Source organism: Rattus rattus, chromosome 13 (genome assembly GCF_011064425.1).
Source record: "Rattus rattus isolate New Zealand chromosome 13, Rrattus_CSIRO_v1, whole genome shotgun sequence".
Taxonomy (NCBI): domain Eukaryota; kingdom Metazoa; phylum Chordata; class Mammalia; order Rodentia; family Muridae; genus Rattus; species Rattus rattus.
In genome coordinates this window covers 21,826,135-21,898,223 of record NC_046166.1, presented here as the reverse complement: position 1 = coordinate 21,898,223, position 72,089 = coordinate 21,826,135, and the positions used below count along the sequence as shown (strand labels likewise).

Below are 72,089 nucleotides of genomic sequence, written 5' to 3'. Positions count from 1 at the left end.
GTTTGTTTGTTTGTTTGTTTTTGCTATTAAAAAGGGACCAGGAGCCATGATGAGAACACAAATAAAGCAGAAAGAGACAGATCATTACTAACATGCAAGTATCTTGGGAATTTTGACTGGGAAGTAGCAAGATTATTTTAGAACATTTGAACAGATTAAAATCTGCTCGGTTATTGTGCCATGGAAGATTGTTAAATAAATCTAATAGTCTCTGTCTCGATTATTTGAGAGCTAGATGGTAAGAGAAAAACCCTACCGTTAAATTTGTACTAACACTGTCCCTTCTGCCACTTGTTACTTCTTATGCAGCAAGCTTGTACCACCTTGATGTCCTTCCTTCCATAGGCCCTGAAGTAACAATGCCAACAACTGTGGCAATTGTTTTTATTTTGCTTTGTCTGTTGGAAAAGAATATTTTGGGTGTCAAGATGCAGAAGTGGGGCTTTATGTTGGCCCACCCCAACATCCATCCATCTTTGTATACTGATGTGTGTGAAGGGTCTGGTCCTAGGGAACAAAAGCTTCAGGATCTCCAGGACACAGGACAAAAGCAGGACATCAGAGAGTCTCTGTAAGAGTCCAGTGTTGATGGTGTAGTAGAAGCCTTCAACCAGACCGATCTCTCATTGCAATGAACATTTGTAAGGACAAACCATGACACACCACAGCTTCCACAGAGGCATGTTTTCTGTTGTTGTTTGGTTGGGTCTTGTTGTTGATGATGATGTTGTTGTTTGTTTGTTATTTTTTTTTAGTTTTCTTTGGAGGTGGAGGTTACAGGGTAAAGGGTGGATATGACAAAACTGGGAAATGAATGAGATTGGGTTGCATGTGAAATTCACAAAGAATCAATTTTAAAGATTGCTTTGCACTTTTAAAATTCATTATAGTCATGTTCCAAGCGCTGACTCCCCTGCAAGTCACCAAGACATTATGACCCTTTCTTGTGAACAGAGAAAAGGAAATTGAAAACTGAAAAGAAAGTTCTAATCAAGACTTTAGAATTTTAGATAATTTTTGCCTCCCTTATTAATGATAATTGTTCTTTCAAAATTATTATTTCCACTGAAAATTATACACATTCCAAAGGACAAAACCCTGGTATTTAGGAATAAGTGGACAGCTTTATTCTGAAGCCGGAAGAGAGAAAACATGAATCATCCTTCTCAAACACCTTCTACAAAAACAGGCACAATGACAATGGCCTCAGTTTAAGGTTACCACTTTTAAGATTTAGTAGAAGTAATAACTAAGAATTAGACAACAAGAAAAGAGGGGTATTGAGAAGTCTTTTGCTTTTGTTTGGATTATTCATTTGCTATTGGTTCTAAAATTGTGTTTCATTTAATGTGGCCAGGTAGAAGTCTTCCAAAACTTTAACATAACCTCTATGATATTTGTTTTAATTATAAGATGTGTGAATATATGTATGCTGATATAGTCACTAAAACTCCATCTAGGAATAGATTGGAAATGGCACCTCAGTAATCTAGAAGGATCCATATGACAGATGTCCATTTGGGTAGGCCCAGAGTGAATGGTTCTTCCCAGATAGTGAATTAGAAAATCCAAGTGATTTTCTCTATGCTAGTTAGTACACTTCTTAGGCCAGACCCACACTACTGTTAAACAGAGCATCTACTTAAGACAGAAACAAAGATATACCAATATCCTTTCTTTTATACCCTCCTCCTAGGTTTATAGCTTTTAAAATACTGAAGAAAAAGGTGAAGGAACATTGATGCCACCTGTATACACCTGTCTCTTCCTGACCATTTTTCCATTGATCACCACTTACAAAAATTCAGCTGAAACTTATGGAAATTAAGCACACATACGTATCATAGCACATTTAGTTCCAAAATCTGACAATGCCATTCCTCAGTGAAGCAAAGTAAAAGAGAGTAAAATCAGCAACTCACACCTTAGCAAGGAACAGATAGCTTTGCGTCTAACATTCTGTTTTCTAAAGCATTTAGATACCTCGTCCATCAGCAGTGACAAGATAACATCAGCACGATGATGGAGTGGTGCTGTAACGGGCTTGTCACCACAGAGAAGCATTAATCACTGCAGCTGTCCACTCAGGAAAACACTTTCGCAGAGGCTAAGAAATTCACATGAACGATGAGAGCACCTGGGTGTAACAAAGAACTAAGAAGAGATGCATCAAATAGGGTCAAGAGGACATTTTTATATGAAGCTTGTCACCTCCCCTCCCTCTAAACTGAGCTTGTGGAACAAAAAAAAAATCTCTCATATGAGAAAAAGACTGAATTGAACATGATTTTACCATGTACACCAGAACAGAACTGTTCCTGTTCCCCTAGGCTTCTGTTTCATTCCACCATCTATGACTAGTTTCCAGGCCTTTCCCAAGTCCCACATCAGTCCCATGTCAGGCAGCAAGCTCATGGCTTGAAGCCCCAAGCCAGCTCCAGAGGCCCAAGAACAAAGATAGACTCAAATCTCAGCCTCCACCTAAACCACATCGACTCAGACTCTACCACCAAACTCCAATAAAGCCTTAGCACCAGGCTGGCCTTACCAACTGCAGATTACAGCCTAGTACCTAGCACCTAAGAGTCTCCTAACATGGAGCCAGTATCCAAGGAACATCCCCACAGCCTTGGGCACCAGGCCACTCCCCACAGACACAAGTTTCAGCTGTCCCCTACAGATCCAGAGTTCCAAACGACCGAGTCCTATACCATCCTCTGTGGCCCCAAGATCCATACTGGCTTCTTTAGCCCTACAGTCCTGTGGACAAAAGTTGTAAGCATGTCTCAGTATAATAGCAGTCCTGTTTCGGCTGATACTAACAGGCCCAGGCTCCTGTAGACCAGGTCAACTTTCAAAGTCTAAGATTCAAATCTCACTCCACTGTATTCATATTTTACCCCAACTTCTATCGAAACAGACTCTGGGCTCATACCTGTGGATAGACTACTGACCCTCACCCATGTAAATACTAGTATCAGATTGGATGCTGTAGACTTAAATACAGAGGTATTTTAAGCTCTGGGTCTGCTCCTGGGCATGCAGGCTCCAGACTTGTTCTGGTGAATCCAGTTACCAGTCATGCTCACCTTGATGCACCTACCAAACCAGCCAGCCTAAAGGTGCAATAGGAAGGAGCAGAGAAAGAGGAGGAAGGGGAAGAACAGGAGGAGGGAAGGAGGGAGGAAGGGAGGAAGAAATAAAAGCCTATAGAACCTATAGGTCACCAACTGAACTAATGTGCACATTCTATCTGCCTAAAAGATAAGAAAAAGAGAATGTAGCAAGAAGCTATTTAAATAAATAATGACACAAAACATTTTATAAATCCGGACATATAAAAAGTTAATTTCAGATGTTCAAAGCATTGACAACCACAGACAGAGTCCACAGAAGTAAATCTTACCAAAACACAGTGTGATCATATTTTCAAAAATTAAATACAAGGAGAATTTTCAAAATAGCAACCCAACACTTGGGAAACTGAGGCAGGAAGGCCAACCTAAACTACATAGGTAGATGTGACTAAAACAAAGAACAATAGAAATTAAAAGACAAACCCAGCAAGAGAGATATTAACTTTTCACATAGAGTAGAACATCTGCAAGTTCAGGAAGTTTTTGGTAGAAATGGATTCTACTAGAGAGTGATATGGTGATGTGAAGAAGAATGGCTCCCATAGACTCATAGATTTGAAGCTTGGTCACCAGGAGTGGCACTGTTAGAAGGAGTGGCCTTGTTGGAAGAAGTGTGTCATTCAGGGTTCACATTAGGGTTTCAAATGCTTAAGCCAGGCTTCTCTCTCTCTCTCTCTCTCTCTCTCTCTCTCTCTCTCTCTCTCTCTCTCTCTCTCTCTCTTTTCTCTCTCACTCTCTCTTTCCTCTCCCTACTACCTACCAATAAGAAGTTCTCAGTGCCAAGGTTAATGACTGCATGATAATCAGAAACAGCACTCCTGTAAATGAGAATGTGTCTGATATTCCTTAGGAAAATGATAGCAGTGTGACCTTTAGAAAAGGCCATAAGGATGTGAGAAAGAACTCTGAAAACAGGAGTTCAAGAAAAGAAAAGAAAAAAAATTAAGGACTGTTCTTTACAGAATTCTCAGCTATGGAAAATATAAAGATGCAATATGAATTGTAACAAGGGGCTTCACAGAACTGAAAAAAAAACAGAGACAACTGCACTAATGAGCCATCTTTGTCAGGAAAATATTAAGAAAAATAAAGAGATTTAGGGAGTGCTCTAAGGGCAAAATCCCGTCGAGATAAGCTTATTGTTTGTGTTTGCTGTTAAAAAAAGAATAGTTTAGATTTTTAATCCAGAATTAACTACAATTAAGAACTGGAGGATACATTTATGATCCAGATCTTGAGGCTGGAAGACAGGGGCTTTTGATCTGGATCTTGAGGAATAGTGGCCTTACAAAGCATAGTGGTACACATGTTTAATCATATAAGATAAAGGGAAGCAGATTTCTGAGTTCAGGACCAGCCTGGGAAAAAGCAATGAATTCAAAGGGCAATTGGTGGCCACCAATGAATTCAAAAGGTAATAAGCCCCTCCAATCAGTAATAACCAACTCATGCTGTAACCTTAGCCCCTATACTGTGAAAAAATATAAAGAATGTGTGCCTTTGTCCTTCGGGGTCGCTTATGTCTCGATTACAGGGCCACCCCAGTGCACTGGATCATTAAACCTCTTGCTTATTGCATCGATTTCCGTCTCTGTGTCTCTATGAGTGGGACATCCCAGATGTAGGGCTCCGGGGGCTGCTCAAGTCTTACAGGATAACTGGTGAGGTCTGGTTGGTTAATATTGTTGTTCTTCCTATGATACTGCAAACCTCCTTCAGCTCCTTCAGTCTTTTTTTTTTCTCCTTGATCAGTCCAATGGGCAGCTGCAAGTATCCTCATCTGTATCAGTATTGCTCTGGCAGAGCCTCTCAGGAGACATACATATGTCAGCAAGCATTTCATGGCATCAGCATTTTGTCTCAGTTTGGTGGGTGCATATGGAATGGATCCCCAGGTGGAGCAGGTTCTGGATGACCTTTTCTTCAGTCCCTGCTCTACTCTTTGTACCTATATTTCCTCCCATGAGTATTTTGTTCTCCCTTCTAAGAAGGAATGAAGCATCCACATTTTCATGTTTCTTCTTCTTGGGCTTTATATTATCTGTGAATTTTTTTTTTTAGGTATTCCAAGCTTTTGGGCTAATATCCACTTATCAGTGAGTACATACTGTGTGTTCTTCTATGACAGGGTTACCTCAATCAGGATGATATTTTCTAGTTCCATCCATTTGTGTAAGAATTTCATGTAGTCATTGTTTTGAATAGGTGGGTAGTACTCTATTGTGGAAATGCCACTATTTTCTGTATCTATTTCTCTGTGGAAGGATACCTGGGTTCTTTGCAGCTTCTAGGTATTTATGAATAAGGCTGCTATGTACATACTGGAGCATATGTTCTTGTTATATGTTGGAGCATCTTTGGGATGCGCAGGAGTAGCATAGCTGGGACCTCAGGTAGTGCAATGTCCAATTCTCTGCAGAACCTCCAGACTGATTTCCAGAGTAGTTGTACCAGCATACAATCCCACAAACAATAGAGGAGTATTCCTATTTCTCCACATTTTCGCTAGCATCTAATATCATCTGGGTTTTGATCTTAGCCATTCTTACTGGTGTGAGGTGGAACCTCAGGGTTGTTTTGATTTGCATTTCCCTGATGACTAAGGATGTTGAACATTTCATTAGGTGCTTCTCAGCCATTCGATATTCCTCAGTTGAGAATGCTTTGTTTAGCTTTGTACACCATTTTTAATAGGATTATTTGATTCTCTGGCGTCTAACTTCTTGATTTCTTTAAATATATTAGCTATAAGCCCTCAGTCAGATGTAGGATTGGTAAGACCTTTTCCCAATCTGTTGGTTGCTGTTTATTTTGCTATTGAATATACCTTTTGCCTTACAGAAGCTTTACAATTTTATGAGGTCTCGTTTATCAATTCTTGATCTTAGAGCATAAGCCATTGATGTTCTGTTCAGGAAATTTTCCCCAGTGCCCATGTGTTCGAAGCTCTTCCCCACTTTCTCTTCTGTTAGCTTGAGTGAATCTGGTTTATGTGGATGTCCTTGATCCACTTGGACTTGAGCTTTGTACATGGTGAAAAGAATGGATGAATTTGTATTTTTCTACATGCTGACCTCCAGTTGAACCAGCACCATTTGTTGAAAATGCTATCTTTTTTTCCATTGGATGGTTTTAGCTCCTTTTTCAAAGATCAAATGTTTATGGGTGTGTGGGTTTATTTCTGGGTCTTCAATTCTATTCCATTGTTCTACCCACCTGTCTCTCTACCAATACCATACAGTTTTTATCACTATTGCTCTATAATATAGCTTGAGGTCAGGGAAAGTGATTCCCCCAGAAGTTGTTTTATGGAAATCCATCAATGTAATCCACTATATAAAAATATTCTCCACTGCTTCCTCCCTCTGCTCGGTTCCAGTCTCTGCTTTCTCTAAAACTTTTCTCCCACCCATCCTTCCTTCTTGTCCAATGACAGGCCTCATTCTACCTTGTACCTGCTTACACCTGCATGATGACATCACCCTAACATTTCCATCTTCTGGGATCTTCTTCAATTTCCTTCTTCAGAGACTTAAAGTTTTTGTCATACAGATCTTTCACTTGTTTGGTTGGAGTCACATTGAGGTATTTATATTATTTGGAACTACTATGAACGTTGTCATTCCCTTAATTTCTTTCTCAGCCTGCTTATCCTTTGAGTCAAGGAAGCCTACTGATTTGTTTGAGTTAATTTTATATCCAGCTACTTTGCAGAGGTTGTTTATCAGGCTTAGGAATTCTCTGGTAGAAATTTTGGGGTTACTTTAGTATACTATCTTATCATCTGCAAACAGTGATATTTTGACTTCTTCCTTTCTAATGTGTATTCCTTTGACCTTCTTTTGTTATCTGGTTGCACTGGCTAGGACTTTGAGTACTATCTTGAATAGGTAAGGAGAGAGTGAACAGCCTTGTCTAGTCCCTGATTTTAGGGAGATTGTCTTCAAGTTTCTCTCCATTTAGTTTAATGTTAGCTACTGGTTTGCTGTATATTGTTTTCACTTTAGGTGTAGGCCATGAATTCCTGATCTTCCCAAGACTTTTAACATGAAGGGGTGTTGAATTTTGTCAAATGCTTTCTCAGCATCTAATGAGGTGATCGTGTGTTTTTTTTTTCTTTCAGTTCTTTTACATAGTGGATTACATTGATAGATTTCCATATATTGAACCATCCCTGCATCCCTGGAATGAAGCCTACTTGATCATGCTGGATGATCGTTTTGATTTGTTCTTGGATTTGCTTTTCGAGAATTTTATTGAGTATTTTTGCATCAATATTCACAAGGGAAATTGATCTGAAGTCATCTCTCATTTGTTGGGTCTTTGTGTGATTTAGGTAAAAGTGTAATTGTGGCTTCATAGAAACAATTTGGTAGTGTTCTTTCTGTTTCTATTTTGTGGAATCATTTAGAAAGTGTTGGTATTAGGTCTTCTAGAAGGTCTTACAGAATTCTGCACTAAACTCATCTGGTCCTGGGCTTTTTTTTTTTTTGGTTAGGAGACTTTTAATAACTGCTTCTATTTCTTCAGGAGTTATGGGACTGCTTAGATGGTTTATCTGATCGTGATTTAACTTTGGTACCTGTTTTCTGTCTAGAAAATTGTCCATTTCATCTAGATTTTCCAGTTTTGTTGAGTATAGGCTTTTGTAGTAGTATCTGATGATTTTTTTTAACATTTCCTCAGATTCTGTTCTTATGTCTCCCTTTTTACTTCTGATTTTGTTAATTTAGATACTCTCTCTGTGCCCTCTGGTTCATCTGGCTAAGGATTTATCTATCTTGTTGATTTTCTCAAAGAACCAGCTCCAGGTTTTTTTGATTCTTTGTATAGTCCTTTTTGTTTCTACTTGGTTGCCTTCAGTTCTAAGTTTGATTGTTTCCTGCCTTCTACTCTTCTTGGGGGTATTGGCTTCTCTTTATTCTAGAGCCTTCAGGTGTGCTGCCAAGCTGCAAATGTATGTTCTCTCCAATTTCCTTTTGGAGGTACTCAGGGCTATGAGTTTTCCTCTTGACACTGTTTTCATTTCATCCTTTAAGTTTGGGTATGTTGTGCCTTCATTTTCATTAAATTCTAATGTCTTTAATGTCTTTCTTTTTTTTCTTCCTTTACCAAGTTGTCATTGAGTAGAGCATTGTTCAGCTTTCATGTGTATGTGGGCTTTCTGTAGTTTTGTTGTTATTGAAGACCAGCCTTAGTCTGTGGTGATCTGATAGAATGCATGGGATTATTTCAATGTCTGTGTATATATTGAGGCCTGCTTTGTGACCAATTATTGGGTAAAATTTTGAGAAGGTACCATGAGGTGCTGAGAAGAAGGTATATTCTTAACGTTTAGGAAGAAATGTCCTATAGATGTTGGTTAAATCCAGTTGGTTCATAACTCCTGTTAGTTTAACCATGTCTCTGTTTAGTTTGTTTCTATGATCTGTCCATGATCTGATGAGATTGGGGTGTTGAGGTAGCCTGTTATTATTGTGTATCATGCAATGTTTGCTTTGAGCTTTCGTAGCGTTTCTTTTATGAATGTGGGTGCCCTTGCATTTGGAGCATAGATATTTAGAATTAAGAGTTCATCTTAGGGGTTGGGGATTTAGCTCAGCGGAAGAGCGCTTGCCTAGCGAGCACAAGGCCCTGGGTTCGGTCCCCAGCTCTGAAAAAAAGAAAAAAAAAAGAATTCATCTTAGTAGATTTTCCTTTGATTAGTATGAAGTATCCCTCCTTATCTTTTTTGATAACATTTGGTTGAAAGTCGATTTTACTGGATATTAGAATGATTATTCCAGCTTGTTGCTTAGAACCATTTGCTTGGAAATTTTTTCTAGCCTTTTATTCTGAGGTAGTGTCTGTCTTTGTCACTGGGGCATGTTTCCTGCTTGCAACAAAATGCTGGGTCCTGTTTACATATCCAGTCTGTTAGTCTACATCTTTTTATTGGGGAATTGAGTCCATTGATGTTAAGAGATATTAAGGAATAGTGATTGTTTCCTGTTATTTTCATTGTTTCATGTGGAATTATGTTTGTGTGGCTATCTTCTTCAGGGTTTGTTGTAAGAAGATTACTTTCTTGCTTTTTCTAGGGTGTAATTTGCCTCCTTATGTTGGAATTTTCCATCTATTAACCTTTATTGGGCTGGATTTGTAGAAAGATATTGTGTAAATTTGTTTTTGTCATGGGATATTTTGGTTTCTTCCTCTGTGGTAATTGAGAGCTTTGCTTGATATAATAGCCTGGGCTACTATTTGTGTTCTCTTAGGGTCTGTTTGACATCTGCCCAGGATCTTCTAGCTCTCATAGTTTTTGTTGAGAAGTCTGGTGAAATTCCGATAGGTCTGCCTTTTTATGCTACTTGTCCTTTTTCCCTTACTGATTTTAATATTCTTTCTTTGTTTTTTGTATTTGGTATTTTGACTGTTATGTGATGGGAAGAATTTCTTTTCTGGTCCAGTCAGTTTAAACTTCCGTATGCTTCTTGTATGTTCATGGACATCTCTTTCTTTAGGTTTGGGAAGTTTTCTTCTATAATTTTGTTGAAGATACTTACTGTCCTTTTAGGTTGGGATTCTTAGCTCTCTTACATACTTATTTATTCTTTGGTTTGGTTTTCTCATTTTCCTGGATGTTGTAGGTTAGGAGATTTTTGCTTTTTTTGCATTTTCTTTGACTATTGAGTCAATGTTTTATATGGTGTATCTTCTGCCCCTGACATTCTCTCCACAATCTTTTTCATTCTATTAGTGGTGCTTGTGTCTATGACTCCTTATCTCTTTCCTAGGTTTTCTATCTCCAGGGTTGTCTCCCTTTGTGATTTCTTTATTATTTCTATTTCCATTAGAAATATTTCTATTAGATACAATATTTCTATTAGATCTTAGATGGTTTTGTTCAATTCCTTCACCTGTTTTGTTGTGTTTCCCTGTAATTCTTTAAGGGATCTTTGTATTTCCTCTTTGAGGGCTTCTACTTGTTTACTTGTCCTGTATTTCTTTAAAGAAGTTATTTATGTCCTTCTTAAAGTCTTCTATCATCATAATGAGATGTGATTTTAAATCCAAACCTTGCTTTTCAGGAGTGTGGGAATATCCAGGACTTGCTGTAGTTGGAGAACTGGGCTCTGATAATGCAAAGTAGTCTTCATTTCTGTTAGTTAGGTTCTTGTGCTTGACACTTGCAATCTGTTTTTATCTGATGTTAGTTGGTCCTGCTGTCTCTGACTGGAGCTTGTCCCTCCTGTGGGCCTGAGAGCCCATGAGCCTGTGATTTTTGGAGTGAGAGCACTCCTCAGAAACCAGTGCTCTGCCTGTAGATTTTGAGTCTGATGGCTGTGGAACAGCCCCAGCTCTGGGCATAGATAGAGACTGAAAGGGTCCTCCAGGTGGCCCTCTGGCTTCTGAATCCTGTTCACTTCTGGCTGGTCTCTCTTTACAGAGTCAGTAGAGAGAAAGTGGGGTTCTACCTGTGTGCTGTGGGCTTAGGAGGAAGAGTGCTCCTGGCAGACCAGCTCTTTGCAGGTAGGTTTTGTCCTAGGCAGCCCCAGCTTTGAGTGCAGATGGAGGACACATGTATGTTTTGTAACAAAAAAATCTGGATAATTACAACATGAGTGAACCAAAAGGACACTGTGCTTAGCGAAATAAGCCAGGACAGAGCAGAGGATCTTATTTGTTAAGGTTATAGAAACATAGTGGTGGTTTACAGGGTTTGGGAGATGAGGACTGCGGGATGGAGACATTTTGGTCAAAAGAGACAAAGATTTTAAACTTTTTGCTAACAATAATTCACTATAAGGTATTATATTCCTGAAAAATGCTAGAAGAATAAATCATAAAGTTTCCCAACTCAAAAAAGTAATGAGTATGAGACAAAAGGTGCATTAATTAGGTTGGTTTAATTATTGAACATTATTTACATGCATTAATGTCCATCAAACAGCATACCAAAAAACTATCATTTTTAATCGTTAGTTTCATTCTAATGAAGAAGGAGACAAAACCCTAATTTGTTTATTCAAGAAATAGCATAAAATGTCAGCTTTTCAAGACATAGTCTTCAGAGAATTCATCCATGAATTGGTGCTGAGCTAGCCATTGCCAAAGCATTGACTGAGACAACTGATATTTGAGAGAGTCTGTTAGCAGATCTTATAACCTCTCACTCTTAACAGCTGACCTTTTCATTGTTGACAAGATAACAACAACACACTAGGCTACATTTTTCCACTCTGCCAAAATTTAAAATGTTTAATATTTTCACTTATTCTTGGTTCTTTTTCTTACATAAGGCTATATGGCAAAGACATTCTAAATAATCTATTTTCCTTATCTTTAGAGTGTAACTTTTCAGGACAATTAATCCTAAGACTCTCTTTTGTCGGCAATTGGAGCTGAGACCACTGATATTTCATTTAATGGCCATCATTGAGGGATATTTACTTGAGACTCATCTACATTCCATTTCAAACCCATTGCCTGCAAATAAAATGGTTTGTCTTCAAAAGATAAAAACCATAACTCATTGTAATCTAATATTTGTCATGCCTATCATCCAGTATTTAGAATATAATATGCTTCTCCTTGTGCTAAAGAAAACTAGAGTTTGATGTCCTCCAAAAATTCATGGACTCTATGCAGTGTGAGGCCTTCACAGTGCCTGACAACCACTCATATCTTTTCTGAATTCTCTCTTACCTTTCTATGATATTTGATTACCCTACTCAACCTACCTAGTTTACCTTACCTCCTGTGTATGCAGTCATGATATCAACTCTCTCAAATTTGTCCTACGTATAATGGGACCTCGTTCCAGTCACCTTATATTGACAACAGAAAAATAACTCTTCCTCTTGCTTTTAGCTATTCTGTCACCAATACTGCTGAAAAGAATACACACTGACTCTCAAATATATGACAAACTTTAGCTGCATTTTATTATTAATTTTTACATTTTAATTGATGGATGTGAGCTTGATTGTGTATGTCAGACGTGCAAAAAATCCAAAAGAAGGCATTAGATCCCCCTCGAAATTGAGTTACAGGCAGTTATGAGCTACCTATGATGTGGGCAGTGGAAACTCTGAGAAGCGTGGCATGGGTTTAACTGTTGAGCCATCTCCTTAGCCACCTGCACACATTTTATGAGAATGGTTTAAACTTCTTGACATTCTGTCCAACATTCAAGTCCTGCACTGCATTTCTCCTTGTTTGCACTCCAATGAAATTGTTCATTCCAATGTCTATTAGATTTTTGTCTTTAGAAATCAGAGATACATTTCCAAACTGCATTGCACTTGATTTCCAGAGCGTCTGACATTTTTATTCACTCATCTTGACATTTCCTCCTTCCATGAATGGCAATTCATGGTCCAACAGGTGCCAGATACCTTCTGTTAGTCCTTCTGTTGCTTCCTCAGCTCCTCTCTCCACCCTCTCTTTCCAATGGTTGACCCCAGTAGGCTATGTGTTATGTACTGAACTAAGTGATGCCCTTGGCCTCTGGTTCCTAAGCCAATTAAGAATCCTGGAAGGGAACTAGAGAAGGAGAGGCAAATAAAATGAAATTTATTTCAATTTTTGATTGTATACTTTCTTTATTTACATTTCATATGTTATCCCCTTTCCCGGTTTCCCCTCTGGAAACTCCCATCCCATTCTCTCTCCCCCTGCTTCTATGAGGATGCTCCCCCTACCTACACACTTACTCCCTCCCACCTCCCTGCCCTTAAAAGTTAAAATGAGAAGCTAAATTTTCTTTGTTTAAATATAAAGAAATAGGCTTTTCTGTCCAATTTATGAGAGCATTCTTTTTCAAAGTTTAACATTCTTTAACCCTTTCTGGGCCTCTCTATGTCTTTGGAATATGTGTAAATCTTGTTTAAAGGCTAAATAAGCCTCTTGCTGGCTTTAGAGGCCAGTAATAAGTCCTTCACAAGACTCCAGGAACCACTGTTTTGGAATATAAACAAACTGAAAGAAAATTATCCTGTTCTCCCAATTTCTATGGAAGAGAAAGATTTTTATACAAGTTTCAAAAATAACTTCTCATAAAAATATCAGAACATTGCTATTCTTGTGGATAAAGCCAATTAGCTAACACAGATGGTCACTAAACTGCCAGGTGAATCTAAAATTAACTACACATGATAGACAGCCCCATCACAGGTGGTTATATGTTGATATCTAACATGGCTAAAATGTACATACTCTATGACAAGAAGCAAACCCTATTTCTAGACATGTATCTTCAAGACATTTTCCCAAAGTCACAGATGAAATGGATATACGTATGCTCATAAGATACATAATTGTCAGAACAAAATTTTTAAACCAAAGAAAATCTCAATCGAAATAGTACAAGCCTGTATTAAGCTCTGAAAGTGGTAGGTATTATTAACACCACCTTCTGTTGCATATATTTTGTACTATGCAACACAGATTTCAGTTACATATATTGCAGACATCCAAGTCATAAATCTACAGAGTATGTCATCGAATTTGATGAAACTTAATCCCCTTTATGTTATGAGCTGAAAGGTTATGTGCATGAATTTCAAACTGATCAATATTGTTCTTACATTAAATACTAGGAACTACATGTGTGTTTATATGAATCTTTGCTACAACCCGTCATCACTGTTTTGGATCTCATGATTACACAGCACAGTTCTCACCAGGAGCAGATGAGAAAACAGAGGCACTGAAGCTGAGAGAAATAAGTTTCTTATCTAAATTGAGGCACTACTTTCATACATGCACACATACACACACACACACACACACACACACACTAAGTAAATAAATGCTTTATAGAAGAATGTTGAAGAATACGACCCAATACTAGAATATCTGCCCAGAGTATGCAAGGCCCTGGGTTCAATCCCCAGTACCACTAAGAGAAACACAAATAAGTAAATCAAAAGAGACAAAACCCAGATAATGTATTCAAGAAAATATAAGTCTACCCAGAAAGCTCACCAGACAAAGCCCATGAGAAGCACAGACTGGGAAAATCCCAGGAGAAGCACCCCAAGATACATTGTAGAAAACAGTCTAATATTAAAGAAAATAGAAATCTTTAACAGAAAATCAGCTTGTCACAGGTAAGGAAGGGAACCCCTATAAAACTACGAAAGGATTCTTTTTTTCCAGATACTCAATAGCTAAAAAGCAAGTGGAATAAGACATTCAGTGAGCAGAAAGAACGCAGAGCACTATAAACAGTATCCAGGAGTGTAATGTAAACCAGGAAGAATGTAAGTCCTCTCAAACAAACAGAGGCTAAGGGGATGTACCACCACCAGACTCACAACACTAGAAATGTCATTTCTTCAGATTGAAGGAAAAGCTCATTAAGTTTATACTTTCCATCTGAAAGCATAATAAAATGTAAAACTCTGGTAAAGTTTATGATGAAATTGAGATCATGGATACTGTAACAGTGCTCAGAAATAAATTAGATCTCTAGTACAGAATAAAGAACAAAGCTATTTAAACAACTGTAGCTACAATGGATGGCTAAGAAATACTCAGGTGTTAAAAACAATGACATCATGAAATCTGCAGGCAGGTGGATAGAACTAGAAAAAAATCATCCCAAGCAAGGTAACACAGACATAGAAAGATAAACATGGTATGGACTCACTTATAAGTGGATATCAACTGCAAAGTAAAGGATAACAATGCTACCATCTACAGACCCAGAGAGGCTAAGTAACAAGGAGAGCTCAAGGTGGCATGCATGGTTCTCCCTGGGAAGAGGAAATAGAATAGTTATTGTGGGTGGGCTGGAGATAGGTAGAGATGAAACCAGGAGGGATCAGGCAGGTAGAGGATGGAGGGAGAGAATACTGGGAGAGATGACTGGAATTGGGGAACAATTTAGGGGCAACCTAGTGCAATAGAAACTCAGAGGAATCTATTAGCATGACCCTAGCTAAGACTCCTAGTAATGGGGGATACAGAGCTTGAATTTCCTACAACCAGACAAGACTTCTAGTAGAGAGTTTGGGACATCAATCCAGGCACAAAATCTTAGATCTTCGATTTGTCCTGACAGCATGATGTGTTGGGGTAAGGTGGCACAGAAATTGTGAAAGCAGCCAATCGATGGCTGGTACAGCTTAAGACCCATGCCACGAAAGAGAGACCACCCTTGACACTGTTTAGAGGAACATAACCAGAGGCTGGATGGTCCAGAGACCCAGGATAGAATCAAACATGACTGGCTAAAAAAACAAAGTCAACGGAACAATGCCTAATGCTATTCTGCTAAACTCATAGACTGGTGCCTTACCCAATTACTGTTAGAGAGGCTTCATCCAGCAACTGATGGGAGCAGATGCAGAGATCACAGCCACACATTAGGCAGAGCTCAGGGAACCTTGCAGAAGAGGGGAGGAAGGATTGTAGGAGCCAGAGAGGTCAAGGACAGCACAAGAAAACCTACAGAATCAACAAATCTGGACTCAGAGTCTGGCTGAGACGGAACCAGCAATCAGAGAGCCTGCATGGATCTAACATAGTCCTTTGTGTATATGTTATAGTTGGTTTTCTGGTGGGACTCTTAACAAAGGAGCAGAGGCTGTTTCTGACTTGTTTGCTTGCTTTTGGGACCCTTGTCCTGCTACTAGGTTGCCTTAAGCGAGCCTCCATATGAAGAGAGGTGCCTAACCTTATTACAACTTGATATGTCATGCTTGGTTGATCTCCCTGGGATGGTGGCCCTTTTCTTATTGGATAACCCATCGATGTGCTCCACCCTGGAGAAGACTTTGTCCCTTTTTTTTTTTTTTTTTTTTTTTTTTTTGGTTCTTTTTTTTCGAGCTGGGGACCAACCCAGGGCCTTGAGCTTCCTAGGCAAGCTCTACCACTGAGCTAAACCCCAACCCCTTTGTCTCCTCTCTTAACATTCCTTGGCAGCCTGTGCTCTGTAGTTCCTGAAGTTCTTAGTGCAGGCTTGAGACCTTGTGGGCTTTCCCTAGCCAGTCAGCACGTCCTTTGTTAGCCTTGTTCAGTTCATGTTTAGGTAGTTATGTTGGTGAGACTTCATGGGTGTGGCTTCTGAAATTCCTAGAAGACACAATCTCAGAACCAATTTCCTGGTACCCCGGCTCTTACAATCATAATGTTCCCTGAGTCACAGATGTGGCAGCATTTTATAGATGTATTTACTGGAACTGGACTCAAGTCTCCATTTTCATTGACTGTGAATTGCTGTAATGGTGTCTGTTGGCTGCACTGAGAAGTTTCCACGAGGAGGGGTAAATTGATAAATTAAAAAAGCATTTTCTTATGTGTGTGGGTTTTGCACCATGCGTGTGCAGGGTTAATGTAGATCAGAAGAGGTGTCGACTCTGGGCGCTTCAATGCGTCTTGGCCTGCAATTCTGAGCTGTCTCTCTAGCCCCACGGTTTGAACTTTTGAAGCCCCAGTTTACATCTTTCTACGTTGCTTATCTCTTAAGACACTAATGCACTTGCTTTAATGGGTTTGTTTTCAGTCTTCATATTAAATGCATTAATCGCATGCAAATTATAATATTAAAGCATTAAAAATCTGTATATTCTTTCTGATGAATGTTACATTATCTTACTCATTAGCTCTTATTTCAGACTGAAGGGCTTCAGTTTTTTGTTTGTTTTTTTTTTTATAAGATCCTTTGATAGCTTTAAACCTCTCGGCTATTATTTGTCTGGGAAAACATTTATCATATTTGTTAAGATAGTAAAACTTTAATCTGAACGCTTTATTTGAAAGCAAAGATTTACTAGGTAGAGTATTTTTGCTTCCAAGTTTATTTCCTTAAGAACTTTGACCTGTTCATAAGTCTTCTGCTGACAACTGTGTATACGGTGTCTGTGACACCCTTTCCCCTTACTATCCGAGACTTATCTTTAGCTCTAATTTTTTTAGAGCTTTATTATACCGCATCTTGTAGTAAATTTAATCATATAAATCTGATTGGTCACTTTTCCTCTTCCATAGTCACGAGTCCAAATTCAGGTATTGTAGAACTCTGCCTGGCCTTGGGACTTAACCACAGAAGGAACTTATTCAGGATCTTATGAAAACATTTAGTACACGTCTACCTTTCCCCCAGGTTGATAGTGACTTTCTGTATGTGCTGAGTCACTGGAGACAAAAGGGCTGGGGGCAAGGCATGTTTATGGCTACTGACGTTGCAATGTTGGGTCACACCCAGAGCACGCAGCCTGCTGAGGTGTAAGAAAAGAGCAGGGCTAGCGAGCACATTACTAGAGGATGCTTCCATATGCTGCACACGCATGGACAATAGCAGCTACAGTCAGCCATAGTTGTTTGAAATAGAAATATTATATGCAAGGACAATATAAGTCTGATGAGTTTGTCTCTGAGTACCGGCCTGGAAAGAACTATTCAGACCCACCATGTGTTAGACCTTGCCAGCTCAGCACTGAATGCCAAGACACATCCTGTGCCTTTTTTTTTTTTTTTAATCTGCCCCAATTCTCACTAGGAAAAACCTTATTTCTTTTTGTGCTGCTGAGGGATGGGGAGGGATTGTGAAAAAAGTCCCTTGGATACCAGCGGCAATAGTCATTCAGCCGGATCATACCTGAGTTCCCTTGGCCTATATTCTTTCTGCTGCTAAGCTTTTTGTCAGTAGAACTGGTGCCCACATATGTTCTTGCTGATTTTTGAAATTTCTCCTTGGCTCTGTCTTGCACTTGTCTGCCTGTGAGTAGATTTAATAGTGTTCAATCTCTCAGGTGATCTTTGACTCATCTTGTACCTGAATATTTGTAGTCATGTCTACATTTTTTTTAAGATTTATTCATTTATTATATATAAGTACACTGTAGCTGTCTTCAGACACACCAGAAGAGGGCATCAGATCTCTTTACAGATGGTTGTGAGCCACCATGTGGTTGCTGGGAATTGAACTCATGACCTCTGGAAGAGCAGTCGGGTGCTCTTAACCGCTGAGCCATCTCTCCAGCCCTCATGTCTACATTTTGAAAGTGGTTGATGTGATCTCTTTGGACACTACTACAACCCCTTTGCCATTCCCAATTTTCCTTAAGCTTTCATTACTCTCCTTCATTTACTTGTCTTTCTTTCATTTACTTGCCTTTCTTCCTTTCTTTCTTTCTTTCTTTCTTTCTTTCTTTCTTTCTTTCTTAAACTTCTTTGGTTCTTCATAAATAATCGGCCTTTGAGATCACTGATATTTTTCTTGATTGATTTTATGTTGGTGGCTTTTAGCACAGATACTTTGCTTAGTGTACCTTTCAGCTATAGCATTTCTGTTTGATTTTTAAAATGCTATTTGCCTCACCATTAAGTTTGTCTGATTAGGGGTTGGGGATTTGGCTCAGTGGTAGAGCGCTTGCCTAGCAACCGCAAGGCCCTGGGTTCGGTCCCCAGCTCGGATAAAAAAGAAAAAAAAAAGTTTGTCTGATTAGTTAATAAGCTATTTCTCTATGTTTTCTTGAAAATCTCTGAGTGTCACAAAGGTAGCTAATTTGCATTTTTTGACTAAGATATCACACATAACCATTGATTTGTGGTTGATTTCTGGTAACTTTTTTTTTTTCTGGTAAAGTGACATCATAGTTCCCTGAAAATTCAGGGTTTTTTTTAATTAAATTTATTTTTTTTTACTTATTCACTTAATTTTTATTTACTTGTTCACTGCCCCCTCCCAATCACCCCTTCCCACAATCCTTCTCCTACCCTCTCTCTTAATGTTTCTTGACATGTGTGATAGGTCGGTTTGGCTCTTTATCCTGTCATGGTACTAAGAAGCAGTTAAATATTAAAAGTTGATTAAATAGTCTGCTGTAATAGCAGAGCTCAGCTGATACCACTGACAGTTGATACCAAAAAGCAGTGTCTTACTGGCTAAGGTTATGGATTTCTTCCTGGCTTCAATGCAAGGTACAAAAGATTCCCATCAAACATTGTTTCTGGGCAGGGACTCTTGGGCTATGCCCACCACTAGCCTAAAATTCAGTTCCAACTTCAAAGTAGTTCATTACTAACTCACGCAAATCAGAGGCCTCTCACTTCATGGACTGCCACGTACAGCTGCAGATGCTGGCTGGGAGTTAACACAAGCAACCTTTCTTGCCTCTTTAAAACACCTCTTATTACTCTCATGTCAAAACCATGTACTGCATTCTCTCACTTGTTCAGTTGCTTTTGTAAGATCTACTCTATCATATTGTTCTGTCTTCTCTCATCAATGTAACTCATTATGGCTATTCTGAGTTCTTTGTTGATTAACTCCAAAATCTCTACCATATTTGAATTAGCTTCTGTAGTTTCCTTCCCTTCCTGCTTTTCCTTTGTGTGTTAGCGTGCCTTTTCTTAGAAGTTAGGTGTTGTGTGTTGGTTGTAAATATTGCAGCAATAGGCTCTTAAACCTATAAGAATCGTGCTATGCTTACTCCTATGCTGATGTAGCAGCAAGTGTGGGTAGAAGAGGAGACATTTTACAGTGTTGTCATTGAGGACAATCATTCTGTGACCTCAGCTATGGTGCTCAGAAGTATTTCTCAGCCTTTTATTTCTGGGATGAGGCTGGAATGTTGCATAACTGGAGGTGGACATTTCCTTTCTTTCCCCTCGGTAAGGTTCTTGAACTTTCCTCTGAGGAGAATGCAGAGCTGACTGTGCCTGGCACACCTCAGAATGACTGTTATTCAGCCTGGTGTACCTATACTACTAGAACTAGGACGCTAGTGTAAGAAAGCCATGATGCCAAGGCAGTCAAAGTTACATTGTCTCTGAATGGACTTGGGGTGTCTTTCTCCTAGTGACAGAACTCAAGGAGATGGTAGTCTTTGCAATGAAAATACGAGACTTGGAGAGTAAACACAGGTGTGGAGACACCCCCTGCACACCCCCCAACACCAGAGACTGGCAGCACAAAAGGTTTTGATTCTTAAGATTACCTACACTGAGCCTCTAGCAAGTCACCAGGAAACACCATTCAAGAGCCCTGATAGTGGAATCACCAGCGTTGTTCTAATCATGGACTTCTGATCATTGGTGGGCAGATAAAGGCCATTTGTCTTCTCTGTCCACTGTTTGAGACAGCCATTTCTCAGTTTGCTGGCAGCTCTTAAAGAGCAGTTGAATTTGTGTATTTAGTATCTTCCTTGGGAAGGAAGAGCAACACTAACCATCCACTACAATGGAACCTGGATCTCCTGGGATGCAAATTTTAAATGAAATGTTCTGAATCTGAAGTATTTTTCAACAGAAACCTTGTGAACCCACATCCACCTCTTTCCTGACCTTTAGAAGTGAAAGTGCTTATGCCTTTCTTTTTTAGAAATGAAATAACAACAAAACTAGCTATCAAATCCAAAGCACAATAATTCTAAGAATTTAAGCCTTTTCTTTTCTTTCCCCTCCCCCTTTTAACATGGCACCCTTCATATTCCTAGTGTATCTTGTGGTTGTTTCTTGAGACAGTCTTGTTAAATGGCCCTGCCTGGCTTTGAAGTCAAAATCCTTCCATCCTTCCTCCCTAGCACTGGGATTAAAGGATAGCAGTCGCAGGTCCAGCATTTCTTTGCCACCATCCCTAGGCCATTTCTACGGTGAAGATGATGTAAAAGATGGTTTGAGCCTTTACAGCTCGGCTCCATCTCAAGATGTAAATCACTGAAGCACTCAAGTTTGGCTCAGAAGTTTAAATGGATAGTCTATCAGACATCTTAAGGCTCAAGCCCAGGGATAGCTCAGTCCTGCATAACCTATGTGTTCCTTTCCTCAACCACCAAGATCCTTAACTTTCTTACTGTGCCATAACTACAGTCATTCTGAGCCTTCCTATGACAGCATTTGCTAATCATCTCTGAAGGCCTCATTCACTCTGATAATAACCATAGATACAGATTGAGAACTCTTAAAAAAATGTGATAACCTCAATTTAAGTTGGTAAAATTCCAAGTATCACATTTCCAGATCCAGTGAAGTGACAGCTGAAACCTACTGATCAAATGGTTGATCAATACTGAATACTTGGTCAAAACTGGTCCAGATCTCAAACATGCCCCTCCCCCTTCCTCTGCTCTGGGAAGGGCCATCTGACCATATGTACTTGGTAATTAATCTCCCATCACTGATGTGTCTAGAATAATTTACAGAAAGTAGCCAAACTGCTCACTTAGTTCATGAAGAGAAATAAAAGCTGAGCATCGTGGCGTAGTCTTATGATCTCAGCACTCATGGAATAGGGTAAAAAAAAAAAAAACAACAACCAGAATTTCAGGCCCAGCCTTACCTTTTACAGGGAGACTCTATCTAAAATACTCATGCACACACACGCACATGCACACTCAAATGCATACTATGAAAATGAGATAGGTCATTAGTAAGGTAGAAATCTGTGAAGATCCATTAGCATTCACAGAAGTTAAAGTAAAAGACCTGTGAGTTATCTGTCATGTTGGCTGTATAATTCTGGCAGACGTTTGCAGGTTCCTAATGCTCACTGTTAATCAAAGAGTGTGTTAAGTGAGGATTCTTTTATGCACATGAGCAGATAGAAACATGATATTGCTGACTGAGCTAAAACATAACTATCTTTTCTCCTTCTGAGGATTGCACTCTAGGGGCATACAGCAGAGATGTTCCTGGGCTTATGTCTAGAGATGTCTAAGAGCATATTCCTCACACAGTTGCTTGCAGAGAGCAGGAGAGCAGCACAACGCAAAAGTTAGACAGTCTAAAATTTAATCCCTACAAAACACACCTTCAGACAGCAACTTGCACTAAGCAGTTTACTTTGAAGCTTGATGTAAGGAAGCCCTGGTGGAGGGAGAGGCCCTGAGACCAGGGCAGTAGCAACAGTTCTACAAAGGGTGCACAGAGGGTTGACAGAGGAGGCGAAAATCACTCTGACCACCAAGGGAAAGTGCTCTGCAAGTCTCAGAGTGTGCCCAACCGAACAGATAGGAGACGGGGATGTGTGTCACACAGCTCACCTCAGTCTTGGCTGTGCTGTGGCTCCAGGGGCATCCTTTTGTGGGTTTGTCCCATCTATTCAGGTACAGCCCACAAAAGTGTGCTGTGGTAGAGTCCCAAGCTATGCGCTGGGAAATGATGAGGATTTCCCAGGACATTTGATACCAGGGGCAACCATTCTGTCATAAATATAACACCTTTCCACAGCTAGTGAACATGTAAGCTAGTGAAACCACTACAGAAATCAGTATGAGTTTCTTCAAAAAGTTAAAGACAGCACTGCCACATGACCACCTGTACCAGTTTTGAGCGTGTGCCTAAATGACTCTATGTCTTGCCACAGTGATATCTGCATGTCCGTATTCATTGCTGCCCTAGTCACAACAGCAAGGGAATGGACTCATCCTGGATGTCCACCAACGAAGAGTGAATGAGTGGAACCTTGGCGTGTACACAATGGAATTCTACAAAGAGTCTTTTGCAGGGAAATAAGCAGAACTGGCAAGCACTGTATTATGTGAGGTCACTTGTAAGCTCTTTCACCCGCAGATCCTAACTTTTAACAATTATATGTATGTACACAAGGAGATGTGAGAGCGGGCACAGATGATGAAACTATATCAGAGACTTTGAGAAGGGAACTGGGGGTTTTGAAAAAAGAGAAAAAGGGGCGGGGAGTTCCTCTGTCATCAGAAGATGGAAAGGAAGGTAGTGGATGTGGGAGGGCCCGAGGGAGGACAAGGAGATAGGAAAGAAGTGTGAAGAGATACTATAAAAACAAATCGTTTTAAAGATTCCCTAATAACGCTCATTTTTGCTATACTACTATAAATTCTATATGTTATGGGTATATATTACATTTATATATTAGATAAATATTATATTATGTATTACATATATTTATAACATAGACGGGTATACATAAGACACATCAGGAAGTGTAGCCTAATGCCATTACTGTAATGTAATAATACAAGCAGAATGGAGCCAATATCACATCCATAGATATATTCCTGACATTACCTCGTGCCTTTCGGTAGAGATGTAAAAGGAAGTGGCTTTGGGATTGGAAAGAAAGATAAAGACTGGAATAACAAGATTGTGATAAACTGGTAGTGTGAAAAAAATAAACCGGTCTCTGCTGCCCGTTCTGCTTTCCCCAGACCTTGCCCATGTTCTGACCTTCCACGCCAATCAATCAATGGTCTGATTTCAGGCTCACTGCGGGCAGGAACAGCATGAATCGCAGAGCCGTCCTCACAACCTGAGGCGTGAGACTCATCAGCCAATACTAACCTGAATTTATATTCTCAGTAAAAGATTCGTGGCCCAAAGACAAGCAGGACGCTGCAACTACAGTTCCCAGAAAGCCAGGGGATTATTCTAGCCAGCCTTGGGGCAGGGCAATTTGGACAGCCAATGAGCTCTTCCTCTGCAGACTTGGGCTGGGAGTGAACAGCCTCCCACCAGCTTCCTGGTCACAGGCCCGGCTACACCGGGTAAGCAGAGCTCCCCGGCTGTCAGGCCGACTTGCTGTGTTCTTGAAACCAGGATTTCACCCTGTTTCACAGGAAGACCAGGAAGCAGAACTCTACCCAGGCCTGTATGGCAAGTTCTAAAGTTGTTCAGAAAGCTCTGTTCGTCCTACTTGGAAACTAACAGTGTCAATGTTTCACAGAGCTCTGGTGGGTGTAAGAAACAGGTTCTCAGCCTGTCGGTCTGGACAAACGGCTTTTTTCACTGGGGCGGCCTAAGACTATTGGAAAGCACGAGTGTTTAATTACAAGAAGTAGAAATAGTAGAAATTAGGAAGTAGCAATGAAAATAATTTTAGGTTGGAGTCAGCACACCACGAGGAACTGTATTAAAGGGGTGCAGCACTGGAAGCTTGAGAATCACTGGTACAAGTTTGGCTCAAACTATCGGGCATAGCTGGGGCACATTTTACCAGTGAGAATTTGAGTAAGTCTCTTTGGATTGTCTAAAACTCTGTTTCCTAACAGTAAAATGAGAGTTAATGATGGTGCCTGCTTAAAAGGTTTGTTGTGAGGATTAAGTATGTATGTTACCAGAGAACTACCCCTCAGGGGGTCTTTTGACACTGATATCTACTAGTCCTCTGTCTCCCACAGGGAGAGTCCAAAAGGATATAGTTAATGGTGCAGGGAGCAGACTGATAACGCTTCTTGCTCAATTTGCACTAGCTGAAGAGAAATCGCCCAGTAACCCTAAATGTCCAGCCTTGTTAGATTGGGCATCTGTGATGTCCAGGGGTATGCTCGTAGGCAATTTCTTTCATGCTGGAAAGAACAGTGGAAAGAGGGCCTCAGGCCCATCAGTAACAAGGCATCAGTTTTGTTTTCAGTAAGACCACAGAGACAGCCCTGAACGCAGTCCAGAATTCTACAGGGACAAGGACTCTTCCAAGGCAAAGAGGCCCAAGAACAAGGGGCCTGTGTGCTCTGCTCTGGTCTGCTTCTGCCTCATGGACTGAAATGGCTTCCAGGACAAGCTTCCTGGACCCCTCTCTGAACTGCTCTTTTCTTTCACTAAGTTCCTACTTTTAACCCCTGGGTCCAAACAACAATTCTACCCTGTCCCTCTGATCTACCCAGTCCCCGATGCCCTCAGTGTATGGGGCCCATATGTTTCACTATTTATCTTCTGTGCCCTTCAAGGGGACCATCATACCCAGTCGCTTTTGTGTGTATCATCTGTAAGTGTTGTGTGGTTGCTTGGTTAAGTAATGTTATAAAGTTATATAAACTAATGTTATAAAGTTATAAGTAATGTTATAAAGTTATATAAACTAATGTTCTAAAGTTATAAGTAATACAAAGTTATAAGTAATGTTATGGAGTTATATAAAGTAAACTTTATAACAGCTCTAACTCTCCATATTGCATTCCCCCTCACACTTATTGGACAGCCTTGCAGAACTTTAATCAGAATAAGTTCTATCTCATGATTTTAAGAAGCCACTAGAGTGCCTCCCTTCTTGAGGTTCCAGTCAGAAGCCACCAACCAGCTGCTGAGCCTTAGAGTCTAGGGACTTTCTTCTTTACTTCATCAAATATATGTCCCTTCCACAGTCTGTGTTTCAGGAACGTTGTCTTCAGCCACAGCCTCTGTGGAATAGGACTGCTTGGGATCTGATGCTTTTCCAATTGCTGTCTGCTTGAATAAGCTATTTAATTTGAATGTCCCTACTTTTAACCCTTGTTAGTTCCAATGAGACAGTACTGGACCAGATCTTCCTAGTTCTGGTCTTTCTTGAACTTCTGGTTCCATTTTTGGCAATTTTGTTTTGGTGTGGGTTTTATGGGTACCAGGCTGTCCTTGTGCTCCCTGAGTAGTCAAAGATGAACTTGAATTTCTTATCCCCAACAACTTCCATGTCCTGAGTACTGTTGTTTCGGGTATAGACTTCATTTGTTTTCTGCGGTGCTGGGGATGTGACTAAGGGCTCTGTCCATATTAGGAAACCACCTAACCAAGTGAGCTACACTTATAGCACCGAATTTTTATTGTTTGTCTGTGGATGTTTTCCTGCATGCATGTTTGTGCACCATGTACATGCCTGAAGAGGGCATCAGATGCACTGGAACTGGAATCGTAAGTGGTTGTGAGTGGCTATCTGGGTGCTGGAACAGAAGCCGGATCCTTTGGAAGAGCAGCCAGTGGTCTTTACCACTGAGCCATTTCTCCTGCCTCAGTTTTTCATTTCTCCATTCCAATTCTTGTAAAAAAAAAATGAGGCTTCTCCCAGGCATAATGATCGCCCATTTCTTCTGTTCATTCTGTGTTAAATTTAAAAAACGAAAAGAGCCAGTGTTCCCAGCAGTCTTTCGCTGCAGCCCCTCAGTTCTTTGTTTCCTCTCTTCATTGATTTCTTCTCCAGCAAGGAAGAGGAAGCATTATACTGGGGGAGTTTATAGTTATTGTCATTCTCACTGCTGTTAGCATTCGAGCACGAGTGCCCACTTCCCCTCCATGAAGTATTCACAGGGCAGTGTTTGAGGGCAGCAACTTCCCTTCAGTACTTTGGAGACACAGTTTGATTATTTCATCTCGGAGTGTTGTCTGGGGAACATTCTGGAGCCAGATGGGAGAGTTTCTTTGTTATGAAATACTTTCCCTGCTGCATGCCCAGGCAGTTCTCTCTCATTTTACATTTCACAAATTTAATGACAACATATTCCAGCATCAAACTTTTCCAGGAGTTTGTCCCTCTTATTTATCAGATAGAATTTCTTCGAGTTTCCTTCCCATTTCAGGCGAGCATTTGTTTCTCCTCACATTCATAGAAGCTCTTTGAATTTCTCCTCCTCCGTGGTATAGGGGGGCTTGCTGTTCCTACCCTTTAGCCCTCTTCTGACTCTGGAGTGGATTTGTCTTTTATTAACCTTCACTGTAATTATTGACTCGCTCTTGAAAATGAGTTGCTATGGTCTTCCAAAGGTACATTCCTTAAATTCTTGGGTCAGTGCCTACTCTGCCGCTGGTAGACGGTAGAGCCTTTAGGATGTTGAGCTTTGTGGGCAATTTTATAGTCAATTGCCTTGAGCATGGTGTTGGGACTTTCACCTCCTTTTTTTTTTTTTTTTTTAACTTTCCTAATGTCATGAATTGAGAAGTTTGTTCCAGGACATGATGCTTGCCATGATACATTGCCTCAGGACAGGCCTAAACAAAATGGGGACAACAGACCATGGCCTCAAAGCTGGGAAACAAAGTTAAAACAGCCTTTCTTTCTTTTTTTTTTCTTCTTCTTCTTCTTTTTTTTTTTTAGCTGTTTATCTCTGCTACTTGGTTGTAGTAACTGAAAACTGACTAAGAGAACATGAATAGGGCTGGAGGACTCATTGCTGTGACTGTAACAATGTGACTCAGAAACCTTTGGATTTGCCTCACCAAAGAATCTTGGGGATTTTGGGGATTCATCCCCAGAAGTGCAGGAGTGCTCCAAGCAGACCGTTAACATGATCATGTGGTCTTCAAAGAGCCCAATACAAATGGAGGTGTGGACGGTGGCCTATGAATGAGGTTTCAGAAGGAAGAATTTACAGGACATTGGACTAGGGGCTGCCCAAGTCACACCACGTCAAAAGATTCCCCTGAGGCTTTGTGTTAGGAGGAGCTTGAAGGTAACAGAGTAATTTATTGGATGGAAGCACAGAGTTCAGGAAGCGACATAGACGTTATCAGTTGATTGCAGCCAGTAGGACTTGGGTTCAGCAAAAATCAGAACTGCAAGATTTGGAAAACTTGCGATTGAGCCATGACAGGCACATATAAGAAGTTGCGACAGTTCTTGAGACTCATAAAAAGAAGCCAAGCATGACCACTGGGACATTGGGAAGGATGCTATGGGGGCATCTCTAGAAAGATCTAGGTCTCCTCTCTCTCAGTCTCAAAGATGTAAGAGTGAAAAATTGTCTCCACTATATTCTAGAGCAGAGTCTTTAGATACGAAAGGAACTGTGCCCTTCTGGGACCTGGGACCTCCTTGGATTACATCATGATTTCTTTTTTTTTTTTTTTTAAGCTGCTGCCAGTGCACACTCAGTCTAGCTGTGAGTCTAATGGGCACCAGTGGCAGACCTTATTGTTGTGCATAAGAGTCTGGGCTGGCACATTGCTGAGTGGGTGTGGGTGTGGGTGTGGGTGTGGGGTGACTGCCACCAAGTCTGATGATCTGAGTTTCAAACCCACAAATGACATGATAAAAGGAAAGAACCAGTTTTCTCAAAAAGTCTTCTGACTTACACACACACACACACACACACACACACACACACACTTAAAAAAACTAGCAGAACAGAGGCATACAGATTTCCACTTAGATTTCAAAGAAAATCTGGGAAGCTAGGCAGTGTGTGAAAGGGGAGGATTGATGTAATCACAGAGCAGCACACTGATTCATAGATCTGCTAGAGGGAAGCTCGGCTGCACTGGAGGTCCAGAAAGCTAAGAGAAGCTCATGATGTAAAAATCTCTAAGGGCCAGCTGCACACCGCAAGTGGTGCTGCTCCAGGAAGCCTGGTGTAGCCTAGAGAGTTAGACCTTGGGAGTATGGTTTCTCAAGCCCTGGAAGCCCATATCATCCATACAGTATGGTGACATTCTGTAAGAGATCGAGTTATCACTGTATTTTTGGGCTTGTTTGAAATGAACTCTGTTTTACAAAATTGCCTCTTGGTTTCCAATTCTTTGCACAGTATTGTAACATCGTAAAGAATGACCAAAATATTAACGGATAAAACCAGCTACTCTAGTAAAAAGAGACAAGGAGGCACAAAGACTGCTCTAGATCTCCTGATCTTTAGTCTTAGTTTTTCCTTCCCTTTTCAAACACTCTAGGAACACCTGGTCATGACACAGAGTGTAACAGAGCCAGTGACTTGCCAGTGCCACTCTGTATTAAAAGAATGTCTGACTTACAGGAAAATAATGCTTGCCAAAATATTACAGGACAAATTATAGATCAGAGCCCAGGATATGGGGGTCATTTGTATCCAAAGGATTGGATCAAATGAATAGAAAAGAATACTACTTCCCGAATGGCCAAAGTGGTCATCAAGTCACTGAAAGTGCTTCCTTGTAATTTAAAACAATTAATCAAATCAACCACTGCAGGGAAACTGGATCAGGAAGCCTAAGCACTGGCCACAGTACCTCAACCGGTGACATTTCATTAGTTTTCAGATTGGTATGTTTTTGTGGTCCTTGCATAACATCTGTGTGGGAACCTTTGTGCTATTACAATGTGTTCTTTTTGTCCTCTGATCAAAAGAAAGCCTAATGTTTAATATGCAGGAAAATAAGATCTTTATCTAAGGAATTACTGGAAGAAGCCTAGAAGAGGAAGGTCACTTGTAATCACAGAATGGTTTAACTGAAATGTCCATTGTAGTAAGAAACTGACCATCTTAATAAAGCCAGATTTTCTTCCTATGATGCTTAGCTCTGAGTAGGCTTTATATAACACTTGTGCAATTGACTGGTAAGATCTGGACTTACATTTTGTCCTATTAGAATTTCGTCTCTCTTTGTTTTCACTGTTCCTTTTTTTTTTTTTAAACTCAATTTCTTTGAAGTCACATGCAAAATTTTTTATTATAAATATCCTTAAAAACAGACATCATTTTTTTTAGAATAATTTTGGGTTCATGGAGGAAAACTTAGCAGAGATCATAGAGGATTCATAATCTGCCCTACTTCCTGACTTTTACTGATTTTAATTAATACATTAATACTTAAAAGTTCTAGTTTGCATTAGGGCCCACTCTTGGTGTTATATAAACCCTACACATTCACTATTATGTCATCAGAGATTCAGTTCATCTTTGTGGCATACGTATTCACCTCTCTTCCTCCAACACTGGCCACTACTCATCTTTTTGCTGTCTCCATATTTATACCTTTTACAGAATGTTCTATCCACTGGAAACACGTTGTGGTTGTGGCCTTCTCAGTTAGGGTTATTTGTTAGTGTGTGTGTGTTTAAGACCTCTTACATGTTTTCTCAGTTCTTCTTCTTTTTTTATATATATTCCTTTTCCCCCCCATCTTTGTTAAATTGGGTATTTCTTATTTACATTTCAAATGTTATTCCCTTTCCCAGTTTCCATGCCAACATCCCCCTAACCCCTCCCCTTCCCCTTCCATATGGGTGTTCCCCTCCGAATCCTCACCCCATTACCGCCCTCCCTGAAAGAATCCCGTTCACTTGAGGTCCAGCCTTGGCAGGACCAAGGGCTTCCCCTTCCACTGGTGCTCTTACTAGGCTATTCATTGCTACCTATGAGGTTGGAGCTCAGGGTCAGTCCATGCACAGTCTTTGGGTAGTGGCTTAGTCCTGGAAGCTCTGGTTGGTTGGCATTGTTGTTCATATGGGGTCTCGAGTCTTCCACTTCTTTCTCTGATTCCTTCAACGGGGTCCTGTTCTCAGTTCAGTGGTTTGCTGCTGGCATTCACCTATGTATTTGCTGTATTCTGGGTGTGTCTCTCAGGAGAGATCTACATCCGATTCCTGTCGGCCTGCACTTCTTTGCTTCATCCATCTTATCTAATTGGGTGGCTGTATATGTATGGGCCACATGTGGGGCAGGCTCTGAATGGGTATTCCTTCTGCCTCTGTTCTAAACTTTGCCTCCCTATTCCCTGCCAAGGGTATTCTTGTTCCCCTTTTAAAGAAGGAGTGAAGCATCTGCATTTTGGTCATCCTTCTTGAGTTTTATGTGTTCTGTGCATCTCGAGTAATTCGAGGCTTTAGGCTAATATCCACTTATCAATGAGTGCATACCATGTGTGTTTTTCTGTGATTGGGTTACCTGACTCAGGATGATATTTTCCAGTTCCATCCATTTGCCTATGAATTTCATAAAGTCATTGTTTTTGATTGCTGAGTAGTATCCCATTGCATAGATGTACCACATTTTCTGTATCCATTCCTCTGTTGAAGGGCATCTGGGTTCTTTCCAGCTTCTAGCTATTATAAATAAGGCTGCTATGAACATGGTGGAACATGTGTCTTTGTTATGTTAGAGCATCTTTTGGGTATATGCCCAAGACAGGTATAGCTGGGTCCTCAGGTAGTGCAGTGTCCAATTTTCTGAGGAACCTCCAGACTTATTTCTAGAATGGTTGTACCAGTCCACCAACGATGGAGAAGTATTCCTCTTTCTCCACATCCTCGCCAGCATCTGCTGTCAACTGAGTTTTTGATCTTAGCCATTCTGACTAGTGTGAGGTGAAATCTCAGGGTTGTTTTGATTTGCATTTTCCTTATGACTAAAGATGTTGAACATTTCTTTAGGTGTTTCTCAGCCATTCGGCATTCCTCAGCTGTGAATTCTTTGTTTAGCTCTGAACCCCATTTTTTAATAGGGTTATTTGTCTTCCTGCAGTCTAAATTCTTGAGTTCTTTCTATATTTTGGATATAAGCCCTCTATCAGTTGTAGGATTGGTAAAGATCTTTCCCCAATCTGTTGGTTGTCATTTTGTCCTAACAACAGTGTCCTTTGCCTTACAGAAGCTGTGTAGTTTTATGAAATCCCATTTGTCAATTCTTTTTTTTTTTCCTTCTTTTTTTTTTTTTTTTTTTTTTTTTTTTTTTTTTTTTTTTTTGGAGCTGGGGACCCGAACAGGCCAATTCCTGCGCTCTATTAAGTTAAATCCCCAACCCCCATTTGTCAATTCTTGATATTAGAGCATAAGCCATTGGTGTTTTGTTCAGGAAATTTTCTTGAGTGCCCATGTGTTCGAAATTCTTCCCCACTTTTTTTCTATTAGTTTGAGTGTATCTGGTTTGATGTGGAGGTCCTTAATCCACTTAGACTTAAACTTTGTACAGGGTGATAAGAATGGATCGATCTGCATTCTTCTACATGCTGACCTCCAGTTGAACCAGCACCATTTACTGAAAATGCTATCTTTTTTCCATTGGATGGTTTTGGCTCCTTTGTCAAAAATCAAGTGACCATAGGTATGTGGGTTCATTTCTGGGTCTTCAATTCTATTCCACTGGTCTATCTGCCTTCTCTGTACCGATACCATGCAGTTTTTATCACTATTCCTCGGTAATACTGCTTGAGTTCAGGGATAGTGATTCCCCTGGAAATTCTTTCATTGTTAAGGATAGTTTTAGCTATCCTGGGTTTTTGTTATTCCAGAATTTGCAAATTGTTCTGTCTAACTCTATGAAGAATTGATTTGGAATTTTGATGGGAATTGTATTGAATCTGTAGATTGTTTTTGGTAAAATGGCCATTTTTACTATATTAATCCTGCCAGTCCATGAGCATGGGAGATCTTTCCATCTTCTGAGATCTTCTTCAGAGGCTTGAGGTTCTTATCATACAGATCTTTCACTTGCTTGGTTAAAGTCACACCGAGGTATTTTATATTATTTGGGACTGTTATGAAGTGTGTCGTTTCCCTAATTTCTTTCTTGGCTTGTTTCTCTTTTGTGTAGAGGAAGGTTTCTTATTATTGTCCTATATCCTCCTTCTGGAATGAGAGTGCTACCCTGGCACATTGTTTCTCAGCAACATGGAACTCATTTTAATTTGCACCGAGGCTGCAATTTGACCTGGACTTTTGAGTGATACTGGACAATTAAACTTTTGGGATCTTGGATATATCGTAAATAGATTTTGCATTTACAGAGGAACATGAGTCCATGCAGTTGAGGGAAGAATACTGTAGTTTGAATAAGGACCATCTAAAGGTCCATTGCAACAAGTTTTGTTCCAGTTCATGCTATGATTTGGAAGTCACAAGCTTTCAAACTTTTCAGGGGATTCTCTTGAAGAGGATTTGGGGAGGTTGGTTTCTTCCTATCTTTTTCTTCGCTTCTCAGATTGAGCAAATCAAGGGACTTTCTACACAGTACAGTCTTGCCATGGCGCTTGGTGTCACCACAGACTCAAAGCAACAGGACCACTTGGTATGGCTGGAGAAGGCCAAACTGCACCAAAAATTAACTCTCCCTCTTTCTGAAGTATGTGTTCGCTTGGTGACTTCTGATGTCCTTGTCAGTCACTCTCCACCTTTATTTTTGAGGGAAGGTCTCTCACTAAAGCTGGAGTTCACTGAGCTGGTAGAGTGACTGACCAGTGATCCCCAGTTCCTACTTCACCCACAGCGGGTGAAGTATGACTTAGCATATAGATGCGTTCCTCAGGCCGTGGATCTGCACTCAGGTCCTCATGCTTTTGTGACAGCAGTTTACAGACTGAAGCATCTCCTAGCCCCCAAATGCATTGTTATATCAGGTTCTTTTTAGCTCTTGGTTATTGAGATTCTGTACAGTCAAAGACCTGTAAGGAAGTTCTTTCTATTGCTCTATTTCTTCTTCTACTGGTTCTAATGGTTGTCTTTCTAGGTATGGACTCCTACCACATATATGTCTTGTCTCCCTTCTCCCAGTTGCCTAGTGTACTTTCACTTTGCTTTGTCATTGTCGTCATGTAGTCATAGCATTATGTCTATGTTTGTTTCTCAAATCTGCTGTGACTGCTGTGCTACTTGACTGTTGTTAGGTTTGGACTCCATGGTCTTGCCAGAGGAAGAAAAAAACAGTGAATTTGACAAGAAACGTTTTCATGGAGATTCTCCATGTAAATGGTTATTCTTCCCTTTCCAACCTCTATTATTATATTACTGTGTTTTTCTTCTTCGGTACTTCCAAATACAGTCCTCTCCGACAGGAAGATCAGATGCTCATGCTGCACTGGTTTTGGTGTCCGTACTTGCTGTCCCACAGCAATTAGTCATCTGCCTGACAGCTAGATGACTCGTGACTTCTGGACTTCACAATGTAGTGTCTGTCATGAAGCTATCAGCACCCATACTAATCTTTGAGTAAGCTTCCCCGTGTATATCAGCTGTTCACTTTATTATTTTCTCAATTCCCTCTTTTCAGAATATTTAGGGATCTTTCATAACTTATGGTCCACATAAAACTACCACCTTTGCCTTTAGAAAAGCTGTGTTGGGGCTGGAGAAAAAGGGCTCAGCAGTCAGCAGCCAGTCATGTTTGGCAGAGATCCTGGGTTCAGTTCCCAACAGTCCATCAGGTGGCTCCCAACCCTCTGTCATTACAGTTGCAGGGTATCTGATGCCCTCTTCTGGTCTCCATGGCTAGCTGTATGCATGTGGTGCACATCAACTGAAGGCACACGTAGACACATGTAAAGAAAAAGAGATAAAGCCCATGTCATATATATTTTGAAGTTATTTTTATTCCTGCAGTTTTCACCAAGAAGAAGAAACATTCTAAGACATTACACCTGACAACCAGCCTACATTAAACTTATTACTACAGGTATGAACATCCTAATGCTTCTCCGTGGGCTCCCTTCATGTGTCCTAACTCTTTTTCTTCTTGATAATGAAGTATAAAGGAAGGAGTCTATGGCTTCACACACATGCTACAAATCAACACGTGGAGCCATGAGTGTTTCACTTCTGAGTGTCTTGGCAACTACTCTATCTGTTTTCCCGATTTCATCTTAAATCTTGGCTTTAATAGTATATAATTAAAATATGCTTAGGCACAGGCCACCCAAATTATGGGTTGACTACAAGATATAACTAGTACCATGGTCCCTAGCAAAAGCTGATTTCATTCTGATGGATCTTCAGTCAATACATCTTGGCATTTTATCTTAAAGAAAACTTTTCTTAATGAAAGAGAAGGTGAATGGAGAAAAGGGAGATGGGAAGGAATTGGGGTGGGGGAAGCAGACAGGTATAGGAATGATGAAAAACTTGAATATAAATATAGCACTTAAAAAGAACCACAATTTCCGAATATACAGCATGCTGGCTAACTACCTCTCCCCAGTTGGTTTGATCTGCCTCTCTCTTCCGGACATACTTGGTGCAGATTCTGGGATAGGGGCCAGGGAGAGTTTAAGATGTTCTGACAATTTGTTCTTTCTAGGACTGAATAATAGATTTTAGAGGTTGTCTAAATGCCAAGGAAGGGTGATGGTATAACAGAGCTAGTGATGTAGGGGGGATGTTGCAGACATAACTAATGGGGAAAGTGGGAAACCTTGACAATAGGAGGAGGATATCTGTAGAAGAAAGAAAAGGCTATGGATCGGTTATCCCCATTGATCTGGGGTCAGGCCTTCTGTACCATGGCATTTCAGAGTGCACTACACTGTAAAGGGCTTCATCTCAAGGCCTATGTTCTAGTGCCATATTCAACATCTCAGTAAAGAACGGTTCTTGCTGGTCACCAAACACTTTCTAAATAGACTAGTTAAAGTGATTTTCACGAGTGGATAGTTCATATTATCTGACAGCTAAGAACATTGACACTAACTTCCTCCTCTTCCCTTGAATATTCCTTGTTAGTGTTGTTTGTTTGTTTGTCTTTATTATTAAAATAGATTTGGCACTGCTGGAGAAGATAAGTTTCTCAAGAACGTCTTTCTGATGCCTTTGAACCTCACATTGTAACAAGTCAGCCATTGGCCCTGGAATGTAATTGTTTTGTATTGGTACTGCCAACTGCATTTGATCATTGATAGTGTTTTATATAGACAAACACACACACACACACACACACACACACACACACACACACACACACAGTGGGTTAGCCAGAAATCTGGTTTTGACTGCAGCAAATATTGTCACAATGTAACATTCTTCTAAGCCTTCTATGATTTACGTTGTTCATCTCATTTTGGGCAAAACTCCCCATTGGCCACAAAGACATTTTTAACAGTGAGTGTTGTGTTTTATGAAAAAGTAAAAGAGCCAAGGGTATGTTTGATAGAGCTAGGTATGGAGGGGTGGGATGGGTGCCCCTGTGGGCCCATGCTGAGGCGTCACTTCCCTCTGAGGTACCAGCCACAGGATGGATCTAGTATGGAATAGAGTTTATTTAGGGCATTAGAAGGGGAGTTGAGAAGGAGGGAGGGGAGGGGAGAGGAGAGGAGAGGGAAAGCCAGCCAAGAACACATGGAGAGAAGGGAGGGGATATGGAAAGAGGGAGACGGCGCAGAGAGTAAGAGAGCAAGTGGGGCAAACAGCCCCTTTAAGAGTAAGCAAGGCATGCCTGGCTAATGCCAGGTAACTGTGGGGCAGAGCCTATAGGGGATGCTAACAGACAGAGCTCATCTCAGTCCACTCTTCTCACCCATTCTGCCCCAGTCACCCTGTCTTTGTATCCACCCCTTCTGCTAGGAAACACCATCCTCACACATCTCCGCGGAGCTCACTGTCTGTCATCCTTCGAATGCAAGTGAGGCTTTCTTCATCCATATTAGTTCCCATCAAAACTCTCCCTGTACCTCTCTCTTTATTTTAGTTATCCTGTGGACAGCTACGACACTTCTCTTTTTTGTTTTTAAATTACTTATGTATTATTTTAATACCCGCTGAAATGCAAGACTTTGGAGGGCAAGAAAGCATAGCAAGTATCTAAAGGATGTTCAGTGAAGGGATGACTTGGTCAATCAGTGTAACTCGTTCGGTAAGGAGCCTCATAGAGCACCCAGTAAAGCAGTGATGAATGGGTCACTTGTCATGGCATTCTCTAGTGTATAAGTCTCCCATTTTTGTGAATAACTGTTTGAAAGATTATTTTGGCAATATCTACCTTTCATCACCAAGGTAACCACATCTAATCTCTCTTTTGACTGGTCATTTAGCCTTATTTTCTACCTCAAAAACTTGAAAGATACAAGGAATAACAAAACTTTCCTCTAAGGCTCTCTGAGAGTATTTAAAGAACAGCAGGTAAAAGCAAGCCAGGCTGTAGAGGTGACATGATGGCCTATGAGCGATTTAGAGGCATCTTTCATGTATACACGTTAACAATGCATTCGAACTACAGTTAGCTGGCTCTGGGACACCCAGAAGAATTGATGTCATATCTGTCTGCTTTCATCCTGTTTGCCTTAGGGAGCCATGGACATCGAAGCATACTTCGAAAGGATTGGTTACAAGAACTCAGTGAATAAGTTGGACTTGGCCACATTAACTGAAGTTCTTCAACACCAGATGCGAGCAGTTCCTTTTGAGAATCTTAGTATGCACTGTGGAGAAGCCATGTGTCTGGGCTTAGAGGCCACTTTTGACCACATAGTAAGGAAAAAGCGGGGTGGGTGGTGTCTCCAGGTTAATCATCTGCTGTACTGGGCTCTGACCAAAATGGGTTTTGAAACCACAATGTTGGGAGGATATGTTTACATAACTCCAGTCAACAAATATAGCAGTGAAATGGTCCACCTTCTAGTACAGGTGACCATCAGTGACAGGAACTACATTGTGGATTCTGCCTATGGAAGCTCCTACCAGATGTGGGAGCCTCTGGAATTAACGTCAGGGAAGAATCAGCCTCAGGTGCCTGCCATCTTTCGTTTGACAGAAGAGAATGGAACCTGGTACTTGGACCAAATCAGAAGAGAGCAGGATGTTCCAAACCAAGAGTTTGTTAACTCGGACCTCCTTGAAAAGAGCAAATATCGAAAAATCTATTCCTTTACTCTTGAGCCCCGCACTATCAAGGATTTTGAATATGTGAATACCTACCTTCAGACATCGCCAGCCTCTGTGTTTGTAAGCACATCGTTTTGTTCCTTGCAGACCTCAGAAGGGGTTTGCTGTTTAATTGGTTCCACCCTTACAAGTAGGAGATTCAATTATAAGGACAATGTAGATCTGGTTGAGTTTAAGAGTCTGACTGAGGAAGAAATAGAAGACGTACTGAAAACCACATTTGGCATTTCTTTGGAGAAAAAGTTTGTGCCCAAACATGGCGAACTCGTTTTTACTATTTAGGGTAAATTGCTCTCCATTATTATCTCAGTCTTAAACATTTTAAACATATGCAAATACATATCCATAACAGAAATCACACAGCTCAATATTGATCAACTAATGACCTGTATCTTCTATTTCCTACATTTTATACAAAACAAAACCCAGTTGTCCTGTCATCTCACCAACAAAAATACCGCCAGTTATAATGACATAAACCTGATCATGGATGTAACGACAATCCTCTCAACATTAATCAACAAAAATTACTTATCGAAGAGGTGGCAATCTTGGGAGCCATATTCATTTACAAACCTCCCAACATCATTTTATGGTTGAACTCAGATGAAAAATGAATGAATATGAATGATCAGAGAACAGCAGGAAGTAAAGTCAGGCAGACTAAATCTGAGGTCCAAGGTTTACAAGAAACCACCTGTACAACTTAGGATTAGAATAAAGCAAAGAAGAATGAGCCATCATTACAGGTCCAGGTAACTTTCCAGTCCTCAAAACAGAACTCACGCCAGTGGACCTGGGCTCTGGGATTAGGTGCCAAGACAATGACACGGCTCAGAAGGCTTAGAATTTCTTCCAGAGAGAATTTTGCAGACACAGTTCTTTTTGTATCTGATTTTTTTTAACTATGAGAATACTGGTATTAAGTGCTTTATACTTCATGTAATAATCTTTATAGCCTATAATATATGTTTCCTGGAAAAACACTATTTGTAAGTATATTAAGTGTTAAATATATTAAAATAGCATTGGCTAATATAGTGGATCAAAGGTTACTTGGAGGTATTGAGATATGATACGGTTGGCCTTCTCTGTAAGATGTGTGTCCCTTTCACCCCAGTGCAATAACCCTCCCTGCTCCTTTCTTCTGCTTCGCTCTATACTTTAGTTTAAAAGGAAACAAACAAGTCACAAAGGCACATGGTTCTTAGTGGATCTTGGAGGTCACACCCTGAGCACATTACAAGGTAAACTTGTGGATCTGATTCAAGTTGTAAAACAGAGTTTGAGACATATGTATTCAGTACAAGACATAAAGGCCACAAATACAGAGATAAGGGGGTAGTTCCCAGGTTAGACTGCTGGTCTAATATGCTGGAAGCCCAGAATATGATTTTCAGCACTACTGCCCAGAAGAGTGTTTTGCTCAGGGATGAGTGAATAATATGGTAATTACTTCAAAGTCTCCTTAGCTTTCTTTACCTCACTCCTGCTTAAGCTTCCATTCACATTGCCAGCTGCCTACTATGTGCTTGATGAGAATAGATGCCAGGGATGTAAATGTGTGGCCTGTACTTAATGTACTTAACCTCTCTGTACTTAATGATTTCTGATTTGATTCCCTAAGAGGGTCATGCTTGAGTCTCGCTTCTGTTCAGGCCACAGTACTTGAAGCGGCCTTGTCTCCATAGCCATGGGTACTGATTGACGGGTTCCTTATTATCTGAGAGTCCGGAGCTAACAGGACGTTCTAGTGCCAGGTAACATCCAGAGGAATGTTGACTTTGGCACAGTTGCTGTCACACAACCCAGTCCCCACCCTCTACCTACATTGCTGCCTGGCAATCAGAGATCCTGGCTCCAGGCTCTTGCAGGGATCTTCCCCATCCTCAAAGAGGCTCCCTCCTCTGCCACATCCTCGTATTCTCTTCAGAGGCCCTGCCAAACCGTCCATGGAGCTGCGCCTGAACACTTCTTGCAGCCCTGTCTCACTGCTTTCCCTCTGTCTATATGCCGATGCTGTGATAACTTTTGAAATAAACCCTTGGTTCCCCAGTAATCCAGCCCAGAGGCCTCTTGAGTACCCTCTCCCGTGCAGAGTCTAATGCCAGGGCTGTGGTTCACACTGAATGGTCCAGTATTCTTCTCAGTCTTCATGGGACTGGTAGTGATTACATTAAGATAAACATAAAAGCAAGAGCTGAGATATTACCAAAGACATAGGTCACGTTGCCACGGGGGTGACTGCTTTGTTTTGTGTTTGTGGGAATGGGCTCTTGTAGCCCAAGCTGGCCTTGAACTTGCTCTATTATAGCTCAGGATGACCTTGAGTTCTTGATGGTCCTCCCTTCGCTTCCCAAATGCTAAGATTTTAGGTATCAGCCACAATGTAGCTGTGTTGTTGTTTATTGGGCTTTGGCTGTTCGTAGTAATGTAAGTGTTTGGAAGGGCTGGGTTAGGTACAAAACTACACAGGCAGATTGCCAAACAGTGGTTGTTGTCCACAAAGGAAGCAAAATCCCTCAGAACCACAGGGGGAGGTATTGCTGTGCATGCCTCAGAGTGACCCACTGAGCAGACGGAAACTGGGGCTATAGATTCTCTCCTCACCCGAACCACTCCCCACCCCCCTGACACCAAGCACAGATTTAGGAATTATTCTGACTACCCAGAACATAAGAACAGTGTGTGCCAAGGGATCTTTAAAATACAGCGTACAGGGAAATCGCTGAGGAATAGCAAGCGTTATCTACCAGAATCATTAGTATAAATTAAAAAAAGAAATACAACCTTAGCACACTAGTCGTGTGTGCAACACATGTACTGACACACTCCATACACGTTCCACAGTTCCTTTGGATAGAGAAGTAGAAGGGCCTGAAGATGAGAAATGAAAGAAATAAAAAAGAGGGAAACAATAGGTGGAAGGGGAAGCATAAATTAGGAACCTGAGTGACATGGTGCAACCTCTTCCTCCTCTACGTCCCTGATCAGCTCTGCCAGAGCCTATTTCAGGCTCTGACCTTTCACAGGCTTCCAGAGAGCATAAAGTCTGTGAAATGCAAAGGCCCTTCACAAGATATCTCACGAAAAGAATGGACAAGAAAAAGAGGTCATCAGGAGCAAATGAGGTCCTGCAACTACATTTCCCAGAGGACCTTGGGTCGGGTTTTTTAACTAAGCATAAGTGGGCGGAGCAACTTGGACAGCCACTTAAGACACTTTACTAGCAGACCAGGGAAGTGGAACTCTCTCAGCTTGCTTCCTGGTCCTCTTGGTTTCAGTCCTGGTAGCTGCTGGTAAGTGGGGGTTGCCTAATAGACTTGGAAATCGGGATTTCTTCCTCTCCTAGGAGGAAGACCGGGAGAGAACAGCACAATCCAGACCTGAATTTCCTGTCCCAAGGTTGTTTAGAAAGTTTGGGTGGCACATACTTTGAACCCAAGCTATTAATACTTTGTAGTACACAGGGGATTCTGAGGGATGTTTTGTGTAAATAGGTGACAGCCACACCACATTCTTTGAGACTTAGAGTCATTTAGTTCATTTAAGACTGTTTCCTCATCAGTCACAGATGAACTAGTAATGGTGTTTACTTAAAGGGTTTGTGAGGGTTCAGGAAACAGCTTAGGAACCCCTCAATTGGATTCCCTCTGGGTTACTTTTAACAATGACTCCACTTTATTCCCAAAGGAATTCTTGGAGGAAGTTTTGTCATGCTTGAAGTATATAGTGTAGGGTCTTAAGGAGCTGTCAGAAACACCAGAAAATCGAGTACTTCCTGTGACTTCAGACTGAGATGTTACCTAGGAATGTAGTCTATAGGATTACACAGCAGTGTGGTGCCAGCTTATGCCTAGAGTCCTCAGAGCTAATGGCCCATGGCCCATGGACCCTGTTGTCATGAACTCTATCTGTTCTGTACTGTGGTCATAATGTCAACCGCATTGCTTGTCTCTTTTCTGATAACAGTTCTGCCCTTTCTCCAGTCCTGGTTTGACTGCCTTAGACTTAAGGCAACTGACTTCCCCCTGCTTTAAAAAAAAAAAGAAAAGAAAAGAAAAACAAAAACAAAAACAAAAACAAACAAATAAAAAAACAGACAACTCCCAACTCTTCCAACTTGTATTTTATTTTTTAAGCTACCTGCCAAAGACTAACTGTATGGTATTACCATTCTCACCCATGGCCCCTATTTCTCTTTCCCTTTGATAACCCTGTTAGATTGTTTGCCTAGTAGGATCCCCTGCCTTTGCCTGGCTGCTGAAAACCTCGAAGTCATGGATGCTGCATAGGTTTTCTGTAACCCAAGAGCAGCTTGTTCGTGCTCTTTACATATGGCCAAGCCAACAAGTCTAGTGTCTTCCACCCAATTAGTCAAAAAGATTGCTTAGGGTCACCAAAAGAGTTGGATTGTGTGGGCTTCAGGAACAGAAATGAAAGAGAAAAGGAATTACGGAGAGAAAAACTACACATACAAGATTATAAGCAGTTCATTAGCTCTCTATAAGGTCAATGAGTATCCGTAATAATACAATAAATAGAGAGGCCCCTCAATAGTGTATCCTGCTTCTAGTCTGACAGTATGGCAGTAACATATCATAGGCATTCATTCTCCTTCTGGACTGATCTCTATTTTTTCTATGTTGGCTTCATGTTCACAATTCCACTGGCAAAGACTAAGGAGTTCTCTTACTAAAACAATTAAAAATCAGTGTTTTACATGAATGAAGCAGAGGTTCTAAAGACATAGAATTTAGAACAAGAAAAATTCTGCACAGCAACCTGTTCTTTGGGGGCTATATTCAAAAATGACAATTTGTGATTGGTATGCCATGTCATTTAGGGACAAATGATCTAACTATTGCATGTTGGTCATTTGACTAAATAAATATTCCTGTGATCTGGAGAAAGCAGCAAGATTTTTACAGGATAGTCAAGGCCCTCCAGAAGCCCCCATTATGTGTATTTTAATCTAGTTTTTACAGTTCTGTGGAATGAACTTGAAACTGACCAAACTCAAATTCCCCCAAATCAGATGCTGGGACAAAGTTACACATCCGAGTGAACTGAGGAAGTGCTGAGACATGTGTGTGTGTGTGTGTGTGTGTGTGTGTGTGTGTGTGTGTGTGTGTGTGTGTGTGTGTGCGCGCGCGCGCGCGCGCGTGCACAGCCCTACCTGTATAGATTATAAATCACAAGTTTACCACACAAAGCAAGGAAGCTAACTTTCAAGGCTTTGTACCAACAAGTCAACAAGTCCTTGGTCCAGAGCTGTGCTGGAAGGACATTTACTTGACAGTTATTTATGTAGCCTTTACCAAAAGAAGCAAGAGACCCCCAGAAGCCATTGCAGAGTCCTCCAAATAGCCTATGGAGTGTAAGGCTTTATATGTAAGCATAAAGGCTGTGACTCAGGCATGGTGGGAATGGTAAAAAAGAATCGACAGGCCTAAGTGGATTACTGACAAGATTCTCCCAAGTTCGCTTTGGTCTTGATCCTCTCCTCTCCTGGGCCCGCTTGTGCATGGGTGCACGAGCATGCCATGTCCTCCATTCTTCAGGGCATGTGGTAGAGAAGAGTGTGTCTAAAGGGTTTCACATGAGTCATGGCGTATTTTGCACTGTACTCAGTTTTATTATCATCATCATTGTGTCTTTCTGTCTTTTAGTAAATGCCTTTACACACTGAGCCATCCCACCAGCCGGTAGTGTATTTTCTTCAGTGTATCTTGGTCTTTGTAGGTAAGGCACACAATCCAACTCTTCCTGGGCTCTACCTGTCCTTATTTTATTACATATATTTCTGCCTCATATAGCAATAAAGATTGACTAATCCTTATTAGTTAATCTTTATTCACACACATATATGAGGCATATATATGTATATGTAGGTACAAATCTAGGTTAGGGAGTTACTTCTTTATATGATTGAATACAAAATGAATAGCTCAAATGTCGAAGGCTGAGCCACGGATGCTGGTGCTGTTGGGCAGTGATTTAGCTGTGAGTGCGCTCACGTCATGAATGGATTGAGTTCACAGCTCAGTGGGTTCTTAGGAAGTAGGGCCCGGTGGGAGCAAGTGCATCACTGGGGATGTGCCATTCTTGTCACTGGCTTCTTCCTCTTTGTCTCTACTTCCTGACTATCATGAAGTGAAGGTTTTGCCTCGCCATGGCTGCTACCGTAATACTTCTGTCTCGACACAGACCCACAGAAATGGAGCCAGCTCATCATAGACTGATGCCTCTGAAACTATGATCCAAATAGAGCTGCCCTCCCTCAGGTATTTTGTTTAATATATGTGTTGCTTTCTAATCAACAGAAAGTAACTTAGTACCACTACAGAGCCTTAGGTGGACTTCAGACTGGATAACTGCAGTGTTTGCAGTTCACACAATAAACAATAGACGAAAGCCAGAAACTGCCTGTCAGAAGATGCCGAGCCAATCTGTGAGGGCTGTCTACCTTGTCTGATCAAAGACAGTCTTTGTACTTGACGGGGAAAGTATTACACAGATTTTCACGAGCCACGGCCCCACTGGAACCACTGACTTGGTAGAAATGTACACTGTCCACCCTATGAATGTTGTCAGCTCACTTCAGCTATCGCAAAAGCAGATATTCCTACATCGACTTCCTACATCTGGTCCCTCAGATCTTCCCAGCTCTGATCAATTCTCAGTCTAGCTTTATGATCGAGTTACATCTATCTATAAGACGAATTGGCTTGTTTAGGAACCATGATGTTTACTCCTTTCTTCTTTTCCCCTATATGGTAAGGATACAAAATAGTTCACAGCACCTCAGCACGCTGCCCTCTCAACTTCTTGGCTTTCCTTTTCATTTGCCTCTCCACGGCCTGGTAAAGAGGAAGCACTTCACCAGGATAGCTCAGAGTTGTTTCACATGATGTTCACATGCCTGTTGACATTCTAATTCAGTGAAATGCTAACAGAATAACAATCATGGACAGTGTGCCCTTTTGGAGCTTTGTAGACAGAGTTCCATTATTTTACCTTTGCATGTTTCTGTGGAACCATCTGTTGCCAGGCTGATAGCACCTTCCTTAGGAGAACTACTTAATTCTCTGCCAGATGCTTGAGTAACTCTTCTTGATTTTAGATTTCAATGATTTAAACAGATAGATTCACATGTCATGTAAGTAGAATTCAATTTTTCCTGGAATGTTATCTCTCTTGTTCTTCTGGTAGGATTTCTGCAAAATTTTCACACACACACACACACACACACACACACACACACACACACACACACCTACCTTACACCTTATACCTTAAATTCTTTTTCTATTCTGACTTTGTATTTTTCATAGTAGAAACTTTGGTTGATTTGTTTGCCTGTCAGCATTTTACTGACTTTGACATGGTTTTATCTTTTATTAGCCTTGACCGTCAATCTGTCCTTCTACATACTTAATATGTTACTGTGTATTGCATCTATTTATAGACAACTGCTCATCTCAATTAACGTAATGCCTTGCATTACTTTAGTAATTAGTTTATAGGTTTGAAATCTTCCATTGCACAAAGCACATTCTTCAGTCATCTTATTTGTCACCTCTTTGAGACTATTTATGCCACTCTGGGCTGTGTCCCTATAAAGAGCTTCTAGTAATTTTTCCTCATTCGTTCTTTTTAGTGTGCCTGTGATAGCTCATCTCTTAGTGACAGTCCCCTGGTACATTTTCATTCTTTGTTTTCACTTTATAAGCATAGCATTGTCTCTATCACTAATTTCTTCCTTGAATCCAGCTTGACTAGCAGAATGTCCAACTGGAATTTGAATTTATTTCAGAAGAGGTGAGAGAATCAAATAGGACAGGAGACTCTTTGGTGGCATGTCTTCACATGGAAGTTATCACTCTCCTTCTCTGGTGACATCCACATTGAGACTGTCATTTTCTTTTCCTGCCCTTAGTCCCCTGTTGTAGTTGTTACCTCAAGGAAGGCCACTGAACACACCATTTTCCATGTGTAGTCTATATTTAGGTAGTAACTAGGGATGTGGAACACGGTTCACTCCTCCTTGCTGTTCCCATAGCAACTAATGATCTGGGTGGTTGCTTCTGGACCCTATGCTTACAAGAACATGCAGGTACTTCTGGAAGTCTAAACGTAGAAACTGCCCTGGTGCTCCTATCCCTAACATTCGCCTTACTATAGGCCTCCCTGTGTAGCTCAGCTATTCACTTTTCAATGTAGTCTTCTCTCCGTGGTTGTGATGTTCTGTGAACCCTCATAACCTATGATAATGTTATATTTAGCATTTTACATTTACTAGGGGTTTGTATTCTATGACAAGTATGGGACAGTCAGGAAAATTCGTGGGAGCTGCTTTTCTTCTTCCACATTCCAAGTTATGGGGATCAAATTCAGGTTGTCACACTTGGAGTCAAGTGCCCTACTCTTTCTAAGCCATCCTCCCAGCCTGTCTTGTCTTTCATTTTTAAACAGTCCTCCCTAGGGTTTGTACCAGGAAGAAGAAACATTCTAATATTTTTGAATGAAAGACAACAATTTACTTTGAACTTAGATATGTATTAAAGTGCTTTCTACGAAGTCTCAATGGATCTAAGCATGGTCCCCAGCCTCATCTAAGTCCTGTCTGTACTGATGGTCAGCCTGAAGGAAGGCTCCATCCTTGCATCGAGTCTGAGCCTGATGTGAAGCCAATAGTATTTTCCTTCATCTCCTTCCATACCAACTACTCTGCAAGCACCCACAGGATTTTACCTTGGGCTCTGTCATTCTCAATATACAATTGAAATATATTTAGTCACAGAATACCCAGCATGCCTTTCTTACAACATATAGCTAGTATTGAGCCCCTATCCAAAAAACTGACTTCACTGTAATGCGTCTACAGCTATTAACTCTAAACTCCAACTCAAAACTTAATTTTCAAACAAAAACCAAATGCTGACTGATGCTTCTGCCAGTATTTCTGTTATTTTACTGCACTGCCTGGAATTTGGTTCCCAGTGTTCATGTACTCATCCTCTGTGGATCGTTATTGTTTCACCCTTCTCTCCCAGTCCTGTTAGGTAGTTGGTCATCCATAAACCACAGCTCATTCTGTTATCTTCTACATAGACTCAAATACCAAGACACCAAACGGGGGCTGGGAACATCTAACTCAATTCCCTTTGCTCTCTCTAAGTCTTAGATATTTAATCCTTACGTAAATGGTACCATGACAACTGTGTACTAAATTACATAATTCTCCTGATTCTATAAGCAACTGTTCAGAAGCCTATTTTAATGGGTTCTAATTGGAATCGTTTTGTTCCTTGTCCTTGCCTGCCTTTTTACTTTGTACCTGTACTGAGTATACCCAGGGAAGAGGGCAGAGCATACCACATCTAAGCAATGTATTATCAGGATCACCACTTGACCTGTATTTCAAACAAATGAGAAAACATCCATCCCAGGTCACTTAGATTATTTAACACTTGTTTAAGTGTTATGAATATTGACTGTAGTCAGTTCATATAATAGTAGCAAAATAAATATAGATATTTGTAAGCATTGTCTATATTTATATATTGAAAATGAGATTTAACCATAGTTATCCCACTCCAGTAAATTCACAAGCAAACATAGTAATGTTTGTTTTGGATTGTTTTCCTTGCCTTAGGAAACCATGGACATTGAAGCGTACTTTGAAAGAATTGGTTATCGGAGTTCCAGGAACAAACTGGACTTGGAAGAATTAACTAAAATTCTTCAACACCAGATACGGGCTATTCCCTTTGAGAACTTGAACATCCATTGCGGGGAATCCATGGAGCTTAATTTAGAAGTCGTCTTTGATCAAGTTGTGAGGAAGAAGCGGGGTGGGTGGTGTCTCCAGGTTAATCATCTGCTGTACTGGGCTCTGACCAACATGGGCTTCGAAACCACAATGTTGGGAGGGTATGTCTATAACACTCCAGCCAATAAGTACAGCAGTGGCATGATTCACTTACTAGTGCAGGTGACCCTCAGTGGAAAGGACTACATTGTTGATGCTGGGTTTGGACGTTCCTACCAGATGTGGGAGCCTCTGGAATTAACCTCGGGGAAGGATCAGCCTCAGGTGCCTGCCATCTTTCGTTTGACAGAAGAGAATGGAACCTGGTACTTGGACCAAATCAGAAGAGAGCAGTATGTTCCAAACCAAGAGTTTGTTAACTCGGACCTCCTTGAAAAGAACAAATATCGAAAAATCTATTCCTTTACTCTTGAGCCCCGCACTATTGAGGATTTTGAGTCCATTAATACCTATCTTCAGACATCGCCAGCGTCCTTGTTTACAAGCAAATCATTTTGTTCCTTGCAGACCCTAGAAGGGGTTCACTGTTTGGTTGGTTCCACTCTCACTTATAGGAGATTCAGTTATAAGGACAATATAGATCTTGTAGAGTTTAAGAGTCTGACTGAGGAAGAAATAGAAGACGTACTGAAAACTATATTTGGGGTTTCTTTAGAGAGAAAGCTTGTGCCTAAACATGGTGATCGATTTTTTACCATTTAGAATATGCAGTTTTGGTGTCCTTCCATGTATTTGGACTTTATGTTAAAATGTTCAAACTGGTGACATGGACATACTTCTGAACATGTTGATGTATGCGAGGAAAAACCCACCATTGGCTTACAGCCAAATTTATACAGAATTTGTGCTAATAGTTAAGTAAAAGGAATAGTGTGAAAAGCATTCCCATTCAATTCAACCAGCATGTATCCGATATCTAATTTTTATGAGGTATTGCCTGTACAATTTAAGATTTGGATTTAGCAAAGAAGAATAAGAAGTAATCTTCAATATATCACTTATACCAATACCTAAGAATATTGATTAGGACCCAAAAGGACCAGTCAGTCACACAGCTAATTATTTCTTTCTGTGCTGTTTTTATATCTACTTCTTTTTATACTATTTTTCTTACTGTGGGAACAAATACCAGTTGAGAAACTTGAGATTCTTGATTTTAAAAATGTATGTCTAAAATAATTAATATAAATGATAATATATATATATATAACTTATTTTCAAAGAGGTATATTAAACTTGACTATTATGTGAATGAAAGGTTTTGTCCAGAGGTATTAAGATGTAATGGGGTTGGTTATTCTGCAAAGGAGTCTTATGCTTATTTTACCTCTATCATGCTGATTGATCGTCACTGCAGACTTTACTAGATTTATAACCACATGGAAGACATATATCTAGGCATTTTTAGAGATGTTCAATGCAAGTTGGAAGACCCAATTGATGAAGGACTGTGGGTGGCACCATGCCCCCACATTTAGGTCGTGGACTGAATAAAAAGAAAAGGCCGAGCAATCTTTATTCTTCTCTGATCATGGCACAATGTGACCAGCTGCTTTGAGGTCTCGCCTCTACATCTATCACTGAGCCCCTCAACTATGAGCTGAAGTATATATGGGCAGTACTCATTTTATCTGTGACAAATCAGCCACAAGTCATAGGAGTAGATATGGAGGCAAAGTATGGAGTAGATTCTGAAGGAAAGCCATTCAGAGTCTGCCCTGTCGATGCCTGCACCAACAAGGCACTGAGATCCGGGCGCAAGCCTGCGGGATTAAAAAACACACATATTCCGGTCATTCGTATCATAAGAATGCCAAATCTGTAGCTTTATTCACCAAATATATACCCCAAGTTCACTGGGTGGAAAATTCCAGGAAACACAGTGGGAAAACCCGGCTTAAGGTTTCAGGAACGAAAGACCAAACACGTGCCCCAAATTTACTGGGGAGAAATCCAGCCTAAGTCCCAGGAACAAAGACTGAGAACAAAAGATAGGAATGAATGGACTATCGCCCAGGTATACCACCCAGGTATAGTATATGAGTCGCTACTGGGCCAGGGCATTCCTTTGTTATGAACAAAAGGCTTCTACATGCATTAGCAGGGCCCAGCAGGGGTCAAACACTGCAGGGGACCCAAGAGGGTCTGCCACTGCCCCACCTGGGGATCCAGCCCATATACATACAGTCACCAAACCCAGACAATATTGCTGATGCCAAGAAGTAGATGCTGACAGGAGCCTGATATAGCTGTCTCCCAAGAGGCTCTGCCAGAGCCTGACTAATACAGAGGTGGATGCTCACACCAAAACATTGAACTGAGAACTGGGTCCCCAATAGAGGAGTTTGAAGGATTGAAGGAGCTGAAGGGGCTTGCAACCCCTTAAGAACAACATTACCAACGAACCAGAGCTCCTAGGGACTAAAGCACCATCCCAACAATACACATGGACAAACCCATGGCTCCAGCTGCATATGTAGCAGAGGATGGCCTTGTTGGGCATCAATGTAAGGAGAAGCCCTTGGCCTTGCCAAGGCTTGATGCCCCGGTGTAGAGTAATGTCAGGGTGGGGAGGTGGTAGAACATCCTCACAGAACCGGGGGGTCGGGGGAGAGGGGAGGGATGTGATGTGATAAGGGTTTATGGTTGGAAAACCAGAAAAGGGAATAACATTTGAAATGTAAATTTAAAAAAATCCAAAGAAAAATTCTGTTAGCTTCCTGGGTGCTGTCATTACATCAATAATCGAGACATTAGGGGAGGTTTAATGGAAGTCCTTCCATCTTGATTCATTGCACTCCACAAATGTCTCTTCTGTGTTACATTATGTTCCTTTAGCTTGAAATCCTGTCCCACTGTCACCAACTGACTTTATCCTTGATGGAAGATTGATATCAGATCCTGAGACTTATGAGTATGACTGGCACTTCGAACTTAGAATGTTGACTTTTCTCTACCTCACATTTTCTACTGTGCTTCCCAGTGTCAGGGATATAAGGTAAAACTTATACTTCTGAGAGTAGTTTTTTCTCTTCAGCTATGATTATCAAGCGAAGGTAATATAAGAGGCAACTTTAGAATGGAAGAAAATTCTTTAAGCTAGCAGGTTTCCACCTATACATTTTATGTAGTGATGGAGACACGAGGGAAGGTACATGTCCTTAGCAGAGGCTGAGAAGAGTTCTGATGTTACTAAAAACGAATAATAAAGTCAAGTTTTAGTTAACAATGCTTTTCCACCTCCCTTCTTTGTCTCTGTTTATCTACACTGTTCTCTTTGCCAGTGTCAAGTCTTTCTGGTACTTCAGAGCAGAAAAGGATTGCATACATTCATCAACAGCACACCCTGACACAGTACCCTGAGTCAACCAGACTGTGGCCCAAGGAGAGCAAGGAGGTTTTACAACACTTTCAGCAAAGTTATCTGTGCAATGTGTGTCTTAATCCCAGTCCAATTGCTTTTCCTTAAAGTTTTCTATGTGGGGAAAACCAAAATATGTCAATAGATATAAAATTTAGACATCAGGACTTGAGTGCTGACTGACCAGTGTTAGTTTCTATGAAATGAAATTTAAATGAATAAAGAAGGGAGAATCCCATCAAAATGTATAGCCAGAGATTTTAAGATTACCCTCCATTCTCTGTGGTTATCCAAACTGTTGTCTGTTCTGGGAACCCTCTAGAGATAAGGGATAAGCCAGCTTCTATTAGGGCTTCAAGGTAGCCTTAATAGAAGAAGTTTGGCCCTGTGGATATGTCTGGAATAGTTCACGATAAGAATGTGTAAATCCTTCTGTCTTTAGGGTGGAGCCAGGTTAAGTTTATGTCCCATTCTACACTATGCAGATAGAAGAACTACCCATTAATGGTTCACCTTTTACTTCTGGAGAGGAAACTACAGGAAGTAGGCTCACTGCATAGTTACATCTTTGTTTTCTGTGGTCTAGGACTACTATGGATGAGAAGTCCTGTTGCAGCCAAAGCAATTCTAAAAGTCGTATTTATAGTAACATGTCTATATTGAAGTGGAAGAAAACATGGAATAAGTAATCTAGCACTGCTCTCTCAAGACACTAGAAATCAGGAGCTCTCTATCTTCAAAGTTAATAGAAGAGAAATATAAAGGTCAGAGCGAGCAAAGAGAAGGCACAATAACAGCGATAGTAAAGAACAACAAGAGAGTTGGATTTGGGAAAGTTAGATGAACTGGAAAACTGTTAACTAGATTACATAGAAATGAAAAAGTACTAAAGGTGAAAGGGGAAGTCTTATAACTAATAACAACTATAAAGGTTTTTAAGGTATAGCTATGAACAATGAATGAGCTTGCAGATTAGACATTAATGAAAGCAATAAGTTTGTAGAAACATATAATGTAGCAGGACTGAATGGGGAAAAAATAAGAATATTTGAACAGACCAATAATGAGAAAGAGCATTGAATCACTCATTAAAACTCTCTAATTGAACTAAAAACTCAGAAACATATGGCTTGATAGCTGAATCATTTGAAGAAAAAAATTAGTAGCAGTACTTCTCAATTTTTTTGCAAACTGAAGAAAGGAGGCATATTTCTAACATTATGTCACCTGACCAAGCCAGTGATATCCCCAGAAAGGAAAACTGCAGTCCAGTTTTGCTAATGGCATAGATGCAAAACTTTCAAGGACATTGTTTTCAATTGTACATCAAAGGATCACTAATATTAAATGTAGGATTTATCTTCTAGGTGCAAAGATGGCTCAATAAACACAAACAGTTAATGCGATTTATTATACTAACGATATAATAGCTACATAACCAGTTCAACTTACCGTGAAAATTCAACTTATTTTCCTGAGGTAAAACTCCCAATGACATTGACACAGAAAGAATGCTCCTCAAAGCAAACAAAGATGAAAAATTTACAGCCTTCCCCATAAGGTCAGCAATGAGACAAGGATGCTCAGTCTCAGCATTCTGTTCAACCTACTGTGGAACATTCTAGTCCTATAGGAGACAAGAGACATTCAGGGAGAACACAAGAAGTGAAACTCTGTCTGGGCCAACTGTAATCACATATGAAATGCTATGGTCTCCACTGAAGACACTTTTCCTTCTCCCTCTCTCTGTCTCCCTGTCTCTCTATATCAATCTAGAGCTCAGCAAAACACACAGGAGTGGAAGCAGAAAGAGTCTAAGAGCCAGAGAGAATGGAGGACACCGTGCAAACCAGGCAAATCCACTTCTATGAACTTAGAGAGACTCAAGCAGAAGCACAGGACCTGTAGAGGTCTGCACCAGACTCTCTATGCGTTACTCCTTTCAGTGTAGTATTTTTGTGGGACTCCTAAATGAACCAGTGGGTTTCTGATTCTCGTTCCTTCTCTTGGGGCTCTTCTACTTCTGTTAATTTGGCTTGTCAAACTACTCTGTGATGGGTGTTTTTTAACTTATTATATTTTATTTTGTCTTGTTATTATCTCTTAGAAGCCTGTTCTTTTCTGAGAGACAGAATAAGAGTGGATCCAGAGAAGAGATGGAGAGGATCTGGGAGGGAAAACAATAATCAGGATATATTGTATGAGAAAAGAATTGTTTTTAATAAAGGGGTAAATAGAAATTCAAAAAGACCACTTAAGTTTTATAGTTGGGAATATAAAATATTTATCAAGTGAGCCCTATTTAGAAATAATAGTGCTTACTGTAATCATTTTTTTACATGTAATGTGACAGCACTGTGACAAATGAGGAAAGGGGGCATCCAACTATCTATAAATTTGAATACATTAGGCAATTTTTGTAAAAAGAAAAAAAAGATTCAAAAATTAATAGCACCTCTATATGCTAATTTTGGCTCTTTGGAAAGAAAAAGTAGAAAGCCATCTCTTTCACAATAGCATTAAAAAAAAAAAAGGTCAACAAGATTGCTCAGTGGTAGAACCCCCTTAGCCCACACAAGACCTTGGTTCAGTCCCAGAAGCACACACACACACACACACACACACACACACACACACACACACACACACCAAACAGAAATAAAATCAATTATGTGTATGTATGTACTTGAATTTAAGAAAGGAAAGATCTGTAGACTAAAAATGATAAAAGCCTTATAAGAAAACTATTCATGCTTCACAGAACCTGAAAATAATCTAAAACTTACATGAACTCAAAAATGCATTCAGCCTACTCTTTGCTCCTAAAATAGAATATGTGATAACTGATAATTTATAAACCATGTAGATTTATTTGTCAGAGTTTTATAGGCTATAACCAAAGAGTTCTGGGTAGGCTTTAATAAGACAGCCTTCCTGCTGCATGGTATTTGGCAGTGGTAATACCATAAACAAGAATCAGGAGGGTGGCAGGTAGTGTCTCTCTTTTTTTAAAGCCAATACTGTTACCAAAATCTTCATCTTCATGACTGTAATTAATCCTAATTAGCCCTACTCCCCATTAACTCTACCCCCAAGCACATCAACATATGAATTTGGGCATTAATTTCTGAACAAATTTGAGAAGACTTATTCAAACTATAACCAAAATCAACTTTAGCAAGAGGACAAACTCAGAGGTATCACTACTGGATTTCAAAATTCTCTACAAAGTTATGGTGATAAAAATAACATGTTATTGGCATTAAAACATGGCACATGAACTAAAAGACCAGAATAGACAGCCAGAAATAAACCCTCTAACTTATGGTCAAGTTATTCACAAAAGTACCAGGAAAGTTATAATGAGGAAAGGAAAGCCTGTTCAATGGCTAGTGTTCAAAATGTTGACTATCTACACGCAGAAGAATGAAGAAAGTTATCTTACCCCTTACTCATGAATAACCCCAATATAGACAGATGGCTTGAATTATAAAAGTACTGAATAAAAGCATAGCAAGAAATGCTCCATGACATTGATCTGTACATTGTCATCTTAGAGCTCCAGGTAACAGACAATATAAGACAAAATAGACAGGTGGGATTATATAAAAATCAAAAGGCTTCTATGCAACAGAGAAGGGACCACCAAAGTAGTGAGACAACACATACACTGGAGTAATGTATTTGAAACTACCCAACATACAACAGACCAATATTCGAAATATATAAAGAAAACAAACTATTCAATAACAAGAACACCACTAACCCTATTAAAGATAGACAAATGACCAAGGCAGACTCAAATGAAGGAATCCATCTGAGAAATGCAATGAAACCAGTATAAAGGCTACTAGCTACTTAACAGGTTGAGCATTATCCAAAAGATGTTTTAATAAGTTCACAGACATGGAAATAAAAGAGCTGTAGACTCCTTTAGGCAATATGATAAAAGTAGCACACTTCAGAAAATAAGATGAAGATTAAATTATTCAAGGATTCAATAATGCCATCTCTGCATACACAGCCAATGGAATTGAGATTGGTATACTGTAGAAATTCCTTCACTCCCATGTTTATTATACTGTTTATTATAATAACGTGAAATCTAAGAGAGTTAAGACAGTCATAGTGGCACACTATATTCCCAGCACTCTGGATATTGAGGCAGGAAGGCTACATGGTAAGTTGATGGTAAGCCTGAGCAATACAGTAAGATTCCATCTTCCCAAACTGAGAATAAGTAAATAGATAAAAAAAATCAGATATATGAGAATAAAATATCAGGTGTTAAAGGTCAAGGTAGATGTGGGAAGGAACAACAGTGATATGTACATTATGATTCATAACAGCAGCATACACATACAATTCATAACAGTTAAGTAGCAACAAAAATAATTTTATGATTGGAGGCTTATTATATGTAGAACTGTATGAAGTAGCCATATCATTAGAAAGATTGAAAACCACTACTCCAGCACATGGGGTGAAGATACATAGCACATAGGCACCAACTTAACTTACTTTTGTCCAATGAGTTGTATAGGGGTGCTGTAGAAATTTTAATCACAACTGGGATATCTACCTGGCCTTTGACCATTGAGTTCCCAGATAAAAGACACACATAACCTTTATATTTACAATAAGCCTTAATCAGCACTAGAGCTGGGCAGATATCTACCCTCTGTGCTATTAAAATCTATTTCCTATCGATAACCCTGAGTCATTACTTACTATATTTCATCTGGACTGCTCTTAACTCCAATTGACCAGTCCTCAGGGCCATGCTTTCTGGACCTCTAACTCAGGGTGATTTTCTCTTCAGCATTTAGAGACTGGACAACAAATGCTACAGTTAACTTCCTTAAGATTAGCAATTTTCGGGGGCTGGAGAGATGGCTCAGTGGTTAAGAGCACCGACTGCTCTTCCCGAGGTCCTGAGTTCAATTCCCAGCAACCACATGGTGGCTCACAACCATCTGTAATGGGGTTGGGTGTGTCTGAAGACAGCTACAGTGTACTTATATACATTAAGTAAATAAATAAGTCTTTAAAAAAAAAGATTAGCAATTTTCTAATTTTCTTGGGATCTCTAAAAAAGGAATTCTTTGCCTCAAATCAACAGGAAGCAATTATAAAGAAGATTTCAGTTCTAGACCCTTAGGTTGGGGTGGATGGTTTTGGTCATTTTATGAATTATAGATATGTTGTCATTTTAAAAGATAATGACAAATAAGGAGAAAACAAAATAGAAAAGAGCCTTTTTATTAGACAAAAAAAGGAAATTGTTGAGGTTTGGTCTGTAACTATATATTGTAATGCTAAACTCTATACTTGAAGTTCTAGACCTGTGAGTGACTTCTCATATTTACAAGCTTTTGTTGTGCAAACCTTGTTCCTTGATTTTAAACTATTGGTTATCTAAAAGTGGCTATGACCAATTACAGGAGGGATTACAAGTAGATGAGTTTGGACTGACCTGGTCAGAGGAGAGAGAGGAGAAAAGGAGGAAGAGGAAGGGAGAGAGGGGAAGCCACTATGAGAGGAGATGGACAATGAGCCTATGGCTGGGAGAAACAGTGTATATTTGGGGAACACCACTGGGGAGGTAGCCAGGGCAGCAGTTATGGGAGAAGCTTAGAGGTTAAACATCACCCCTGCCCTCCAGTAATTGTCAAAGTCAAATAAAATAACCATAGTCTGAGTCTCATTTATTTATAAACTTGTCAGGGATGAGTTGAAATTGATTGTACTAGATAGGTGTTGTCTTGAGCAATGTGGTATTAGTATCTGTGGAAAACAACATACAGTCTTTGCAGTAGCCTAGGTTGTTTGGGAATTCCCATGGGACTCATTTAGTCCCTAACTCAATTAGATATATAATACAATCCCAGTACTGGAGTTGCCATTTGGGGACAAAGATGACTAGTTCTGGCCCTGTCTCCCCCATTACTTGGCAATTTCATTTAGATCATTTTCACATATGTATATATTTTTAGGAAGCTTCTAGTGTATTAGATTTTTGTAATACTCCTCAAATGGCCCTTAATTTTAGCTGTCTTTTCCCATATCCTGTCCCTCATCACCCTCTTCCCTTCCCCTCTTCACTTGATCCTCACATTATAGCTCCCACCCACCCACACTCACAAATATCTATTCTATTTCTCTTGCCTGGTGAAATATATATCTTCCCCTTACTCCCTTTCTTTTTACCTAACTTTTGTGGTTCTACCGATAGTAGCTTGATTATCATTAACATAACAACTAATATCCACAGGTAAGTGAATACATTCCATGTTTATCTTTCTGGGTTACCTCTCCCAGGATTTTTTCTGAGTTCCATCCATTTACTGGTGAATTTTATGATTTTGATTTTTAAATGGCTAAGTATATGCTACTATGTAAATGTACCACATTTTCTTTATCCATTCATCTGGGACCACTAGGTTGTTTCCAATTTCTGGCAAGTTTGAAAAGAGCAAAAATGAGCATGGCTAAACAAATATCTCTGGAGCAGGTTGAAGTGTCCTTTGGGTAGATGCCCAAGAATTGTACAACTGGATCGTGAGGTAAATCCATTTCTATCTTCCCAATGAGTTGCCAGAGTAGTTGCATTAGTTTGCATTCCTACCAGCAATTCATGAATGTTTCCTTTGCTCCACATCTTTGCCAGGTGAGCCATCACTTGTTTCATTAATTTTAAGCATTCTGATGATTTGATTCTCAAGGCAGTTTTCAATTGTAATTACCCAATGGCTAAGGATGTTGAAATTTCTTTAATTTTTTCATTCCTTTGAGTTTCTTCCATTGAGAATTTTCTGTTTAGATCTGAACTCCACTTTTAATTAGGTTATTTATTTTCTTGATATCTAGATTTTTGAGTCCTTTGGATATATTTGGATTTTAGTCTTCGATCAGATATAGAGTTGGCTAAAAAAAAAGATCCTATTCTATAGGCTGTTGCTTTGTCCTACTGACAGTGTCCTTTGCCTCACAGAAGCTTTTCACTTTCATAAGGTCCCATTTAGGAGTTGTTAATTTAGTGCCTTTATTATCAGTGCTCTGTTAAGAAAGACTTTTGCTTTGTCAATGTATTCAAGGCTGTTCCCTACTTTCTTTATCAGGTATATCTGGTTGTATGTTGAGGTCTCTGATCCATTTGGCATTCAGATTTGGGTAGAGTGATAGGTCTGGATCTATTTGCATTGTTCTGTATGACGGCATCAAGATTGACAAGCACCGTTTTTCTGAAGATGCTTTTTAGTGTGTATATCTGTCTCCTTTATAAAAATAAAAACAAATGGATTCCAATAAGTACATTGTTTTATGTCTGAATATTAATTGGATCCCATTGATCAGTGTCTCTTTTTGTGTCAATACCATGCTCTTTTTATCACTATAGCTCTGTGGTACAACTTGAAATTGTGTATGATAATACTTCCAATAATGATTGTTTTAGCTGTCTTATTTTTTGTGTGAGTTCACATATGAAGCTGAAATTGTCCTTTCAAGATCTGAAAAGAATTGTGCTGGAATTTTGATGGGAACTGACAGGATGGCCATTTTTACTATATTACGTCTCTCAATCCATGAATATTGGAGATTTTTCCATCTTCTAATATCTTCTTCAATTTCTTTCTTTAGTGTCTTCAAGTTTTTATTATATGTCTTTCACTTGCTTCATAAGAACTACCCAAGATATTTTTATATTATTTAAAACTATTGTAAAAGGTGTTGTTTTGCTGATATCTTTCCCTGCCCATTTCTCATTTGTATTTAGAAAGGTTACTGATTTTTTTCTTTAGTTAATTTTGCACCTATATGAAAATGTTTATCAGGTGTAGGAGTTTTCTGGTAGAATATTTAGGGTCATTTATGTAAACTCTTGCAATCATCTACCCCCCCAAAAATACTTTGGCTTCTTCTTTTGCCTTAATATCTCCTTTAGTTGTCTAATTATTCTTGTTAAGACTTAGTAGAATTGCTTTGCATTTCATAAGTTGTTGTCTCTGTGCTTTCTATAAACTGCTTTTATTATGTTGAGGTATGTCCTTTGTAACTCTAATATCTCCAGGACTTTTACCATAAAGGGTTTGGGGTTTTGTCAAGGCCTTTTCTGAATCTAATGGAGTAATCATGTGGTTTTTGTTTTTCACTTTGCTACACTCAACCATGCCTGAATCTCTTTGATGAAGCCTACTTGATCATGGTGAATCTTTTTGATATGTTCTTCTGTTGTGTTTGCAAGTATCATTACTGATAATTTTTGCATCTATGTTCTTAGGGAAAATTGGTCTGTGTCTTAGAGTTTTATTTACTGGGAAGAGACACTATGACCATGGCAACTTTTTAAAAGAAAAACATCTAATTGGGGCTGCCTTACAGTTTCAGAGGTTTAGTTCATTATTGTTATGAAGAGAAGCATGGGGAGTTCAGGCAGACATGGTTCTGGAGAAGAACTGAGAATTCTACATCTTGAGCTACAGGTAAAAGAAGGGAACTATATACTACATTGGACTTAGCTTGAGCATATGAGACTCAAAGCTGCCTCCAAAGTAATACACTCCCTTCAACACCTTCTCATACGGCTGCTCCTTATGGTCCAAGCATTCAAACACATGAGTTTATGGGGGACATTCATACTCCAACCACCAGTCTGTGTCCCTTCTATGTCTATTTTGTAAAATAATTTGAAGAATATTGGCAGTAAGTATTCTTTGAAAGTCTAGTAGAATTCTGTTCTAAAACTATCTGGTTCTGGGCTTTGTTGTTGATGCTGCTGTTGTTATGAAACTTTTAATGACTGCCTCTATTTCATTAGGAATTATAGGTTTATTTAAATTGCTTACTTTATCTTGATTTGACTTTGCTAATTTGTATGTATCAAGAAAAATACTCTCTTAGATTTTTTAATTGGTGGAGTACAAGGTTATAAATTATGTTCTTATGATTCTCTGGATTTCCTCTGTCCATTTCCCCTTTTATCTCTAATTCTTGTTAGTTTGTTAAAAAACACTTAGTTGAAGATGACTTATAGGTTCAGAGGTTCATTATTCAATAGTTCAGTAGTTTAATATTATCATAGCAGGAATCAAGCAGACACGACACTGGAGACATAGCTAAGAATTCTGTATCCAGATCCACAGGCAGCATGAAGAGAGGAGGGAGAGAGGAAGGGAGGGAGGAGAAGGGAAGGAAGGAGAGGAGGGAGGAAGAGAGGAGAGAGAGAGAGAGAGAGAGAGAGAGAGAGAGAGAGAGAGAGAGAGTGTCTGGCTTGAGCATCTAAAAACCTCAAACCCACCCCTCATGAGACACTTCCTCCAACACGGTCACACCTCTTAACAGTGTCATGTCCTATAAGCATACGGGCCCATTTTCATTCAAATCACCAGACCTGCCTCTTGATGTATATTTCTAAATAGCTGGAAGATATTTAAACCTTCTCATCACAAAGAAATAATAAATATTTAAGATTAAGATGTGTTAGTTTGATTTAATAATTCCACAATGTCTATGTAATTCAATAGCACCATTTGCCCCATAAATGTGTACAATTATTGTTATTTTACAATAAAATAAAATCCTTAACTAGCAAATGAATAATTAAAACAGGCAAATGTGTCTGTATGCATTTATTTTCAATTTTTAAATATTGCCCTGAAATTTGGTAACAACCCCCCAGCCCTTCACATACTCTTTGACTCTCAAATTTCAAAGAACATATAGGACATTACTTTCTGCCCTAGTGCTCTCTTTTAGGTAGAAGACTTCTATGATAGGAGTGAGCTGATGACTTTGTGCTAGAATAATCTGGAAGAATCTATAGAGATATAAGTAGTGCTGGGATGGGCCTAAACTCACATTAGGTTCCCTCACACTATGTTGGCCCATGTTGGTTGTGTTTTCTTCCTGGTAATTCTAGACTTTATGTGTGCTGCTTCTGTCTTACAAGGTTGAAAATTTATCACATTTTTGACAATTTCATCCATGTATACAATGTACTGTATTTTATCTAGCTCTAATGGTCTTCCCTTTTCTTCTTCCCACTTCAGCAATCCTCTTTTACTAATCCATCACCCCCTTTTACTTTTACATCTCTTTTATAATTTGTAATTTTTAAATATTTATTTTATTTTTAATTATGCGTGTATGTGATAATTGCATATGGACTTAGATGGTCATGAAGGCCAGGGAAGGATGTCAGATTCCCTTGACCTGGAATTATAAGCTGCCCAATATGGGTGATAGGATATCACAGAGAGCAGTACATACTCTTATGTACTGAACAATCTCTCCAACACCTATAATTTGAGCAGGGGTTGGGGGGTGTTTGTTTGTTTGTTTGTTTGTTTTTCTTTGTAGCCTTGACTCTCCTGGAAGTCACTCTGTAGACCAGATTGTCCTCAAACACACAGAGATCCACCTGCTTCTGCTTCCTTAGTGCTAGGACTAGAGGAGTATACCCCCACTACCTGGCAATAATAAGTATTTTAAATTGTGATAAAACTCACAGTCCAGAAAACCATTTCATTACATATTTTATAGAAGGACTTAATGTTTTAGCATTTAGAAAATTCCCAGTGTTATACATTTACCACCTCAATCAACTGCACAACATGAAGCCCCTAAGCTCTCTCCCCATCCTTTGTCTATTAAAGCAGTTATAACCAATCTTCACAGTCACAAGTCATAGTCTCTGCTACATCCTTATTGGCTTTATGGCCATATAAAGTCTTCTGGATATAAGAGGGGGGCTAGTCATCGTTCTTGATATGCAAATAGAAGGTTCTAGATTCTGCATTTTTAGAATCAGCTTTAGGAGACCCTTCCATAATCATCTACTCAGAAATAATTTTTACATTCCCTTTTTAAAAAAAGATTATTTATTTTATATGAGTACATTGCTGCTGTCTTCAGATACACCGGGAGAGGGCAATGGACTCCATTACAGATGGTTGTGAGCCACCATGTGGTTGCTGGGAATTGAACTCAGGACCTCTGGAAGAGCAGTCAGTTCTCTTAACCGCTGAGCCATTTCTCCAGCCCCTTTACATTCCTTTTATACACAAGATATTTTTTGTTCATTTCAAACTCTAAGATACACCTTCTCTTGCATTGTTGCTGGAGACTCACGCTGGAAGGTCAGTATCTTGTCACCAAGTCCAATAAAGGAAAGCCCTCCAATGTAGTAATGCAAGCCCAAACCTTAAGTGCCATGATTCTTGACCTCAGACCCTGAGGTTACCGACTGGAACAAATTATTTTTCCTTCAAACATCCAAAATAGTAACAGTAAAACAAATATAAGATAACTACCGCACATGCTTTTATTCATACAAGAACTAACTCAGGAACATCTGTTAGCCACCAACCCAGAATAGTTCTGAAGTCCAGCTGGGTACATATGGTAATTCTTTGATTAAAACTGAATCTTGGTTTATGGGAGTTGTTTCAATGGCTGTCACTCCAACTCTCTGGGCTTCAGGATTCACCTCATACACCCTGTCACATTCTTTTGGAGTGGGAAAGTTAATGCAAGAACTATTTCTGGTTAGGAGGGTCCAGTTCAATGGGAGCCAATAAAATGAATGACTTGTTGCATGACACCCCTAGGGTGAGGGAATACCACCTCCACAGGAAGGAGACACCATAATATCCCAGACAGCAAGTCACAAAATTGGGTTTCATTGCAAAGAGGATGGTAAGAGTTTATGCAAGTAAGACGGCAACGTGATAGAGTGAGGCTCTGCTCTGCAGAAATTCCCAGATTAGTGCCTGGAACCCAAGCCACCTTCTGCTTAAGTGAAAAGAAGGGACTGGAATTTGAAATGCCAGCCAAGAAAATAGGCATAGTGAGGAGCATGAGGGTACATATAGTAACACACAGAGACTTGGACACAGGTAGTTTGGGAAGTGACACCAGCAATCTAGGTAGGCTAGGGAAGAAGAAAACCAATCAGAGCCTATAGTAAATCTTTTGTTATTGACAACAAGGGCTAACTGCAATTATTGGTTACAAGGAGCATCAGTGAGTACCTTCCAGCTTGTCTGCCCATAGGGGAAGGGACTCCCATCAGTTCCTGTTTGCCACTGACAGAGAATTCCCCTTGGGAGTTCCTCCTGGGGTATTACTGTCCTGGTCCTGCTAGACCACCAATGCAAATTCTTGTGTGTATTTACTAAAAACCCTGTGACAACGTATTGCAAACAAGAGATGATAGCATGAAGCACTCCAAAGCCCAAACTGCTGACCTAGTAGCTTGTAAATCAGGGATGTTGTGATGACTGAACAGAAAGATGAGGAAAGGAGATGCTGGAAAGAGGCAAGGGCCACCCAGCGCACACTGGGATATAGTAGCAGCTAAGCTTACAATCTCTATTCAGGCCTAGAAACTGGGGAGTTTAACCGTGTGTGTGTGTGTGTGTGTGTGTGTGTGTGTGTGTGTGTGTGTGTGTGCACTTTGGTTTTGATTTGTCTCTTAAAAATAGTGGGTGTGAGTGGAAATGAGAAATGAGCTTACAAAAACCCTATATAAAAGATGGGTGGCAGAAGTCTTACAGCTGGAAAGCCAGCTTCCTAGGAGCAGCCTGGAAATTGTCTTTTGTCTTTAACACTTCAAGAAGTGAGAATCTATTTATTCTCATGGGACCCCCAGAACACCCAGTGGCTTTGCCTGTCCATCATTCTTAGCTGCTTTATTTTTCAGTGTTTTTAGCCTGGCTCTGACGATTATAATTGAGTCATTAGTATTATAGTGTCAACATAACTACCTTCTAAATTATGTAGGGATCTTTTTTCATACTTTGAACTTATTCTGAAAAATGCTTTACAATAAATCAACACAATCCAGAGCTTCACTGAAGGCACAACTGTGGCATTGAATCTGTGGTTTTGATCGCTTTCTTCTTCTCCAGACTCTACCTCCTTACCTTGTCTTACTGTTCCTTACTAACTGGACACTAACCCAAACCGCTGTTCAACACAAAAGATTCTGAATGACAGTCTTAGCCACAGAAATTAGTGGAGATGCCCACACGCTTACATAAGCTTTAAAATAAGGGATAAAGGGAAGGCAGAATTACAGTGTCTGCTGAGCATATGCTATCTTCTGAGGGTTTCATAAATATGTGTAGCTCATGTATGATTGAAGTATTATAAGCAAATCTCTGGAAGGATTGCAGCATTGAAAGACTTTCTCCTCTGAAGGAAGGCATCAACTAGGTTCACATCAAGCCGGGACTCTGCCTCATTCATGCTTTAGCTCCCAGACATTAAGCAAATATTTGTTAAGTAAATGGATGGATGCATCCAGCTCTGACCGGCGGTGCTTGACAAACAGCAGTGATCAAAATGCGCTTGCTGAATGATGCATGAGATAGAAGTAAATGCGTGATTTGCTCGAGGAAGGAAACCTGCACTTAATGGGACCAGCATTTCCCTCTTCCCCATCATCACTGGCCTTTCACACCTCTTAGGTGTTCTATGCAGCTAATCAGTCAGTTTGTCCAAAGCCTCAACCTACTCCAGCAAGACAGGGAGGGGCGTTCCTCAAAGGAGTGGTTGACAAGACCAAAGCTCTCCTCTCTCAAAACAGGAAGAGGCAAAACTCTGTTGTGTGCGCAGAGGAAGTATGTTTTCACTCTTGCTATTGCTGAGGTCTTTTTGCTCGATGTCTGTTTTTGCTAGGGTTTGAACCTAGGCCTCATGCATACCAGGTAACTGAGTCACACCTCCAGGCCCTTCCTTTCCGTTAAAAGAAAAAGCAAAACTGAAAACCAAGAGATCCTCATTAAGGCAGGAACATGCGCGTCTCAGTAGCAGCGATCCTGTGTGATGCTAATACTAATAAAGGGACAGGGAGGTGCCCAGTGTGACAGCCTTGGTTTATGCTGCAAGGCAGGGAAGGAGCAAGTGGTTTTTTGTTTGTTTGTTGCTTTTTATTTTTCTAAATAAAACCCAGGACTTAATAAATGTAGGCCTGTTGATTAATTGTTTGAGCCACAAATGCACGAATGAAATTCAAATTCCGAGCACATAGAATTTTCTTTGCAACTCACTGTAGAAGCTAGTTCTCAGCCCCTGGACTGTGTCATCCTTGTCAGATATGAATTCCAATTGCTACTTAGAAAGCTTATTGTCCAACAGTTTCTGAGAGGAAAAGTATATTGTGCAAACAAGACAGGTACCAGAAGAAATGACCTTTGCCTTGCCAATGTCACCTATTCTGATGATCTAGTCTCATTTACAAGTGAAATCAACCTGCATTCCTTTTATACAAGGACTTAGAAAGCATTGACAAATATCTCCTATCTACTAAAACACATCCCTCCACACACACCCACACACAGACATAGAGACTCACACACATACACACGCAGACACATACAGACACACAGACACACTGACACAGACACAGACACACAGAGACACACAACACACACAAACACACCATACAAACACACACACACACACACACACCAACTTCTCATTTTGCTTCTCAGTCAGACATGATTTTTGGACACACACAGACACACAGACACACAGACACTCAGATACACAGACACACAGACACAAACATAGAGACTCACATACATACATACACACACACACACATAGAGACACAGAGACACACAAACACACACAAACACCACACAAACACACACACACACACACACACACACACAAACACACACACACACACACACACACAAACACACACACACACACACACACACACACACACACACACACACACACAGAACACACACCCCAATGTCTCATTTGCTTCTCAGTCAGACGTGATTCTTGGACACACGCAGACGCAGATGTCCATTGCTATTGTTATCTCTGTTGTTGATGCGACTTTCTGACCTCCATCAATCTGCTGCTCCTCCTCATGAAAGTGTCTCAGCATGACAGCAAGAAAGCTGCTTATATTCATGGTCTCTTACCATCCATGACCATGACCAGTCACGGACGGGTCACCTCTGGCATGGGGGCATAGGCCTAATAGTTACCTACCACAGGGAAGTCACCTACTCTCCACCACAGTCTAACCGCCAAAGCTATTTAGAACAAAAGGCCAGCTAAGTCCATTTGATTCTAGATTCAAGTGGGCATTCATCTTGGAATTTCTTTCTTCTCAACAATGCATAGACATAGGATTGCTATGGTCACCTTCCACTCCAAAGTGACCAGATACATACATTTCTTACCTGTGACAGTTCCCACTGATCAGAGAGCACAATCTGTATCCATTAGCCACAAGACACAGCATGTCCATTGGCTCTCCAGCCACCAGATTTATAGTTTTAGAAGTGGAAGAACAAGGCACAGAAAGAGGTGCTAATGAACCTGGTGGTTTCTGCTATCAGCTAGTTACAGAGGAATTCAAAAGAAGTGCTAGAAAGAGGCTATGGCAGTAAACATCCATCTGGGGAAAGAGGGTGAGAGCAAAGAAGCAGGCGAGGATGCCTGTGTTCTTGGTGTATCCCAGTCCTACTGCACACTCCAGGAGGCAGGGGATGCGATAGGGCAGGTAGGTAAGGAACACCTTACCAGGAAAGGGACCTCATTTTTTTTTGACCAAGTAGTGAAGCAAGATAGGATAAGTAGGTAGCATAGGTAATGTAGACCCAAAGGCAGATAATCAGAGCTCAAGCCAGCTCTCAAATCATTAGAAGTTGACTTACTTTCAGGCCTTTGTCGGAAGAATGTCCTAGCACACAGATTCCCAGATAACTCCAGGTGGTGCCAGGAGCAGAGGGAGGGGTAGCTCCAAAGATAAATCCCCTGAGGAGCCATCAACATGGTCAGCTCTCATCCACTGCGACAAAGAGTCCTGAAATGACTGTGTTCATTACCAAGCTGTCTGCCCACGTCTCAACCTCGTGTTGGGAATGTGGGGTCTCTCCAGCTCTTGCAGCCACAACCTGACTTGTGAGCTGTGCATAGTAAATGAGAAATGCACAGGCACATAACTAAATTTCTGTTCTGAGATCTCCAGGTCATGCCCTTACCATGATGATGTTAGATAATTGTCACTTTTCCTGTCCTATCCACAAACCCAGAGCCAGGAAGAGGATCTGTTCCTAAACAGGTAGAGGATTAAATGAAGTCTAAGCTGAGGCTATTTGATCATGCCACCATATAGGATATTGCTGAACCACCCGGGGCTACCCACAATGCTCTGTGTGACAGCACTGCTGGGAAGGGGAGATGTAAGATGCAGTAAAAAGAGAGAAGGAAGCTGGCTGGTGCTTCCTGAGAGTGGCCCTCGTATGGGCCATGTATTAAACAAGGTCAGCCTCCCCTGAGAGTTCTGACTGGGGGAAATGGACACCAAGGTGCCTGTGCTGAACCCACCTTTAAGGGAAAGGGGTCAGTAGATACTGTGTAAAAGGTTTTTAATCAGACTGAAATCAGACTGTGAACGAATGTCATAGAAGAGCCTGCAGGGCTGCTACACTTCAGCCTCTTGTCACAAGAACTGCCAGCCTTCAGGGAACCGGGACATGAAAGGATAGTATCAGATGGACAGGCTGTCACCCACTCAGAGAGTACACAGTTAGTGAGTCTAAAATACCGAAAATCACCTCTTTCAATACACTGCGAACTCCTAACATTGTTTCAACACCGCGTGGTAACTTCCTGAGTTGGGTCCCGTGAGAGATGAGAATTAAAAACGCAAACCCGACTTCTCCAGAGAGGAAACCGAGAGGGGGCCACCCGCTCTGCTGCCTCAGAACATTTGTTGCTTACTGTCACACACGCCTTATTCCATCTTGGGCAGAGGACAAGGATTAATTCTGACTGGCACTTCAGAGGCTGCTCCACGGGAAGGTGACATCTGAGCTCTGAGGATTACTATGAGCCAAGCTGTCTGAAACCTGAAATCAAATTTGGCCCTTATCCACATTTATATCCTCTCTCATAACTTCCCAGAATGCCGCCTCCAGACGGCAGCCCCTCCACCCATCTCTCCTCATCCAACTCGCTCCTCATTCTTGATTCTGACTTGTTTTTCTAACATGAAGGAGACAGCAAGGGAACAGAAAAATACAAATAAGTTCAAAGCTGTTTTCATATTTACACAAAAATATGTATTTTCTGTGAAAACACTTTCCTGGTCTCCCAGGCAGAAATAGCAGCTCCTTCTCCAGTAATCCAATTGCATTTAATATGTGTGGTGATTACAGACCCATACTGGGGTGCTGTGTACCTGCTTGCTTTGTGTAATCTCCCGCTCCTATGTGAGGAGGTTCTTGCTTTTATTGAGTGTTAAGCGCACCCAGATTGAGAGATAGAAAAATGAGCGCATCTTCCTTACATGGATATATGACTAAAGGTATTAAATTCTTCAATTTTAATCAGCTAAAGGTATGTGCTATACCAGCTACACTATGAATCAACTTCCAAATATTAATCTAAGTGAGGAAAGATCATATATGGAGGCTGGAGAGGTGGCTCAGAGCTTAAGAACCCTTGCTGCTCTTCCAGAGGACCCAGGTTCAGTTCCTAGCACCCATACCAAATGGCTCACAACTGCCTGTAACTCCAAATCCAGGGGATCTGATGCCCTCTTCTGGACACTGTGGGCACGTACATATGTGGCACGCATGTGTGTGCATGTACATACACACACACACACACACACACTTAATATATGAAACGTGGCACAAGAAATGATCATTACACTCAGAGCAAAATTGCCCGTGAAACAAGCACCATTTATACGAGGTGGTTCTAATTGGCCAACATTGCTCATTGATAAAGAGCTGTAAACTCTACCTCAAACATAAGACAAACCCTCCAATCTTCCTGCTAGGTAGCACCAAAACAGACTAATTTTATAGTCCAATAATTATGGGGCTTATTTTAACAAACAAAATGAAGACTCACAAAATGCTTTGATCCTAGCCAGCTAGCAAGGGTTAAAACTTGATTCATAACCAAGGACACATACCCCTTTTCAGCCAGAATAGCTCCTACCACTCTCCCTCTGGGAAGCTGCCAATAAATTCTTCATCCGCGTGAACACTCATCTTAACAGTGGCTAAGCTCACCACTTGCTTTCTAATCATTGGATTCTGACTTCCCTGTACAGAAAGGACTTTAAAATGCTACATTCTTATTAAGTGGAAATTGGAGTCTGGGACTCATTTAAATATTTTAATAGTTAATCAGGCCATGAGGTATCAATAATACAGTGAGCAGATGCCTGGGAACCCCGGTGTCACGGAGAATGCATGTTTACTGATGGAAGGAATAGCAGCCATTTCTAAAGTCAACGCTGAGTTAGTTCTTTCTTCTGTACCCGAGTAAGCCGAGATTTCAAGATTCAACGCTGATGGGCTAGTTTAATGAAAAAGATGGATGTCAGCAGTATCTTAGGACCCAGATGATTCCGTGAGGCCCAATATGCAGAACGAGCTTTGCATTGTTCTGATAAGTCAGATCTGATGGCTACTTCAAGTGGTAGTTTGCTATTATATGTGGTTTTATTTCCTTATGAGGGCTAAATAAGAAGCATCGTCCTCATCTTAGTTTTCTCTTTAAAGATCTAAATCAAATATCATCAGCTTCTAAGGTGGGCTGGGGCTGGGTTAGGACTTCAGCACTTGTGTTTGAGCATGGTCATAATTCCACCTATAATATTTTGCCCTCTAGCACTTGTCCCAAATTCATTACCTTCTTGTTTACAAAACCTATTCCCCATATTCTAATATCTACAGAACTCCCAACGCATACCCAAATCAAAGCTAAGTCCAATGTGACTTAGATATCATCTACAATGTGGGTAGCATTGAGGTATGATTCTACCTGACACAAAATTTCAGTTCAGTTATAAACCCATACAATCAGATCGTCTGCTTTCTGCACAATGAGTGAAAATGTAGACACTCCCATTCTAAAAAGGAGAGAAAGAATTAGGAAGCTCTAAGCAAATTCAAAGACAAAGGAAAGTCCACTGCATTTTAGGCTTCAAGAATGAATGCTCCTCTTTTCTCTGTTCTCTCTCTTTCCGCATCAGGAATGGCCACATCTTTAACATCCGGGCCACCAGAACAATGGCATCACTGTTGACTTTCCAGAGGCACTTACTGTGACACTGACCTTAAGAAAGTGGCCCTGAGATATTTGGTTGTATCTGGGAGTCACAGTCATCATTTCTTCAGCACATAGGACCTGGGCCACTCCTTTGAGTTCCCTTTAGAACATATTCCCTCATCTAATTTTAGCAGGGATAGGCAAAGAATTTCCAAATCCTTTCACCCTGGTTTTCAACTCACAGTAGCTTCTTCAAGTCTCTCTGTCCCCTCATGTGTTACAAAGCACAAGAAAGAAAAGAGCCAAGAGCTCACGTTTCACCCACAGGAAGCCAAGGTTGTGTAAAGGCAGTCCACAGGATCCATTCACCACACACAGGACATAATTGTCTACAAATGCATCATGGGAAGCATCAAGTAATTATGACAGGTAATATCCCAATTACACACATATATACACCACATACACGCACGCACGCACGCATACCCACCCATAGCAAGAAGGGTAGTGTCCTCTTTTTCTTCACAGCTACTATGGCTCATTCTATTTTTACCTTCCCCATCAAATTACTATGTAAACACTCCTAGCGAATCAGTGCTATGGCCTTCTGCTCCTTTCTACACAAAGACTGGGAGCATCTTGCAGGGGTATTCATATTTAAGGCAACCATTTCTTAATGGGCAGAAAACTTATCCTCTGGTCGGACATTTGACAGTGTATACAGATAGTTTTAGTTGTCACAATGTGGAGAGAAGAAAAACAGTGTTACTGTCATTTGGAAGATAGAAGTTGGGGATAGTGCAAAATGTCCTATAACCCACAAGTTGGCCTCTCACAAGTCTAACACAACCTTAGACATCAGTATAGCCAATGTACTTCTGCAAGTACATATCAAGTACATATCTGATATGAGTGCATATCAGAGGATGGGTAATGAGGAGAAGGGTAAGGAGAGGGCTTCATAGACTACACAGTTTTCTACTCGGAGCTTTGCAGAGGTCCAGGACCACATGTAAACTCATTCCTGCCTAAGGAACGAGGCAGACTATTTTGTTTGTGTATGTGTACTGGCCTGCTTTTCTTCAGTGTAAGTAGTCCTTCAGTAGGGAAGATCAATCTATCAGATATTTTACAGAATCCAAATTTCGGGAATTATATGTATTTTCCTTCTTTATGTAAGAGGAAAATGTTCATTATCTCTAAATATAGCACTGGACACTTCTGTAACTGCTGTCTTGCAACACAGCAGCTGACTTTACGTGGTTGTTTGAGACAAGGTAAAAACGTATAGTTCAGTGATGCCATAGATGTTATTATTCCTTTAAATATCATTGTGGACCAACGAAAATAAGCCTGTTCGTTTTAATGTCCGTATTCACACCAGCACATTGTGTGACCTCTGTTCAAATGGCCAGAAATCACACCAGATGGCAGTTCATAGAAATCCCTTCCCTCACCTCCTCACCATGCTATTCTTTCCCACAAATAAAGGTTTTGAATGAGGTGACCTCAAAGGAATGTCCCAAGCATTAGTCTTATCCATAACCTGTACTATGTAACTTTAATGTCTGTCATACATCCAAAACTAAATATCCAGCCATGTCGTGTCTAAAACACAGCACTTCATCAACTTGCCCCAAGTTAGCTCCTCCTCTCCATGAACCTGTCCCAGTCAGTAGCAGCATCTTCTACTGTGGTACAGTCAGAAGTACCACAGGTATCTATAGTCTCTGCTTCACCTCCTTATCAAATCTGATTCTGTGTTCAGACAATTCAATCACCTCAGGGTTGCCAGCCTCTCTTGTCTCCTCCTGACTTAAAGCATCACCACACTAACTCTGTCTCTGCTTCCCATTCTCCAGGTTATTGCCCTTTGCCATTGCTGCTCTTGCTCCTGCTGAAATCTTTTCCTAGCAGGAGGAGTTGGGGGTTGGGGGGAGGGCATCTGACATTTGGACAGAATAATCTAATCATGGATATCTGTTATCGGAAGCCTCGTGTGCATGACAAGACCACATCTGCTAGTTGTGTACTCTATGTTCTGTTTTACAGGGCCCAGGCCAATTCACCTTTTCTAGAAAGCCAAGCTTCAGAACCTTTTTCCCCCTTCCCAGTCAGCCCCCCTCTACCGTCCACTCCTCAGCCCATACCTCCCCACCCATCTCCAAGAGAATATCCCCATCCCCCTCCTCTACCCCATCAGGCCTCCCCATTCCCTGGGGCCTCAAGTCTCTGGTGGATTAGGTGTATCTTCTCTCACTGAGGCCAGACCAGGCAGTCCTCTGCTGTAGAATGTCCTACAGTGCTGTTCTTTGATGCTAATCCTCCCATGAAGTGGGCTCCTGGTGCATTCTGTGTGTCCTTTTGCTGAGTCATGTGGATTGTCACCTACAAAACAGTAGATTTAAAACTGCACACCACTCTCATTTTCTTTCTCCCCTTTAAATCCTTAAATTTATTTAGATACTTTGCCATCAGAGGAAAAAATTTGTGTGTGTGTGTGTGTGTGTGTGTGTGTGTGTGTGTGTGTGTGTGTGTATCAGTTCAAATACTGGGGCTACCATGAGTCATATGGGAAGTCTGTGGCTTTGATTCCTCAGAAGTGAGATGGAAACTTTGTGCTTTGATCTATGGATGAGTGGACGATGTCAGTAGTTTGGGGTAGCAGATGAGCAGCTAATAGCGACTCTCTTCCACTGTGTTGTATTTCCCCTGAGC

General features: G+C 40.5%; 2 protein-coding genes across 6 annotated transcripts; both read left to right on the top strand.

Annotated features, from left to right (window-relative positions):
• Positions 1-23,599: 23,599 nt before the first annotated feature.
• Positions 23,600-38,155, top strand: LOC116914502 (arylamine N-acetyltransferase 1). Of its 4 annotated transcripts, none has more exons than XM_032918822.1 (2): positions 23,600-23,687; positions 36,529-38,155. In XM_032918822.1, the coding sequence occupies exon 2, from the start codon at positions 36,535-36,537 to the stop codon at positions 37,405-37,407; it is 873 nt and encodes a 290-aa protein (XP_032774713.1). In that variant the 5' UTR covers positions 23,600-23,687; positions 36,529-36,534; the 3' UTR covers positions 37,408-38,155. The 4 variants fall into 4 exon arrangements, with proteins under 4 accessions (XP_032774713.1, XP_032774710.1, XP_032774714.1 ...); XM_032918819.1 differs by having other exon boundaries at positions 23,683-23,779; XM_032918823.1 differs by lacking the exon at positions 23,600-23,687 and adding an exon at positions 23,823-24,056.
• On the top strand, positions 23,609-48,166 carry LOC116914503 (arylamine N-acetyltransferase 2). 2 transcript variants are annotated; one of them, XM_032918824.1, is made up of 3 exons: positions 39,236-40,424; positions 43,336-43,412; positions 46,787-48,166. In XM_032918824.1, exon 3 carries the CDS (start codon positions 46,793-46,795, stop codon positions 47,663-47,665), a length of 873 nt encoding a protein of 290 aa, XP_032774715.1. In that variant the 5' UTR covers positions 39,236-40,424; positions 43,336-43,412; positions 46,787-46,792; the 3' UTR covers positions 47,666-48,166. The 2 variants fall into 2 exon arrangements, with proteins under 2 accessions (XP_032774716.1, XP_032774715.1); XM_032918825.1 differs by lacking the exons at positions 39,236-40,424; positions 43,336-43,412 and adding an exon at positions 23,609-23,687.
• The last annotated feature ends 23,923 nt before the right edge of the window (positions 48,167-72,089 follow it).

Bases quoted from the DNA above. Each gene is read 5' to 3' on its own strand.
- LOC116914503 (XM_032918825.1), top strand. From the start codon at position 46,793: ATGGACATTGAAGCGTACTTTGAAAGAATTGGTTATCGGAGTTCCAGG.